This window comes from Cupressus sempervirens, chromosome 2 (assembly GCF_028749045.1).
Source record: "Cupressus sempervirens isolate cs-2001-9-10 chromosome 2, ASM2874904v1, whole genome shotgun sequence".
Classification (NCBI taxonomy): Eukaryota; Viridiplantae; Streptophyta; class Pinopsida; order Cupressales; family Cupressaceae; genus Cupressus; species Cupressus sempervirens.
The window spans coordinates 176,140,138-176,212,226 of NC_143119.1; positions in this window are offsets into that span (position 1 = coordinate 176,140,138).

Here is a 72,089-nt window from a genome sequence, read left to right on the forward strand (position 1 = left end):
AGTAGAAATAGTAGCATATGCTTTATGTGAACTTATCAGTGTATCTGATGCACTAAAGGAAAGTTGGAGGAAATAATTTGAGCAGTTGAAGACTGGTTTGAGTGATTGTTTTTCCAAGTTTTAGCATGCAGCTACCAAATTTTTATAGTTTTTGATACCTTTGTCATTGATGTCAAAGGGGGAGATGTATGGAAAATTGTATTGTAAGAAACCATAATATGTATAATATGTAAGGGGGAGCAATAAGTTGTAATAGGAAGAAATAAGGAATGTAGTCTTTCATAACATAAATACAAATGTTTTTTTTAATGTTCTTATGCTATGGCTATTTGTTTTGATTGGCATGACAGTTTGGGACTTAGCCAATTTTTCCAAAATGTTGCCATCAATGCCAAAGGGGGAGATTGTTGGCAATATGTCCAAGAAATCAGTTAAGGTAAGTTATGGTCTTCATTTATGGCAACATATTTTTTTTGTAGATTACCCTCATTCAGTTGTAGAAGAAAATTGTCTAAGTATTAGACAATGTTATAGCAATAGGACTCTTTTGATGATAACATAATATTCCTTTGGAATATTCTCTTACACAATTGACCAGAGATACATGACATCATAATCATGATGTATACTAGTGCACATGTCCATACAGACAATCAAGTTCAAGTTATGAAGAAATTAGTGATGCAGTAATGACACAGCGCAGAATAGACCACATTAGTAGAATGATTTTAAAAAATTGATTTATTATTTTGAGTTATGAGTTGTTCTTGAGCTGAATCTAATAATGCTATATGAGCCAACTAAGGAAGAATTTATCAATTTTTTTTTAATAAGTAAGGAACTTTATTTGCAAAGTGTGTGTGGAAATTGTATGTGAAAGTGAGTGATGATTTAGTAATCAATAATTGCAAAGTTATTATGATCTTGTGAAATGCAAGTACCAAGTGAATGTGATACTTTTCTATATGATGTGAAGATCTGATGTAGATATATATGTCCACAGTTTCTCTTGTGTGAAGAATCATCAATCAGAAGATTTGCAAAGTACAACAAACTACTCAATATTGTATGCCTGAAGAACTTATTGTATAGTTGCATGTTAGGGCAGTGGGCTCTGCTTGCACACATTTGTATGTAATCCACCAAATCCTAATAGGGTTGAAGCAACTCCTAATAGAGTTAAGGCTTCTAATAAGGCCTAGTCTCCTAATAGGGACTCAAGACACTAAACATGCTTTATAGACTTTTAAAAGGGTCAATATCCTTAACTGGACTCTTTATATAGTGGATCACCTAGTGGGTTCCATCCCCACTGGGGTTTTTCCTTGGCCACAATTTCCCTAGTTAAAAAAATATGGTGTCATGATCTCTCTTTGTGTATGGTTGTTTACACTATTCTATACTATTGGTTTATTTTATTATGCACATGATAAAGTAAATAATAATATTCAGTTGTGGGTTAAAAGATTGAAAATACTAATTCACTGCCCCCCCCCCCCCCCCCCCCCCCCCCCCCCGCCCCCCACCCCCCACCCCCCCAAGTATTATCTATTTCTAATAGATAATGTAATGTTGGTTTGATTATTTTACAATCATGTAATATTGTAAGGTATTGAGCTACACAAGCTAAACTGAGTGACAAAGCTAAAGAAGGAAGATAATATTTATCGAGTGACCATGGTGTTCATTGAGCACCCAGAAAAGTTAATTTAGAAGTTCTATATTGACTAAGAAAGTATAGTATTGACTGAGTAATATATTACCCAAGTGAAATTTTATGTTCATCGAGTAATAGATGGAAGAAAAAAATTGTAAAGATGGAATCTAAGGCTGACTTTTGATGGAAAGATTGAAAGTTTGAGATGTTCAAAGGCATGAGTCAAAGTTTATTACAAGATTAACAACTGAGAAAATTCAATAGGTTCTAATGATAGAGATTGAATAAAGATAAGAATGTAAACAAATTTCTATGAAAGTTTTATTTTCTAAGTGGATAGATACATTGTGTTTGGTAAAAGTTGAGATTGACAATTATGATTAAGTGACAATAAATGGAAGAATATGGAAGCACATAGATGACTATTTAAGGAGATATTCAAAAAAGAATTTTGTTTTTGGTAGAAAGATGATTGAGTTGATGTTGGTTATTATTGTTAAGGTGGTGATTGTGTGAAGTTGTTGAAAGATGAAAGGAGATAAATAAGGTAGGTGAACTAAGAAGAGTTGAAAGAAGGAGAAAGAGTGTAAGTGTGAATAAGTTAGTCAAGAGAACAGAGTAATGATATCAAAGGATAAAGATAAAAAATAGACCATGTAGAAAGGAGATCTAAATAAGAAAGGATTTGAGTTATTATTTTGCATGATGCGTAACAATAGGAATCCTTTCAAACTCCTCTCTTGAAAAGCTAATCTAGGATCAACTCCAAGGTTTTGGTGATCTTACGACCTACTGGATTCCACTCAGTTGAAAATAAATGTATTTGTTCACAAGGAGGCCTTTCCTAGTTCTGACCTATTTCGGATAAGATTTTGAATTTGCTTGCTATTTCAAAAGAAAAAACACATAAAAAGAAATATATTTTTGTATTTTTCTATTTTTTAATGAATGCAGTTTAACAATACAACTATATGAATTCCTAAATTAACCAAGCATTTGTAAATGAAAATAATGAAGATAGGGTAACAAGAAGTTTAAGAAAACAACTTAAAAAGTAAATTCCTAAAAGACATAAGCTACATAAATAATGCATCTGTGAGTTAAGCCTTTGAAAAGATTGGTAAGTAACCAATGAAAATAGGAGCAACAGTTCCTTAATTCCATTGATGCAATCAATGATGGGAATTAAGTAACTATAAGATGTTTCACTTTTCATCAAATCACAAGGTCACAGAAAGTGCACTCATGCGAGAAAAAGCCTATGTAGGAACAAAAAGGGATGATCTCTTCTCAAACTAAGTACATTAATAGAATTTGTAAAACTGTAGCAAACACCAAAATTAAAAGATCACTCAATCAAAACAACACAATAAAACAATTGGCTTCATTACACTCCATGAACACACATTCATAAAATATAACACCCTTAGGAAAGAATCACTTCACTCCAAATGTGAGCACGAACAACACATATTATTGCATCAAAATAACAGTTCAAAATACATATTACATTCCTAAATTTATAAGAAATCTTCTCCTCAATTTGTGTTAAGAGTGAGAGATCCCTTTATGAAAAAATATGCTTTGAAACTAATAAAACAAGTCTATTTATGTACAAACTGACTCTCTAATTGATGCTAAGTAGGACTCCATCCTTATTTAAATTATTAAATGGATGCATGAGCCTTTACATGTCTTAAAACAAAGAAATCATCAGAAAATAAGAAGAAGAAAGCTATTAGATGATGTAGGAGTCTTTGGATGTGCCAAACATAGAAGCTCAACATTCGCTAGATGTTTGTAGGAGTTAAATTGTCGTCAGAATGCATTTTTGGTGTATGAAAAGCTCTAAATTTAGAATTGGTAGTTAATTGTTGGTGCACCTCTAACCTCTTCAAAAAAATTTAGTGTACCTCAAAGAAAGTGTCCCTTGGAAGCAGTGCACTTGGTGCACTTGGCACACCTGTTTGTAAGGAAACTCAGGTGCAAAAATAGCTTTCTACACTAATCCCTTAAGGAAAGTATTGTGAAAATTCTTATTAAATCCTTACAATTTTAGATTCAATATTATGTAAACAATAATATTGTAGTCAACCATGAATACTAAAAATAGATAGAGAAAGAAAATACATAAACACAAAGATATGCTCTTCAACACAAAGGTTACAACACACTTGTAATACAAGTTCTTTTAGGACATGGAAGACTAATCCAATAGCAATCAATAATACACTTTTCACTGTCTCCTATCTACAACCCTAAAAATGCTTATATCATGCACTTTCCATTTTCAGGGCAACTTCCAAAGAACAACCAAATTAGGGTTTTACCATTCTCCAAAAAAGTAGGAACCCAATTTTTTTTTGGGCCAATACCCTTAACCCCATGTGCTAGATGGAGACACAACTATACAGTGCTCAACGATCAATTGCCACATGTCTTCACATCTTCATCCATAATCATATCTTCCAGAGATATCTCATATGCATCATAGGAATCTGTCATAACCATTTCAGTCATGATCTCCTTACACATAGTTCAAGATTTTGACACATGCAAGTGGAGTGACACATCAACATGCCAACTAGACATGTACACTCACACTTGATTACATTATTTTCAAAAAATACATTTAAAAAATTAAAATTAAAAAAGGAATTATCTAAGGTTGATACACCTTATTCCTAACATTCTCTTACTTGTCAAACACCTTGTAAGAACAACATGAACATAATAGGAACTAACTGCTATAGGCCAAAATTCCCATAGACTCTGAGCACCATCAGAACTTCTCTGTAGCCATTGGTTTCATCAATGCATCTGCAACACTCTTTATAGTATCTACCTTCTCCAAATTTACTTTTCCATCTTCCACCATACCTATCACAAAGTGAAGCTGCACATGAATGTGCTTTGTTTTGGCATGGAAAATTGGATTCTTTGCAAGGCTAATAACACTCTAACTATCACACCAAATAGTAATCTGTCCTACATCAACACCAATATTAGAACACAACCTCCTAAGCCAAATGGCTTCCTAAAAAGCATGAGTAGCATCCATGCACCTAGCTTCTATAGTGGACAAAGCAAGCATAGGTTGTTGTTTACTCATCCAATTGATGATACCACCAAACATAGTGAACACATAAGCATTGGTGGATCTCCTGCTATCAATATCACCTACCCAATCTGAATCCACAAACCCATGAATACAAACTAAATGTGGAGTTCCAAAAGAGTTACCATGATAAAAATCAAGTAATATGATGTACCCCTCAAATATCTAAATATTCTCTTAACTTCATCTGAATGTACCCATCCAAGATTAGCCATAAATTGGCTAAGAACTCCCACTACTTGGGCAATATCTAGTCTAGTATAGACCATATCATACATAAGACTACCAATTGCACTAGCATAAGGTACTCTACTCATTTCCTCCACCTCACTAGGAGATTTTGGACAATCATATATATATAACTATGTTCCCATAGAAATAGGAACATACAATGGTCTATAATCTGCCATGCTAAACCTATCTAGCATAGACTTCACATACTTACTCCGACTCAACCAAAGTTTTTTGTTAGTCCTATCTCTACTAATTTCCATACCCAATATGTACCTTTCTACCCCAATATCTTTCATTTCAAACTATCCTTTTGACCAAGATTTAAAATTAGAAATCGTACCCTTACCCTTCCCAAACAACAATGTATCCTCAACATATAATGCAACAGTAAGAAGGTGATCCTTTTCAACTCTGAAATAAACACAATGATCTAATTTCAATCTTGCAAATCCAATTGACAACAGAAAGACATAAAAATTAAGGTACCACATCCTAGGAGATTATTTCAAACCATACAAAGACTTCTTTAATATGAAAACCAAAGATTCTTTACCTTTAACAATGTAGTGCTTAGGCTGTGACATATAAATCTCTTTCTCCAAATCATCATGAAGGAAAGATGTCTTCACATCCATTTGTTCCATCTCTAAATCATATGATGCAGCAAGAGATAAAAAAAATCTAATGGATGTCAACTTTGTAATAGGAGAGAATATTTCACCATAATCTATTCCCTCTACCTGTGAGTAGCCCTTCACAACCAATCTAGCTTTGTACCTTTCAATACTACCATCTGAACATAATTTCTTCTTGAACACCCATTTGCTACCAATAGGTTTCCACCCTTTAGGAAATGCTACAAGGTCCCAAGTTTTGTTTTTATCTAGTGAATCCATCTAATCATCCATGGCCTCAATCTAGGATACTACATCTTCCATATCAAAGGCCTCTTTCACAAATCTAGGATCATCAGTGTTAGTAATCAAAGAAAAGACACAACTAGAATCTAATATAGAATAACCAAATTTTTTTTGCTACTTTCTTACTCATATATCTCCTCAAGGGCAAAGGTTAAGGTTGTTATTCCTCTTCTTCTAAACTATCATAGCTACTAGAGCTCTCCTCATCATTAGAGCCAACATGGTCTTTCTGTTCAGTCTTCTCAAGGGTAGGAGGCACCTGAACAATATCTTCTTTCTTCTCTTTTTCATCTAGTTGTAGCACAATAGGATAAGATGTTAGCTCTCTAAAAATAAAGTTTCTGCTGTACAACACCTTACTAGTCACAGGGTCCCAAAGCTTGTATCCCTTCACACTGACACTGTATCTAATGAAAATACATTTGACAGGTTTTTTTCCAACTTAGATCTTTTCTCCTTTGGAACATGTGCATAAGCTTCACAACCAAAAACATGAAGATGTCTAATTGAAGGCTTCTTACTAGACCACACCTCCATGGGTGTCTTACCAAAAAGGGCTAACATAGGAAATCTATTGACCAAATAGCAAGTAGTGGCCACAACTTTAACCCAAAATGATTTTTCAAGATCAACTCCACTAAGCATACTCCTAGCCTTCTCCATCAGTGTCCTATTCATTCTTTCTACAACTCCATTTTACAGTGGGGTATAAGGAGTTTTCTTATGCCTCTTGATACCTCATTCTTTATAGAATTGTTTGAACTCTACTGAGAAAAACTCACCACCATTGTCAGTTCTCATACATTTAATCTTTTTACTAGTCTAATTCTCTACAAGGGCTTTAAATTCCTGTAACTAACTAAAGACTTGTGTCTTACTTTTAAGGAAATAAATCCATGTCCTTCTACTATAATCATCTATGAAAGATACAAAAAATATAGACTTGGAGATTGAAGGAACTTTTATAGGACCAAATACATCAGAATGAATAAGATCCAAAATATTAGAAGATTTTCAAGAACTAGAGTAAAATTAAACATGATTTTTTTTACCATAGACACAATGTTCCCAGAAGTCAAACTCAAGATTACAATCATTTAACCCCTCAATGAGGTTCTTGTTTTTTAGGGTTCTGAGACCCTTCTCACCAATGTGGCCAAATCTCATATGCCACAACATTGTCTTTTCTAGAGGAGATTTTCCTTCCAATGTGTTTGCACCCTTAGGTACACATGTTGCACTGCCATCAAAACCAATAACCACAACCTTCTTTACTTCTCATTTAGATGGTGGGGATTAAGTGATAGTTTCTCTCTTCTTTGAAACAAAAGAACTATTGCATTGAGAAATGCATGCATCAAGCTGAAATAGAGCACCTCTCCTAGTACCCTTAGCAAGCACCATAGCTCCTCTCATCATCTTACATCCATCTTTAGAAAAAAAAATTGCACACCTACATCATTCAACATACTTATAGATAATAGGTTTTTGCTAAACTAGGGATGTGCATTACCCTATTAATCCCCTTGTCCATCAAAGAATTTGATAGTGACCTATCCTCATCCAATTACCTTTAGGTCAGAATCATCACCCAAGTACACCTTTCCACCATCAAAAACTTCATACTTTGAGAACCAACTTTGATGAGAGGTCATGTGGAAAGAAGCACTCGAGTCTATCAACCACACATCATTAGATGCATGTGCTCCCAAGGCTACAATGAAAGCATCATCATCTTCTTGAGATTTTTTTGAACTTGAATCTAAGGTCTTCTTCTTCTTCTTTGGCTCTTTATAGTCTTTATAGAAGTGCCCAGTCTTATCATAGTTCCAACATTTTTCCTTGGACTTTCTAGGAGTCTTTGATTTTCCATGGGATTTGGATCTACCCTTTATAGACTTGTTATCATTTTTCTTCCCTCTATCATTGGATCTACCATGAAAAATAAGAGCTTCCTTAGCCAACTATGAAGACTCTCTCTATGTCTCCTTAGATAACAATGGAGATACCACATCATCCATTTTGAAAGTGACTGAAGTACTTACAAGAGCCATCACAAGATACCCATGAATCCAAAAAAGAACATAATAGGGTCATATATCGATCCTCCTCCTCTATCTTGACACTAGATGATGTCAACTATGCAATCAAAAAATTAAAAGCATTTAGATGATCTGTAGAAGATCCTCCTTCCTCGATTCTTAAAGAATACAACTTATTTCTTAAGAAAAGATTATTCACTAGAAATTTGGCCAGATGCATAAACCCAAGCCATGTCCACAAACTATTTGCGATCTTTTGATCAATAATGTTTAGGAGAACTTATTCAGCTAGATAGAGTCTAATGTGACCCTTAGCTTTCTGATCCTTGAGATCCCAATCTACTTGAGATATTGCTGCAGGTCTCACATCAAGTGAAGCTACCTCCCATAGATCATGATCTTCAAGAAAGCCTTCCATCTTGAGTTTCTACAACTCAAAATTAGTACCATTAAATTTCTCCACCTCCATTTTTCCATATGATGAACTAGTCATCTCAATCTACAAATAAGATTCAGAATGCTCTACATAAAACTCCCACTCAACTTGAGATTAGTTCAGAAAAACCTACCCAACATCTATGATCAAAAGTTGATCAAGCTTTGATACCACTTGTACAGAAAATTAGGTGTAGAAATAGCTTCCTACATTAATCCCTTAAGGAAAGTATTGTGCAAATTCTTATTAAATCCTTACAATTTCAAATTCAATATTATGTAAATAATAATATTGCAGTCAACCATGAATATAGAAAAAAGATAGAAAGAAAATACATAAACAAAAAGATATGATAGTTACAAAGGTTACAACACACTTGCAATGCAAGTTCTTTTAGAAAATGGAAGACTAATCTAGTAGCAACCAACAATACTCTTCTCACTCTCTCCTATCTACAACACTAAACATGCTTATATCATGTACTTTCCATTTTTAGGGAAACTTCCAAAGAACAACCATATTAGGGTTTTACCATTCTTTGAAAAATTAGGGACCCAAATATTTTTTTAGGGTGATGCCCCGAACCCCATCTGCTAGATGGAGACTCGAGTGTACAATACTCCATGATAAATTTTCATATGTCTTCATGTATTCACCCATCATCATATCTTCCAAAGATATCTCTTACATGTCATAGGAATCTGTCATAACTAGTTTAGTCATGGTCTCCTTACACACAATTTAAGATGCCAACACATGCAAGTGGAGTGACACATCAACATGTCAACTAGAGATGTACACTCACACTTGATTAAATTATTTGCAGAAAATAAATTTACAAAATAAATAATAAGGATAGGAATTATCCAAGGTTGAGACACCTTATTCCTAACACTGCACACCTCGGAAGCAGATCCAAAAAATGCAAAATTTTACCAATTGTCAAAACTGAAATTCTAGCTTTTGGGTTTTGTTCCCCTTTATACTAGAGCTATGTCTGAGTATTTTATCTTAAGTTTCTCAATAATCTCTATGAGTTGGGTTGCATTTAACAAATCTAAAGCTTCATATTTGTGCTTCATTTTTCCCCTATAGTTGTCCACCTCGATGCGAGTCTCTGCAAAATCTCCCAATTTCATATCCAAATCTAGCAATACCTCTTCCGTCCTAAATGCTTGTCTAATATCATCATTAGTAGAAGCTTCTTCAAAAGTCTTTCAAAACTATTTAACAAATACTTCTATTGTCATCATTTTATCCCTTGAATTAGCTTCAAAAATCTCTAAGCAAGCATCATTGTAATGTCTCTCAGCCTCCAAAATTTTCTCTTGGGTTTAATCCTTGAGCTTATGAATATCCGCATGTAATATTTCCATTACTTTATTGCCATACACAATCTTCTCTATCCAATCATCTATTTTATCTAACTCTTCTACTACATATACATCCATGAACATTTGATACCTTTGACCTTTTATGGACTATAATTCTTGTAGATCCTTACCCCAGGAATGCTCTTCATCCATTAATCCAAAATCCTGGTTCAATATTGTTTAGATAATGGGTATTGCACACATTGCATAATATTGCTTAAATTTTATTATTTTATTTTATTGTGTAATGTTGTATCTAGGAGAAACTAGATGGATGTGCAACATATGAAGATTTTCATGGAATATTCTTGATGAGTTGTATTGTAACATTGTGATAATATTTGATGTAATTATTTAATATTGGAGAAAAGAAATTAAATGCCAAATATTAAATGTGGGGTAAAGGGGTTAGGTAGCACATGGTTTATGTAATACCACTTGGTGGTTTTGTGGGACTTGCTACTATATAAGTAGCCACAAGGGTAGTTGTTGTAGTGACAAGGAGAAGATAAAAGGCAAGAGTTAAGTAGGACAAGGCTTGATAGGTTAGCCAAGGGAGCATTTGTGAAGGTTGGAAGCATGGCATGGGATGTGTGGATTCATGTTTATTCACATAGTTTTCTTGTTGGTGGCTATGGCTTTGAAGACTTCCATGGTTGTATTGCAAAGGTATTTTTTGCTAAATAATACATGGTGATGGATGCTTTTGGAGGCTGGGTTTTCCCTCAATGAGGGTTTTCTAGGGTATATCTTGTGTCACATTTTGTGGGTATGTTGTATATTCTCTTACATGTGGATTTTAATTCCATATTAATTTCAAATCTATTATGGGTTATGTGGAAACGATTATATTCTTTGTTGCAATTTTCTTTACAAGTGGTATCCAAGCTATGATTTTATCATTGTAACCCTAGATTGAATCCATGGGAATGCACGAGAGGATAAAAGAAAGATCAAGATATATGAATTATTTATTATAGATCTGAGGATTTTGGGTTTGCTATTATGATGAGATGTTGGTAGATTTTGGGCATGTGAAATTGTTAAACAAAAGGGTTTTTTTGGATGTTTCATTTAAATGAGGTTTTAGGGGGAGCTTGCAGAAATGACATCCTAGGTAAAAATAGACCTCACTATTGGATCTGAGTCAACATTTTCATAAATTTTGATATATAATATGCCCTAATTTGGCTATGTTTAGAGGAAATAAAAAAGTTTTTAAATTTTTAGCCTATGATGGCTATCAGAATTAATCCCGTCAAAAATTTTGTCACAAAAAAAAAAAAAAATCATAATGAAAATGGTAAAAAGACTATCTTAGTAAAATGGACATAACTTTCTCTCAGGATATCAAATTTTAGACTTCTTATAGGTGTTGGAAAGATAATTCAGAGCACTACAACTTGGTGTAGGTTTGGTTCTATGATTTTTACATTTTTTAGGTTTTAAGAGCCCTAAAGTTAGATATTATTTATTTTGAGCATAGATTAGGGCATAACTTTGACATACAGAGTCAAATTTTGGACTTTGAGTAGTCAATAGAAAGCTCTTGGAGAGCTCTACATATTGGTTTAGATCTGGTGTAGATTCAACATTGTTTATTTGGTGATAGATTGATCTAAATAGTTTATGATATATATTGACTATGGTAGGATTGTGAGTTTATGACATTGTAATTTTGGAAATTTGGATTTGATGTCATTGTATACTCAATTCATATTTCAGATTGGTCTCATGATGATATGGCTATCAGTATTTGGATTTGGATATGCATGATAACTTGTTGGGTCTACAAGTTATGCAGTGTTGTAAGCAGTCTATACTTACATGTTGCATTTACAGCTTGGTTATGGCTTGTCTTTGCCTATTGATCTTCCATTATTGATGCATATTTAGATTCGTGGCTTGGATTTGGGTTGCCTATGTCCTAAGTCACATGATTTTCTAATTTTTATTCATGTAAAAGGAATGTGATGTTGTTACCAAGTACAGTCATGGTGAATGATTATGGTTGACTATTTTATGCTGATAAGTTGGACATATCGAGAGCTCGATACTCAGTTCATGGATGTGATCATGCTGCCATGGATTTTGGCATGACATGATTGGATATACAGAGGATGGTACTTTCGTCATGATGTCATGGATAGCTTGGATATAGAGTTTAGTGGGAGCTTGTGAAAGTGATGAGGTGACAGTGTAGGGTTAGTTCCTAGTTTGGTTTGTATCTTCTTGGTTTGGAGATCTTGGTTTCACTTGGTATGATACTTTGGTTGTGTGAGTGTAGACCTAGAGGATCTTTATGTAGGAGATGGATTTTATGATGCCATAGGTGACTTGGTACCATGGTTGAGTGGGATTTGTTGGCATTGATAGAATGATTGAGTGTTTGTAGATGTTGGAGGTTTGTCTTAGATCCTGTTGCTACAAAAGCATCTTTGACATTTGCATGGTGCACTTGGTTATCTTTATGGTGTGTGAAGATAGTTAGATCTTTAGTACTCATGGAGTTCTTGGTTATCTTCATGGTGTGTTGAGATGGTTCTTCATGGTATGTGGAGATGGTTTTCTTCATGGTGTGTGGAGACAGTTGTATCTTGAAAACTCATAGAGTTTTTGGTAAGGTGTGGTTTATGCTTTTATTTGACATGTTATCCTTGGTACGAGGATGGTTTCATTATTATGTCATGGTATACTCTTGATAAATTTTTTTGATTTGTGACATCTTATAGAATGTTCATGTGGAGCATGCTATATCCTTGGTTGAGATGGTTTAGATCATGTTGTCATGTTTATGTTCCTAAGGCCATGGTTTGTACTTTGACATTGATCTTGGTTTAGTTTCTTAGTATTGAGTACACTGATCATAAGCTAGATACTTCATAATATTGCTATGTTGCATTTGGAGTTGGCATGGATTTATTGGTTATAGGTGTTCATGGCTACTTAGAGATGGTGGTGATGTTGATTTCTATTGGATTAGAGATGTGTTTGTTCTTAGATGAATCTTGGTTGGAGGCTTGGATATCCTGATGAGCATTCTCATTCCCTACTCTTGGTCTACTCAGTGGTTTTCTACTTGAGAGGTATAGCCCATTGTTTCTCTCAGTTACATTATGTTTATGCTAGTCTTTCATGGATATGGATCTTGAGCTTTGGGACATGAGTTAGTTCTGGAGGGTTCATTTAAGAGATGGTTTAGCATTGGTTATCTCCATGTGCATATGTTGTTATGTTGGTTGAGTTTGGGAGATGGTTTTATATTGGGAATATGTCTTCGTTTAAGAATGGTTTTATAATTTTAATCTTCTTGTGAGAGGCTTACATCCATGATTAGTTATATGGTATGGTTTGAGTGTTGTTGTGGCTTCTTGTTGGGGTTTTATGGAGGAGATCATGCTTGCACAGTTTACATCTAGAGATGTGTGTAGAAGGACATGATGTAGGTTATGATTTGCATGGTTTATCTTTGGTCTTGGTTATCTTCTTGGATGTTTGATTTTACTTACGATGGATTTGAGATTGGTTAGAGATTGTGATCACTAGTTTGTGCTCATGTATGTCATCTGAGAGATGACATGGTTATTCCTTTATCTCTTTTTTTTGTTGTTTGTGGAGAACTTGGGAGAGTGTTGGAGACTTGTTATGAAAATAGTTCTTGTAGATTATTGGTTTATGTATTGTGGATGTCCTTGAGACTACATGGATTCACTTCTTTGAGATGTGTTGAGTGGATTAGTTATAGATTTGACATTAAACTTATGTAGTGAGAGCTTCTTGGTATATATGTGGCAGGTATTGCTCTTGACGCTTGTGATTGTAGGTTATAGATTGGATATGTTCATGATGTGAGATTCACTTAGTATACCTTTGGAGGTATGGATAGTTGGATGGGTTTGGTACTTACTGTGGGTGCTATTTTAGCTATGGATATTTTGACAACTACGAATACATGTGATTACCTTTGGATAAGGTTTTTTTTGTGCTTGGAATTTTAATTGTTACAGGATTTTATGATCTTCTAATGTGATAGGTTGGGTGGCTTTCTCTTTGGATGGCTTCTATGTATGTCTAGTGGCAGTGGCATAACAAGAGGTGGGATCATTCATTTTTGAGATGTTGAATACTTTGATTTTGTTGTGGGTGCTAGGATGGAACACTTGGTGTACTTTGATCCATGATGGTGGATGTGATGGGAGGGATTGTCCCCTTGTTCATTTATGTGGCTACAGATTGACCCTATGCAATGTATACAACAAGTGGAAGATTGTTGAGATAATGGGTGTTGTACACATTGCATAATATTGCTTAAATTTTATTATTTTATTGTATTATGTAATGTTGTGTCTAGGAGCAACTAGATGGATGTGCAACATGTAAAGATTCCCATGGAATATTCTTGAGGAGTTGTATTATAACCTTGTGATAATATTTGATGTAATTATTTAATATTGGGGAAAATAAATTAAATACCCAATATTAAATGTGGAGTCAAGGGGTTAGGTAGCACATGGTTGTTTTGTGGGACTTGCTACTATATAAGTAGCCACAAGGGTAGTTGTTCTAGTGAGAAGGAGAAGAAAAAAGGAAAGAGTTAAGCAGGACAAGGCTTAATAGGTTAGCCAAGGGAGCCTTTGTGAAGGTTGGAAGCATGGCATGGGATGTATGGATTCATGCTTGTCCACATAGTTTTCTCGTTCGTGGCTATGGCTTAAAAGGATTCCATGGTTGTATTGCCATGGTATTTTTTGCTGAATAATACATGGTGATGGATGCTTTGGGAGGCTAAATTTCCTAGGGTATATCTTGTGTCACATTTTTTGGGCATGTTGTCTATTCTCTTGTATGTGGATTTTAATTCCATATTTATTTGAGATATATTATGGGTTATGTGGAAATTGTTATATTATTTCCTACAAGTTTCCTTACAAAGATAACAACTAGCTTATCTACATTATTTTTCATATGGTGTAGTAGTTTAAGATTTCCTTGTATGATGTGCACACCTTTCTCTTCAAAACTTTCTCACCATTGTTGACAAGCCTTCAAAAATGGATCAAGTTGTACATTCTCCTTATCCCTCTTCGCAAGTGCTACATTTAGAGTTTCCTTAGGATTTTCCATATCCAATAGATCAACTACCTCATTCAGATATCCCCTCAGGATTTCATTCTACTTCCAAAGACTTATCAATTCAGTCTTATCCCATTCTAAGTGCCTAAATACTTCTTTAATTCCCATTATTACCTTTAATTTGATAGTGTCCACTATGGGTTTTCCAAGCACAACCTCACTAATTTGATAATATTTTGGGGTTAAGTCCTCAATATCTACATGTGGAGGATGGATAGAAACATGGGCAAACAAGTCTTGATTTTTATCACTCATGATAAGGCCAGTGTTCGTGCATCTTCTACAGGTGACTTAGGCTTCTTAAGGGATTTAATTAATTCTATCATTCCCTCTTCCTCAGTAGAATATTGCTACCTTTTGTTTCTAATCATCACTTCTTTCCTCAACCATCTCAAAGTATTTACCATTAGAGATTTAACTTTTGAAGAAGGAGTTTGAAGCTAGGCTTTTTCCCTTATCACTCCTTTTTTGTGAGAGATCCACATCGGGAGTCTCTATGTGTGTTGAATCCATGATCCTCACCTCTATATCATGGGAAGTCTATTGAGGCTTCTCACATACTTGTCCTTCCTCTAACACTTCATTGACAAGTACTTGTTGTGGCTCTTCTTCCTATTCAGGTTGCACCTATTCTTCGTTACTTAGAGGGAGAGGAGTAGCTGAATCTTTATCCAAGCAAGATAAATCTTGACTCGATGATGATGGAACACTTGAAGGCTTTAGTGACTGCAGTTACAAATGACTCCAATCCTCTTGTGGAGGTTTATTTGTTGGAGTATCCCTTATTTTTTTGCCCACCAACTGACATAAAATCAAAATCTGACATCTAAAAAACATCAGCCCCTTCATCCTCCTATTCATCAATCCATTGCTGTAACTCATCCTATGAAGTCATAGAATGAATAGGCTATGTGGGAATAAATGGTGGTGTAATGGTGGAGCTCTTCTCTATTCTAACTCTATTGTCATAGCAAGACAAGTCCTCTGACTCAAAGGGAGGTTATCTTCTTCATCTTCATCATCCTCTTCTTCCTCTTCTGGAATGATCTTTGACACTAATGGAAAAAGGATAACCTTTCTAATCACCTTTTGTCTCCTCTTGAATCAAGTTTTGATCTTTCTTCTCTTGGGAATGGATGGGGATGCTTCTACCTCTTGCGTAGGTAGAGAAACTTCTTGTGTTTCTATTTTAGTTCCTTGCCCTGGTTCTAGAGGTGGCACTTGAGGATTATCCTGAGTCTACATGACTTCTACATTCTCTAACCCTTGTAGATTCTTTGCCCCTCATTTTGGTGATGCTTGAGTTGTTCCTTCTTTTAGCTTGAGTTGTTGAGGAAAAGTTCTTTTCCTCTTGCCTTTACCCTTATGAGCCCTATAATATCCAACTTCTCTATCAAGTTGGTGCACTATTTTTGGCCTCACTAGGGACTAAGCTATGAAAGTGGGCACAATCACCTTGGTCCTCTACCTTTTACAAGGTGGGTTGTAGCTTGAAAAACTATTGACTAAGGAATTGGATCCATCTTGAAAGGTCTTTTGATCCAACCTTTAGTTAAATGAATGACATGCCTTGCCCTATGATTAATATCTAAATTTTCCTCCTTATCAATCTTTACATTCATAATAGGTTGATCAAAAAATATTATATCTATTATACAATGGATCTAGGACCTCTTTGGTATTGTACTATACTATCTTTAAAAAGACCTTTATCTTGAAAGCACTACTTGCCAAATAGAGAGTCATCCTAGAAAAATCACTTATACAGATTTGATAGTCATCCACTACATTCATCTAATGGTCCTCAATGGCATCTTCATGTTGGAATTACTTCCTTGCTAAGTATTGCACTCTTCCAATGCTATCAAAATAGGGACAAGAAGAGTTATATTCCTCCAAGGGTTATGAATCCCACTTAGACTCACAAGTTGGAATATCCTATTTCTAGACAACACTAAATGGTCCTATAGTAATGGGCCATACCCAGGTTTTCTTATGTTACTTCCTTAATCTCTCATATGTAGACAAGAGTTGTCATGTAATCTCTAGCAATATGAGCTTGTTAGATGGATACTTAGGGAGCTTCTTTGGATTGACAGTCATACACACCACCCTCAAATAAGTGAATTTTTAAAATTGGATGTAGTAGGCACTGATTTTAGTAATCTTATAATTTTTTCTTCTGGATTTGATTGTGTTATTTTTTTAGCATGAACATTTCGGATCACACTCTATGATCCATCATCAGGATGAGAGAATGCAAGAATGAAAAAAGTAATCTTTTCCACTACCTCATCGAACATCCTTTTCACATAATCCCCTTCAATGAACTGAATGATTGAAAAAATGAAGGCATCATTCACTACTTTGTACTCCTTACTGTGCTCTGGAAGCTTTTTCTTCACCAACTAGGGGTACACTATATAAGGCTATGCATTTGCATCTTGCATACTACCTCTTTTGAACAATCCTGGATAGTCTGTTGCTCTTGTAGCTAACAAATACACCAAATAGGATGTCATATAGAACTTATGGTTTTCCTTGATTGCCACTAGTTGCTCATCTAATTTCTCACTGAGGATTGATTCCCAATCAATTGGCATCTTTGCTGCTCTGATGTTCTTGATGAAGTTTAACATCCATATATTTAGATGTCTTGATTCTAGTAACCCCATGACTCTACTCAAAATTATTACAGAATATTTGATATTGTCTTTCATGTAACCCCTTTTCATATCTACTTTTCCTACTTTGCATCCAAGATGAGTCTTATTAATGAGATACATTGATCGAATGATTTCAAATGCTTCCTCTCCATGTTCTCTATACCACCTTTCCACTTGATGATATGTCAATCTGATATACTGATGCTCTTAGAAGATGAAATATCTTCTTTATATTCTTAGGTCTTAGATCTAACATAATTTCTCTAGTAATACCTTTTACAACCCTTTCTTCTAAGACATAGTTCTCTACTAGTGCCATGATCAATTTTGAAGACTATACTAATACTGGGTGTAATGTTGCATTGACTAACCCTAATTTGATAAGAGAACATATCATTGGGGACCTCTTAGTAGGTTTTTTGCATAGAACTAGGAATGTGTTCTATTCAATATGGCCAAGCTTAGTATCCTAGATCTCTAAATATTCATCCTAAAAGTCGAATTTTTGCCAAAACACATTGAAACTTGAAAACTACTAGTTTAGAAGCCATCTTTTTAGTGAGGGAGGAAAAAGAAGAAGCTATTGAATCTAAAAAAAATCAACATCTATTAGTTTGGAGGCAAATAAAACTAACTAACATAAACCCTAATGATGACAAAAAATAGAATCTAGAAACCTTAATTCTCAAAAACTATTAAAAAACATCTAAAAACCTATTTTCTAACCCTTGAAGATAAAAGAATGCACCTTGCACACCTTAGAGGTGAGCTAGGTGCACCTTCTCCTATGCAAAAATTTATTAAGGGTGCACACCTAGTACACCTGATGGGGTGCACTAGTGCACACCCTTATAAAATGCAAAGGGAAGGCAAAGTGTCAGAAGGGGTGTGCACTTAGTGCACCTTGTGGGTGCACTATGTGTACACCCTTTCTTAAATTAGAGGAAAGCTTGGCATTAGTAAAGGTGTGTAGCTATGCACCTTTCACTAAATGAAGGGTGTTAGTTAAGGTTTCTTATTTAAGTTTTGTTAATACCTTTGTTCATTTTAACATTTGTGTTATGCATGTGTAGGTGATGGAGCATAGCAATTATAGAGGCACACCTCAGGGGGTGTGGAGGTGTGGGAGAGTAGAGCTTAGAGGAGGGAATGAAATGAAGGTGAGGAGAGGGGTGGGGGTCTCAGACTTTATAGGCCATAGACCATGCACACCTCTTGGAGGTGCACAACTATGCACTTCCAAGAGGGAAGTGATTTTCCTTTGTGACTTAGGTAACTTAGTGCACTAGCACACCTAGTGAGTTGTGCTAGTGCACATCTTTATATGCAAAAATGACTTTTCTCCTTTAGAGCATAGTTTCTATGAAGCTGGGTTTCTTGGTAGAGACCCCAACTTAGGTAGAAACACTAGGTAAAACCTTAAAAAGACTCAAACCCTAGACTAGGGATTTGGAAAGCTAAAAAATAAAGTAGGGGGTCCCCATTTCTAGGAAAAATGAGGTGTATGTTGTGAAACCACAAAAAAAGGTAGTACTATACCTAACATATCACTTTTATACTATTACTTATAATTATTGTAGTAGAGAATCTCATAAACCAAGTGGAACTAATCATTTTATGAAATCCTATATGCTAACATTGATTAGTGATGTTTGTAAGTCCTTTAGAGTAGGCCACCCTTTAGACAAGATCAAGGAGTGATAAGGTCTAGATGATCTTTTGATTAAAATCCTCTAACAAGGTCAAACCAATAATGTGTATGTAATTTGTAACAAGGTTGGCTCTTAGCCGAGATAACTTTAGAAGAGTGCAAATTTTGAGTTTCCTATCTTAGGTGGGTTTTCCCTTTATAGGGTTTCCACGTTAAAAATTATGCTGTCAAATGGGCTACTATTGTTTTGTTTATAGTTTATTTACATGTTATTTTCATTTTACTACTACTTAGTAACAACTAAGTTGATGGTCGGTAACTATTAAGTTATATTTCTATCAATCAGTTATAACAAAATAGTGAATACATAGTTTGGAGAAAAGTAATTAAATGAGTTGATTGTAAAATTGAAAGAGTACACTAGTGGATTATTCACGATGTTTGTGGATGTTGTTTGGTACTAATTTTTTTTGAAGAGACTTCAAGATAACTAAACATAATAGATTCACCCCCTTGATTATCTAACATAGATTTCAATTTCTTGAGGGACCATCTCCACATCCTAGCAAGTAATACTCTTGTCCCAAATGGGATATGTAAGTAATGAGAGATCTATCCATGTTTAATTATTCTTCATTTAGTAGGGATCCAAGTGGGTATATTATCTATTTATTTCATGAGGAATTTAGTTTTATGCTATGCTAACTTGGACCTAAAAATAGAGCAATAAAGGTGAAGAAATTTCAATGCATTTTAAATCTTTTCATCACTATTTTGCAATTAAAACATTCTATTATTTGAAAAATATGAGTTAATGAATACACTTTTACCTAGAATAGAGATACGTTTAACCAAATTCATTTTATTATACTTTTGTAGCAATTGAATGTATCAATAGTAAGGATATAAAGAAATGGAGATATGGACAACCTTGTCTTATTGATCATTGTAGAGGAAAGGGATCAGACATCTCATCATTTTCTATTAGTTGGAAATTAGCATTAGTAAAAAAAATTTCCACATATTTACCTAGCTTGGGATCAAAATCCAAACATTGCCACATTTTGAGAATAAAACTCCACTGCATTCAGTCATAAGATTTATCAAAATCTAGCTTGACCATGATAACATTTTGGTGTAATTGTTGAGCCTATTCAATCATTTCCCATACAAGGATAAGATTATCAATAACATATATCCCTCTAAGAAAGTTTTGTTTTCTCAAGTTTGACAATATTTTTTGCCATGGGTTTAATTCTTGTAGCAATATCCTAAGCAATAACTTTATAAGAAGTGTTAAGTAAAGTAATATGACACCAACCTGAGATTGTATCTTCATTTTTTTCTTTAAGAATCAACTTAATAATGCCCATATTAATATCTAGACATAGAGAACCAAGTTTAAAATCTTCTAAATTTCATCTTTAATGTGATTTCACATAATTTGATGAAACTCTATCGAAAGCCCATCAAGGCCAAGACTTTTATTACCTGCAAGAGAGGGAAAAAACACTCTAATTATTCAATTGAGAGAATATGATATGAGGACTAGTAATAATAAATATCTATTTTTTTAGGGAAATGAGGTTTTATTATGTCTTCTAACATAGGTTGGATGTCTACCAATGTGAATCCTCTTCAAAGAGAATCACATAAAACATTTGAAACAATGTTGTAATCTCTTTTGAAATTGTATGGAGGATAACCAATTCATATTTATTTTCCCTAATGTATTCCTTTTTATGTTTATAATTAAGAAAATTAAAGAAGAAATTGGAGCACTTATTAACCTCCTTGGCCCAATGAAGTCTAGCTCTAATTTTAGCACCTTGTCCCTTATAACCATTCATTCTTCAAATTTGGGCTTCTAAAGAAAGTATAGGTGTTTGCATATTTATATTAGTTGGCCTTGCATCCAATAATTTTGCATTATGTTCAAATATCCTTTTGGGATATTTTTCTTTACATTTAAGTTTCCATATGATCCCTTTCCTAAAGGCCCATAAACATTCAAAACACTATGAAATAACATGCTGTTACCAATCCCTATAAGAGAAATCATCTTTTGGCTTACAGATAGAATTCCAAGGATCCACTAGAGAAGACACACATGGATTATTTCTTAGATATTATTTATTGAGCTTGTAAGGAAGCCTTGACTCAGTTGCAGTCAAATTGTTACCTGTGATAGAATGTATGATAGGGTAGTGATCTGAAAGGGTTGAAGAATAATCCACTTTAGCATAAAGGCCATGAGAATCTGGAATAAGTTATAAATTATGGGAGTTTTAGAACCTATTGTAGACACCTAAATCTAAATACAAAAAATTAAGTAATTTTACTTAGTTCTCTTCTAAGGCATTATTAATTAAACATTTCATTTACATAACATCCCCTAGTTAATTAATCTAATTAATTGACTATAGTCCTATTAATAAATAAAATGACAACCAATAGTCTATTTATTAATTAAACCCCTTCCTCTATTAAATTAAATAATTGCACAAACCTATGTAATTTTATTTTTTGAAATCCCTTTTGATTAAATAATCCTCTTTAATCAATCCTCAACCCTAGCCCAACACTTAACCCAATCTTAACTCTTTGGTTCAGATTCAATGCAACCCATTCACCCATACTAAACCTACTTGATTAACTAATTAAACTTAGTTGATTAAATTATTCACTTGAATTTTCCTAACATCCACACTTTCTTGCTAATCACTCCCTAATATGAACCTAACCCAACCCTAATCATTTGCACAAATTTAAACATGAGGATTAAGAAACCCTAATCCAAACCCAAGTCAATTAGCATCCTCCCACTCCCCAAGAAATTACATTAATATCAACCTTAAATACTCTTACTATTAGCATATATAGTCCACCAATATAACTAAGAGGGGTGGGTGAGTGGTGAATGAATTATATAACAAATATCGCAATTATCAACCTTATTAAATTTCAACTTTATGAGAAATATAAGAAGAAATCATAACAAGATACTCACACACAATAACACCAGATATGTTAAAAACCCCTATAGGGATGGTACCCACAAGATGATGTACTAATATAAATGTTCCTTGTTAGAGGATGGATCCTGTTAGGAGTCTATAACAACATTCAATTCATATCAGTCCATGTAAGGAGACTTTAAATCCTATTAGAAGATTCCAACCCTATTAGGAGTTGTGCCCAACCTATTAGGAGTTGTGGAAGATAGTTGGACCCACTATCTAAAGCAACTTCAAGGCAAGACCAATGAACCCATTATTTAAATGAGCTCTGTATTGTTGTTTGAAAAATAATATATTTGAATAGTACTTCCTTCCTCTGTCCTATCAACTGGACTTCTACTCCTTTTGATCTTGTAACTAGATCACAACTCTCATATCCAATAATCCCTTGGATTTCTTACTCACATTCACCAAACACTCTACTCCTTTTTACACTTTATACTTCATGCAATGCTTGATTTCCTTTTACAAACAAGGAAAACATCTTTCCTTTATACCATATCTTCAAAATAATTCCTTGAATTATCCTTGAGTCTTTTCCACTTAATTATAATAAGATAATTAATTAATTACAGTTACAATAGCACTGTTGGCTCACAATCTACACAAAACATCACACATGTGATAGTAGGTGATGCAAGGAAGAAAGAGGGAATAACTAGGGCCTATGGCACACCCAATTATCCAAATCTACCTTTTGAGAGTTAACACAATGGAAAATAGAACACAAATACAACACCAAGGAGAGAGAACAAGATATCTTTATTGATTCTTCAAGTAAACAATGAACATGCCTAGTTGTAAGGCCTTTTGGGTTATACTCAATTCAAATTACAATCTTCAAATTCTCACTTTCAAGAACATATATTCTTTTCAAAATTTTACCTCTAGCTTCTATTCCGTATCCATCATTGCCCTAAAACCTAACCTTAGATTTCATTAAATACTTGCTAAAATGGCTTATAGAAGATTCTAGAACATAGAAAGGCCACAAGTGGGCTCTTTACAAATATTAGCTACCTAATAGAAATTAATTGCAAGAAGAGTTGGCCCAAACTAGAACTAGACATAGACAACTCAGCAAATGAAAACTAGCACTCAACATCCACACAAGCTCAGCATCCAAAGGAATCACTATGCAGTAACTAAAAACTTGGCATCTCCCAACACTCGACAACCAAAGAAAATCACTCGACAACCAAAGGCACTCGGCAGCCAAAGGATTCACTCAGAATCCAAAGAATTCACTCAACAACCAAAGGAACTCAGTAGTAACTAAGAATGAATTGACATCCAAAGAGTTCACTCGACAACCAAAGGAACTCAACAACAACTAAGAACTTAGTAGACATTGGCTGAAAGATCAAAGTGTAGTATTGCAAGGAAACCTAGGATGCTCCTGCATTAGTAGGGCTTGCATACTTTTTGATGTCATCAATAGACTTTCCTCTATGACCAGATCATTGTGCATCTCTTGAATGCATCTTAGATAAAATATTGAGAACAACCATTAGGGATTATGTTCCAAGTAACTTGTTTTTGTGTTGCTGTCTAAAAATCTAACATATCTTTCCTACATAATAGACTTAGGCTCTGTGCATCAAACCACATCATTAGGACATAGTATTAAACATTTGCATGAAATTGCATCAATAGACAATCAAACTATTGTTTGTACAACAAGGATCTCTCTTTACTACTCTACTAGTCTTGACATACTTACTTCTATGTTGACATCAATGAAAAACATAGTCGTGAATACAACATGTCAATAATCTCCAATTATTAGGATACTCCCCCAATGTATTATCATTAGAATTCATGCTAAAATTCTCCCCCTTTGGCATTGATGGAAACATAGATGAAAAATATCTTAGTTCCATGAATACCAAAACATTACTCTACTATTGCTACTCTCATTTTCTCAAATCTTCTTCATCAATCAAATCTGAAATTTTTGGAACACTGGTCCATTCATCATCTCCTTAGGATTGGCAACAAATTTTCACATTAAACAACTTCACCATACCCAAGGTACATCATGATACATGTCTCCCACATAGAGATATTATTCCTTCTTTCTTTACATGGATCTTTCTAAATCTCCTTGATTTTCTCTCTATACATATTTTTTCTTCTCTCCATTTACTAGGAGTTCTTCTCCCCCATTACTTGGGAGAAATTTTTCATTCATATTCTCTCTCATTGAAATCAATGTATAAGGCCGCAATATATCAAATTACTACTCCAATTCTTCAACCAGCTCAAGTGTTGAAAGACACTATTCAAGACCAAATACCAAGAGTCTTTAATGACCCAACTCATCACAGATGCTCCCCCATTTAGGAAGCATCAACATTAAGTCCAGTCTAACAATAGTGCTTTGTACCTTTGGACTGATTCACTTACTACATCATCTATTTAAAAGTAAGTAGGGACATAAAACCCAAGCATAACTCTCAAGAATTCAAATTTATCTTTGGGTAAAGGTTTCATAAAAATATCTATAATCTAATCTTTAGTACTCACATACTCTAATCTAATCTCTTTTTCTATTGCCTTCTCTCTTAACACATGACACTTAATAGATATATGCTTAGTATTAGAATGAAATACAAGATTCTTAGACATACTCACTATAATTGTGTTATCATAGTAAATGATAAAGGTTCTATAAAATCAATCCTGATATCATTCAACATCTTCTTCATCCATATAACTTGATTACAATTATTTGCTGCTACAACATACTCTATCTTAGCTATGCTCTATGAAATACAATCTTGTTTCTTACTTAGCCATGAAACCAATCTTCCTCCAAGAAATTTTTTTCCACCACTGGTGCTCTTTTTGTCATACATAATACCTTCCCAATCTGCATTAGTATATGGACATAGAGTGAAATCACTTGATATATCATACCAAATTGCATAGTGAGATGTTCCTTTCAAATATTTGAATATCCTCTTTATTGCTACAAAATTATACTCTTTAGGATCAACTTGAAATCTATTACAATCCCAACTACATTTTTTATATTTGGTCTAGTGCAAGTTAGTTATTGTAAACCTCCAATCATGGATCTATACTTCTTCTACTCAACTACAAGTGTTTCATCTTTGCTAGATAACTTGTGACTAGTTATGATAGGTGTACTAATAGTCTTACAACTTTCCAATCCAAATCTCTTCAACAAGTCTTTCAAGTACTTAGCTTGTGAAATGAAAATACCATCACTATTCTACACAATCTACAATCCTAGGAAAAACTTGATTTCCCCTATCATGCTCATTTCAAAATCATTCTTCATCTCTTCAACAAAATTATCACTTTCTTCATCATTTCCTCCAAATATGATGTCATCAAAAAATATTACTATTATCAACAAACCATTCTCAATTTCTTTTGAATACAAGTTATTATTTGTTATACCTTTAGCAAATCCAAGTTTTGCCAAATAGCTTCCCAACCTTATGTACTAGGTTCTAGGTTCTTGCTTTAGTCCAGATAGAGCTTTCTTTAGTTTTCATACCATGTCTTTGTCTTCTATTAGAGGGAAACCTATAGGATGATCAATGTATACCTCTTCTTTAAGTTCTTCCTTCAGGAAAATTGATTTAACATCCATCTGATAAACGTTAAACTTCTTATTTGCTGCATAAGCCAAGCACATTTTTATTTCTTCCATTCTAGTGATAGGGGCATATTTCTCCTCATAATCAATGCCTTCTTGCTACAAATAACCTTTGCACACAAGTCAATCTTTGTTTCTCACTACTTCTCCTTGCTCATTCATCTTGATTCTGAATACCCATTTAGTTCCTATGACATTCTGGTCCTTAGGTCTAGGAACTAATTCCCATGTATCATTTTTCACAATAAGATCCAATTATTCCTTCATTTCTTGAATCCAATGACCATCTTTACATGCTTCATCTAAACTCTTTGATTCTACTTGAGAAATTAACCATAATTCATCATTAACTTTGTTCCTTGTCATCACACCTTTATCTTTGCTTCCTATTATCTACTCTGGGGGGTGATTCTTTGTCATATTCCCATTAGAGATAGAAGTTGACATCTCAACTCTTATCCTATTTCTAGGTTCAAATCTTTCTCCTCTTTCCTCAACAATTTGCACATCATTCTATAGATCCTTGTTAGTCTCAAAGAAAACTTCTACATTCTATCTAACAATTTGAGAATTATCTTCTTCAATAATAGTTACTAGAGCTAGCTCTTCTTTTACTTCCTCATTTTTAACCATTACAAGGTTATTAACTTCAATAGAAAGTGAACTCTTTCTATATTTTACTTCTCTCATAGAATATCTTGATGAAAATTAACTAAGCTCTTTACATGTCCAAAAAAAATATTTTTTCATACCTTCTGACTCTCTTTTCATAAGTAGATCAATTTCCTTCTTGAATCTTCATGTCTTCTTTGTATGCACTTCTATTCTTTTGTATGCAACAAAAAGATTCTAGATTAGGAAACTCAATGCTTAGATCTTTACACATATCTGATAACTCACTGAGAATCTCCATCTTCTATGAGACAAAATATCCTCTATCTAACTTTGGACTATCCTTTCTGAAAATATTCACCATCAATCTCCCAAATCTATTAAGCTTATCCTTAAAGGACCTAATGCTTTGATACCAATTGTTATATACTCCACCCATATAACTAAAAGGGGGGGGTGGGGGGGTGGGTGGGGGTTGAATTAGTTATACAACTAATATCATAATTATCAACCTTATTTAACTTTGACCATATGAGAAATCTAATAAAAAACTACAACAAGATAGTCATACACAATAAAACTAGATATGTTAACTAGGGAAACCCTTGATCAAAGGGAAACCCTGGTGGGGATGATACCCACAAGATGATGTGCTAATATAAATGTTCCTTATTAGAGGATGGACCCGTTAGGAGCCTATAAAAACATTTAGTATACATCAATCCCTATGAGGAGACTTTGAATCCTTGTTAGGAGATTCCAACCATGTTAAGAGTTATGGAAGACAGTTGGACCCACTGCCAAAAACAACTTCAAGGCAAGACCAATGAATCCATTATCTAATTGATCTGTATTATTCTTTGTAGCATAATATATTTGAACAATACTTCCTTTCTCTATTCTATCAACTGGACTTCTACTACTTTTGATCATGTAACCAAATTACAAATCTTGAATATAATAATCCCTTGGATTACTTACTCACATTCACCAAACAGTCTACTTATTTTCAAACTTCACACTTCATACAATGCTTGATTTCCTTTTACAAAAAGGAAAATCTCTTTCCTTTATACCATATCTTTAAATTAATCCCTTGAGTTAGCCTTGAGGCTTTCCCAATTAATTATAATAAGATAATTAATTAAGTACAATTACAATAGCACTGTTAGCTCACAATCTATACAAAACTTCACAAGTGTGATACTAGGGCTTGCACTTGCTAACATCATCAAAATACTATCCTCTATCACTAGATGATCATGTATCTCTTCAATGCATCTCAGATGAAATATAGAGAACAACCATTAGGAACTACTTTACAAGTACTCTATTTTTGTGTTTCTCTATGTAAATCAAACATATCTTTTGTACATATTTGACTTAGGCTCTACGCATCAAACCACATCTTCAGGACATAGTACTGAACATGTCCATGACTGCACATCACTAGAACATCAAACCATTTTCCATACAACAAGGATCTCTCTCTACTACTCTGCCAATCTTCATAAACTTACTACTATGTCGACATCAATGATAAACACAATCATGAATACAACATGTCAATACTCTCCAATGCTTAGGATAGTCCCCCAATGTAGTATCATCAACATTCATGCTAACACTTACACCTCTCTTACACACTCCATCCACCTCTTATACCCTTATCCCCTTACCATTTCCCATAATGGTCACATTCCCCTCAACCATAATCCCCTCACATGCACTCTCCTTGTGAAAAGTGTCACAAGGCTATGCATTTGAGAAAGTGTAATCCTTGTGCTCCATTTTCTTTTCATCTTGGCCAATCTTGTGATTTCCCCAAGTTTTCATCTTGATCATCTATTTCTACCTCTGCTTGCCTATAAATTGAACCATTCACTCCTTTATTTAAATCCATAATCAAGAAGAAACTTATAGTGCATATTTGAGAGCCAAAAAAAACTATCAAAGTACTATTATTATGCCCATTTTACTTGAAAAATCCATTGATAAATCACTCATATATTTTCTATAGTACGTCCTATCTCATCCTTGAAGTATTGAGCATCAATTGAGTACACATTCCATCATTTTAGAAATAATCCACTCAAAAAATGATCTATTTAATTGCAAGGCTTTTATTTTGGTTGTTTTAAAGCACTTAAATTGTCTAATCTAAGTGTTGCAATAATTTAGTTTGTAAAATCTTATCATTGATTCTTGTTCTTAGTACACTAGTTTTACTTGCACACACTTCCCAATTGAGAAAAATATCCTCTCAAGAAAGGTCTAAAAGCTAGATTTAAATAAGAAAGTTCAACCCACAATAGGATAATGTGACTTATATGTACCTTCAGGATGAAAAATCCAAAGTGCATGCCTAAAGGTAGAAAATTTGTATGTAAATAACCCTTGTTACATATTGAAGCACAACCTATGCATGTTCAACATTCACAAACTTACAAGAAACGTAGCTCTTTCCTAAATCTCTTAAATTTTCAATTTCCCACCATTAGATTTTCTAGTTAAGGTTGATCCATTTACAAAATTCAAATTCACATGGAACCTCTCTTTAGAAGAAAAAAATAATTGATCTATATTGGCATTATTCAATGGAATCCATAACATCATTAGAGAAAAAAATGTTAGTTTTTAACTTGAATTATGATTTCTTGTTCCTCCATGTGTTACTCAACTACTACTTCATTTCTTTTTGTAGTCTCTCCACCATTCTTTGTAGAAATATCTTTATATTTCTTCTTAATATTGACTTTTGTACCTATGTATATTCCAATGCTCCTTTTGAGCCAATAGTAGCACATGTCTCCTCCATGGAATGACCCCCTCTCATCTCCTCTTTTAGTCACATAACTTAGTACAGAGGGTAAAATTATCAAAGAACTGAAAACAAGGGGTCTCTAGTCAACCTTAGAAATTAGAAAATAATGTATTCCTTTGGTTTTACCACCTCAATTCTACTTGAAACTACAACTAACTACTTTTGCAATGTTATGCCACTAAAAAAATCAACAAAGTTTTGGCTTTTTTAAAGAGAAAAAAAAGGACAGAGAGATGACTAGGGGTTCATAACAATAAACTTTTCTAGAGAAACTTGACATGTTTAATTTGTCCCTTCCTTTCTGTGTTGACACACATTAATGGAGAAAAAAAAACCTTAGTGCAGCCACAACAGAGGGAACTGTATGTAGTGACAAAATGCTCCTAGGGTTACATTGTAGATGCTACTAAAGCTCTTTGTAATTTTTCAATTTATTAGGGAGTTTTATTTTATTAAAATAAATAAATCAAGCATGGAATTATATTTCTATTTATTGTTTAGTTTATTTTGATAATAGTTTAATATGATTATATCATAACATTTTATATTTTTTTATGATCTTTATACATTCTTGTTTGTTTATATTTATATATATTTTATCTTATTCTCATTATATTTTCATATACCTCTATATATTCTCTCTATTACTATCTCATACTTTCATATACTCACTCTCAATCTTGATAATTATCATTCTTTGTCTTAGATAAGTCTTATGATATATGAGAGTAATTTCATATAATACAAATGCAAATTTAAAACTCAAATTATTATATCTAGTCCTTTTATACAAGAATAGTTGAGAACTAACATGGTATGTGTACTCATCCCAATTTTTAGGGTGTGTGTCTTATTCACCACAAATGGAGGTTGACACTTTTTTGTTGTTTATGCATCTTTCATAGTTTCTATGGAGATGAAAGTTTCCTATAATAGTGAAGATTTTCTTTGTGATAAAGGTTGTTTGTAAAATTTTGTGGCATCTTCTTTTCTATTACTACCTAGAAGTGACTACAACAAGATCTCCAATATGATGACCACCAACTTATCTACTCTTATAGAGGTTGTATCATTTTCTATTGAGATGAAAATGATTTTTGCAAAGCAGGGTCTGATATCTCTATTGGGGTGATGTTTCTCTCTACTACTAGCTAGTTTTCGCTATTCTTTGGTATTCAATATGAAGGCCTAGGAGGCCTTTCAAAATACCCTTTTAAGTTTTTCCCTCTTAATGGGTTGCTAGAAGTGTGTTGTTATTGTGCTATTATTGGCCTTTTTTGGCCCCTATGTTGTAAGTGACCAAGTGTGTCCCCTCATTCTCTAAGAAAGTTTTGTAAAATGAATTACTAACTCTATTAATAGGATTTGATCAATGGCCTTTTATTGTAATAGTAAAAACCATTATTAATATGTTGTAGATATTTAGATGCCTTAGGGTTTTGGTTGTTTAAGGGTTGGCACACTTGTTATGTTGTTGATTTTAATAAAAAATTATGGCATGTGTGTGTACAACTATTTTTTATAGTTTTACATTTAAATACTTCCATTAAAATGTTAATTTATATCTACGAATTGTCATAAATCATTTGAATATCGTAAGGATTAACAAGGAGAATTCCTAATAACATTTGGACTTGGAGCATTTTAAAAGAATTGATAATAACATCAAAAGTCACATCTAGGCTATTGCATGCTTGTTTATTGTCTACCAATATTTAAAGGTCATAAAATAATTCTTTCAAGGGGATTAACTAAGGATAACATGAACCCTCATAATTTATTAATACTTCTTAGGTAGTTATAAACATCAGATACTAGCTCTCCAACCCACATTTTATAATTTCTAAAGAGTTATAAATTCCTATGGTAAAAATTGATAAGAGAACAATCCAATGAATAAGAGATAGTTACATATCTCCTATCCTTTAGGCTATGCATAACTTGGGGAGTATCCCTATAAATGTTCATTAGATAGTATTTTAAATGCAATATATCAATCACAATATAAAGAAAATGAGATATTCATACAAATTTGACAAAAATGTACAAGAATCTATAAATTATTTGAACATTCCTTGTGCCCTTAATGCTTAAGTATGCACAACATGGATTATGGAATAAATTATACATTCACATGTTTTCCATTTTGGAGTAAGAGTTTGGTAGGGGGAGTGAAGGAAAATTGATGCCAATTTCTTGGTAATATCATTTTTTAATAACATAACTCTATCATATAAAGAATAAATTAGGAGAATAATTATCACATTTCATTGCCTCACAATGATTTTTATTCTTGTGCATGAACTTGAGCCTACAATGTAGTTTGATTACAAAAATCATAGTTAGGAATACCCTACTAATATTGTAAATCTTGCTTATTTCTTAGAAATACTTATCACTTTTCTTAAAAGTGCCCTAACTAGAACAATAAATATGTTCATGAAGATTTATCACCTTCCATAAATATGTACTTCTCTATAAGAATCTAAACAATACAATAGAGGAGATAATTAAGTTATCAAGTCCATATTCATATGAAACATTGTAGTAAATTTATTCCTCTATGAATTGGATTTAATCATGTACATATGAATTTTACTATCCCATTATCTTTGAATTTCTCAATCCAAAAAGGTACCTAGAAGTTTCAATTTTTTTTTGGGAAAGATATAAATTAGAGATAAATAAATGTGTAGACCATGTAGATTTTTAAATATAGAAATTTTTTGAATGATACATATAAAAAAATGATTCCATAAGGATAATTAATTCATAGGGGCTTCATTTAGTGAATTTTAATTATAACATGTGTGTGTATGACATACTTTAGAATCCCCTTATTTAAAAAAAACTATCACCCCAAACTCATTTTTGTCACCATCTCTAATAGCCACCTGATACCCTCACACTTGTTAACCTATATAAACCCTCACTCCATAACTCCATGTTAGCTTAAAGAATAAATTTGACAACTGAGTGTCAATACACTTAACCAAGATCAAAAGTAAGTGTCGAGTAAGATAAAGTGCCAAGTGATAACAAGTGCCGAGTGATAACAAGTACCGAGTACAATAGGTGCCGAGTATTAACAAGTGCCGAGTACAATAGGTGCCAAGTGTTAACAAGTGCCGAGTACAACATGTGCCGAGTACAACATGTGTTGAGTGATACAATTTTGTTCAGGTTCCGAGCTATCCAGGAAATAGCATGTGCCGAGTATCAGAAATACTTCAGGAGCTGAGTAACTCAGTAGATCAGCATAAAAGTTTGAAATTGCACAAACTATGATGCAAACAATTTTTGCAGCCAACAGAAGGTAAAATTCGAGGGATTTAATGATAAATCAAATCTTCTATTTTTCCCGTGCAACTCACATGCAACCAATAAGAAAAATAATAAAGACATGCAACCAATCAGTAAAAAAAAAGTATTGAGCGGGAAATTGAGATTTAATATGGATCATAGATCCAAATCAAACCCTAAGTCTTTGAAGTCTTTATAAGGAAGACAAAATTTCATTATACATATGGAAGGACATACAAGGGTGCATAAGAAAATCTATTTTCAGAAGCAAGGGTTATCATATCACAAAGGATCAAGATCAGGAGAAGGCGAAAAAGGAGCCTACATTCAGCAATCAAGGATTGCAATCTATCAGGTTTATTGTATCTAATACTCTCTAGCAATTGTATTAGAATGAAAATCCTATGGTGATAGGTTAGCTTTACAGCTATTTTGTAAGATCCTTTTGATTAGGTGATTAAAATACTTTAACCTGGTGACACTTCATGTTAAGTGTTTGTAAATCCTCTAACCAGGTCACTATTAATATAGTGTAAAGCCTTTAATAGGGCAGGCCTTTAACAGGGCAAACCATCAGAAGTGGTTGAACAATATTGCTGCAGTAATTTTTGTGGGTATCATCCCCACCCCAATTTTTCCTTCTTATTCTTGGAGGGTTTTTGGGTTACCGAAATTCTGGTGTTAAGTGTTATTGATGCATGAGTTTTGTTACATGTTTATTTGATGTATTTACATGCATGCAATTTACTTTAAGTTAGAAGTTTTATTGACTAAAGGGGGATACTTATGATTCACCCCCCACCCCCCCCCCACCCTCTCTCATAAGTACTCTTTCCATATTTGAATATTCCAACAATTGGTATCAGAGCAAGTCAGGTTCTCACAAGGAAAAGCCTAATAGCTTGGAGGAAAATATCTAAAGATGGAAGCTTTCAAACTTAGAAAGATCATTGAAAATCAGGTGATAGATGTGCAACTTTCTCTGCATAGCTTGGAGGAATTCATAAACAAATTGAGAAACTGATTAAAAAAGAGGAAGGATCTAGCCATAGCTGAAAATGATATACACTACAAGGAGATTGATACCACCAACATATTTTCTAGTGGAGACACTAAAGAGTTTGATGCAACAATAGCAGAACTGATGGAGAAAAATAAAATTTGAGCAGATGAGATAAGATCTCTCAAGATGGAACATGAATCATAGGCTATAATGATATGTGAAATTACTGAACAAAAGAAAAGAGCAGTTGATGATAAGGTCATGATGGAAAATGACAAAAGGAATCTTGCAAACAGACTTGAAGAAAAATGTACTGAATTGACAAGGATCTCAAACATGCAGATGGATACACTTGCTCAAATGATGAATCTTCATCATGAACTCAATATGAAAGATATTGAGATCTCTACCTTGAAGATGCAGAAAGAACAAATGTAGAATGAATTGAACAAAGAAAGAGAGGTGGTAGAAAATCTCAACAAATCAAGTGAAGTCATCAAATATTTTGAGCAAATACTGAAATCTCCAAGATCAACTCATGATACAACAGGGCTTGGATATAACAGCACTGAAGTAGGAGAATAATCAAAGAGTGCAGAACAAAGAAGTGAAAAAGGTAAAGATGTTAAACCTACATGTTATTTTTGTGGAAAGAAAGGACATACATCTAATGTCTGTAGAAGCAAGAATGCCCATCAACATGACAAACCTAAAAGCATAAATCATTGTCATAAATGCAAGGAGCAAGGTCATCAAGCATATGAATGCAGAACCCAAACTATCAAGACATCAAAATTTGATGGACATTGTTATAATTGCAAAAAGTATGGACATAGAGCTTTTGAATGTAGATCAAAGTCTATGTGGACAATAAATCAACCAGTAAAGACATCAAACTATGAATTTTGGGATTACAACACTAGGTACAACTGTCACTATTGTCAAGAATATGGACATATCCCACAGAACTGCATAAGTACACATTTTAGAGGGAACTACAAAAGATGGTTGAGTCAAACCACATGTTTCAGTTGCTTAAAAACTGGTCATGTCAGCAGGAATTGCCCAACAAGGTCAAAGACATCAAGTTCTGTGTTCAGCAATGGAAAGGCAAAGATAGATGTTGGACATATCAGAAGTGAAATGAATAAGACATGGAGGAAGAAAGATGAGTCTAGCACATCAAGTACATAGATCACTTCACCTAATAGGTCAAGTGATCACACTTCATCAAATTAAGCAAAGAATTGGTGTGTGGGATTGATAAACCAAGTTACATCATAAATTAGTCCCAAGACATATAAGAACTGCAAAAATGAAATCAGCATAAACAGAGATGCTAAATCAAAATTGACAACTTTTGTGAAGATCTGTCAAAGTTGCCTTTAGGAGCCGAGTTGCTAACAACGACCGAGTTGATAGTTGATGCCGAGCTATGAAATATCAATAGGAGCCGAGTAAAGTAAAACATAGTGGCAGCTGAGTCATGATGAAACTTTTCAAATGCCGAGTAGACAGTTGGCAGTGTACTAAGCATTTATTACTCTATTTTGAAGGGTACACAAATCTGATTTTCGATCATTTTCCCACCATTCGAAAAAGAAGCAAAGCCAAAAAGAGCGGAGAAGATCAAGCTCAGCTTAGAAGCCATTTGTGAAGATTTCAACAGTGATTCAAGACAAATTTCATCAATTTAAGGTATTTTACTTAAGTGCCAAGCTACGTAGGACTTATAAACTTGTTTAAATTATAAACCCTAGTTTGGCAAACAATGGCATCTGGGTCAAGAACCACTAAGGGTATAGAGAGTCATGAAGTTCAGTTGGTCAGCAACGAAGTTAAACAACCTAAATTTAAGCCCATTCCAGAAGTAGCATACAAGAATGATCCTGCAAGTGCATTATCAGTTATTTCAGATAAAGTTGTTATGGTCCAAGATGTTCACAGATGTTATAATTGCAAAATTGGTGCCATAGGAGACTTAGAAATTCATAATGCATATGATAAACTATGTGAAAACAAAGTACTGAAAAATGAGTTTTCAATAATTGAAAGAAAAGGATTGACCAAAACCCTAGCATTTTCGACTGTTTTCAAAACTGAATGGGTACGAATAGTTTTGAGCCAAATACATGATGGAGCTTTTTGGTTAGAGTTAGGGCTAGTAAAATTCACTAAGAAAACTGTTCACAGGGTTACTGGTATTCCAACCCTAGATCGGCCAAAGACCCTGCGAAGTGACAAAAGGAAAGTAATAGAGAAAAATATAGGTGTCAAATGGAACAATAGAGGAATGACTATCGACACAGTCATAGATCCCCTACTAGATTTTGCTATGAGAATCATTTCACATAAATTCTATCAATCAAGCAGGTTAAACAGTGTACCTTGTATAGCAGTTGATGTTGTATACAAGATAGTCAAAAGGGATCACACTTATGATTTGGCAGAGCTCATGTTTCAATAGATTAATGAAAATCTGGGAGCTATAAGGAAGAGCAAGGGAGCTCAATGCAAATTTGGATCAGTTTTGATGTGCATGTTTTTTTATCCGATGAAAGAATTTCCTTCTATGGGTAAGGTAAGATGGAATCCAGATAAAACAATTGTTGAACAAATTAATGGATACATTGAACAAATGGGTGAGAATTTTGATGCCCAAATGACTGGTTATTTTGAGGACTAAAAAAAGTCCATGAAACAAAGAATGAGAATTCTAGTCTCATTGACTGAGAAATATGAAAAAGATATTTTTTTTCTTGTAGATATAGATTATACTTACATACAAGCAGTTATACCTAGAATAAGATGGCTTAGGCCACTAGGTTATGAACTTGATGTTGATCAAGCCTCTGCAGCAATAACAGCTCTACTTGCAGAAGAAGCTGATAAAAATGCAAATTTTTTTGGAACCTATGATGTTGTCAAATCAAATGTAATAACAAATTTGAAGACTACTTCAGTAGTAAAGAAGAAAGAGAAAATGGTGAGACAAATCAAAAGAAAATTTGGCGTGGAAGAAGAAGAAGGAACAACAGAAGAAGAGGGAGAAGACATTGAAGAAGAAGGAGATAAACTTCAAGGTCAGACTCAAGGGTTAGGAGAAGACAAAGAGGAAAGTGCTGAGGTAGAAGAAGCCAAGGAAGCACCAGTTAAGAGAAAGACCACAACTCCTTCTGCTCCTAAATCCAAGGGGAGGAAAGTAGCTGCCCCTGCATTAAAGAGACCTACCACAAGGGCTGCAGCACAAAAAGCTCAAGAGGAGGCAAAAGGAAAGAAGAAAGACTCAAAGGAGACTGCTGCTGAGTCAAAGAAAAGGAAATTTATTCCTCAGCCTGAAGTAGATGAGGAGAAAATAGAGTCAGAGGACAATAGTCAATTTCAAGTGGTAAGACACAAACCCCAGACTATTGTTGATAAATTATGTTCAAAAATTAGAAATAATGATTTAAAAGGTCTAAAGAACCTAAATTTTTCTAAGCTCACCAAAGAAGAGCAAAATAAATTAGAGGAATCTATGTATGCTATGATGGCTGAGTATAAGCACACACCTCTAGATTTAGATGAATCTATGCCAAGAGAATTGTATAAAATTGTAGAGGATAAATGACATTTTTGTTTACAAATGGAAAAATAAATAAGGGAGTCAACATTAGCAATATTGTTGCCTGATTTGACTAAAGATCAAATAATAAATGCCGTAAAAAGGCATAATAACAGATTCACTCCCAAGTATAGAGCATTCCGCATATTGCAGAATAAAATTGAAGAGGTAGTTACTAAATCCACAAGATTGTGGAAAATAGTTTACAAGAAAATTGAAGATGTATATAATGAAGAATATAAGGCAAAGGCAAGTGCCAAGACAAAGGAAAAGAAAGTATCAAAAACCAAACAAAAAGAAAAGGAACTAGTGGAGAAGAAGAGTAAAGAAGAAAAGGAAGAAGAGGCACATAATGAGGAGAAAGAGGAAGAGAAGGATAGAACTGAGCCACAAGATCAATGTATGCAAGACATACATGTATCTCCTCCTAGTACTCCTCATGCCACCATCACACCTACAGATATCATAAAAATAAAGGATGTTACAGATACTTCAAATCTAAACATCAATCCATTAACTGCAGAGGATTTGGAAATCCTTGACCAATCATCACTAGTAGCAAAATTAAGCTCAAATCCTGTATTGGTCAGTGTTGATGAATTACAGAATCTAGAAGTCAAGGTAAAGGCACTAGTGCCACCCTCAACCATACAAACTACTGGCATTCTATTTCTTCCACCACCACCTCCACCAAGTATAGTCACTTATACACTCCAAGTGCTGAGTACAACAGTAGGGGAAATAAATGAAACATCTCAACAACCAACAAGTTCAACCCCACCTAGCATTCATAAAAGGGATATTCAAGCTAAAGAAAAAGATGAGACAAAGAAGAAGGAGGAGATTGCAATACAAACACTGGTTGCATTACCAAAATCTGGTACTCCAACACAAACTCTTCAGCAGCCAAGCACAGATGAATTATAGCTGAAAATCAGAACACCAGGCTCGAGTTCATCAAAGGCAGTCAGGAAACTTCACTATGGAGTTCCTAAGCTTGATGAAGAAATAAAGATCCCATATTATGAATCTAGCACTCTTATTGAAGAAAAGATTAATGAAATTCAGAGTGCATTAGACAAAAGAAGGAGACAAGAAGCACTAAGAAAAGAATACAAGCATAAGCTTACCTTGAATGAAATTAAAGACATATTTACAGAAGCTTTTTGCTTACAATCTTCAGATGAGTCAAGACCAATTATGGAACAACTATCTGATATAGTTGACTAGGTGACTAATGAAGACTAGGAAACAAATGCCAGATTGCTTGAATGGTTAGAAAAGAAGTTTCAAGGTAAAGTAAATAGTAAAATATCCGGTGATATAGCACTGTCTAAAGAAGAAATGGCAAAGAAAATTAAAACAGTTAAAATTGTACTAGGAAACATCTTTTCCTTGTACAACAAGTTGTGTGATTTTTCCACATTCACACAGCACACTAGCCAGAAAATACTGAGCTTGGAAAAAAATCTGAAAATTTCTAGCATGCAACTCCCCACAGATCCAGCTCAGAGTGAGAAGCATTTTGACCAATCGCTTCACACACAAAGAGAGTTAGCTATCTTAGTAGTAGAGGAGGCAACCACAAAAGAAAAATTGATACAAATTCAATTGTCAATTAGTCCTCATTTGGAATTACTTCACAAGGAGCAGATAAATGTGGAGACAGTCCTCAGGAAAGACCCCAATCTTTCTTCATCTGATGGACTTGTACACCTAGCAGCAGAGATTGCCATCCAGCATAAGACATTGGATGTCACATTAGGAAATTGGGATGCAGCTCTGAAGGTACTCCTTGAAGTAAATAGCACATTTTTGGCTAAGTATGGTATTTCATTGTAAGACCCTTGACATAAGTGTCAAAAAGGGGGAGAATAAGTAATAAGAGTTAAGTATAGGAATAAAATGATAAGTATGATAAAAGGGGGAGATAGCAAATTTTGAGATAGTAAATTTTGAGATAGCAAATTTTGGGAGCAAATTTTGAATGAAGGATAAATTACTGAGTCACATGGATCTTAATTAAGTGTTTTTTCCACTCATGTCAAAGGGGGAGATTGTTAGCTTAAAGAATAAATTTGACAACTGAGTGTCAATACACTTAACCAAGATCAAAATTAAGTGCCAAGTAAGATAAAGTGCCGAGTGATAACAAGTGCCGAGTGATAACAAGTGCTGAGTACAACAGGTGCCAAGTGTTAACAAGTGTTGAGTACAATAGGTGCCGAGTGTTAACAAGTGCCGAGTACAATAGGTGCCAAGTGTTAACAAGTGCCAAGTAAAACATGTGCCGAGTGATACATTTTTGTTCAGGTGCCAAGCTATCTAGGAAATAGCATGTGCCGAGTATCAGAAATACTTTAGGAGCCAAGTAACTCAGTAGATCAGCATAAAAGTTTGAAATTGCACAAACTATGATGCAAACAGTTTTTGCAGCCGACAGAAGGTAAACTTCGAGGGATTTAATGATAAAATCGAATCTTTTATTTTTCTAGTGCAACTCACATGCATCCAATAAGAAAAATAATAAAGGGATGCAACCAATCAGTAAAAAACAAGTATTGAGCGAGAAATTGAGATTCAATATGGATCGTAGATCCAAATCAAACCCTAAGTCTTTGAAGTCTTTATAAGGAAGACAAAATTTCATTATACATATGGAAGGACATACAAGGGTGCATAAGAAAATCTATTTTCAGAAGCAAGGGTTATCATATCACAAAGGATCAAGATCAGGAGAAGGCGAAAAAGGAGCCTGCATTCAACAATCAAGGATTGCAATCTATCAGGTTTATTGTATCTAATACTCTCTAGCAATTGTATTAGAATGAAAATCCTATGGTGATAGGTTAGCTTTACAGCTATTTTGTAAGATCCTTTTGATTAGGTGATTAAAATACTTTAACCGGGTGACACTTCATGTTAAGTGTTTGTAAATCCTCTAACTAGGTCACTATTAATATAGTGTAAAGCCTTTAACAGGGCAGGCCTTTAACAGGGCAAACCATTAGAAGTGGTTGAACAATATTGCTGCAGTAATTTTTGTGGGTATCATCCCCACCCCAGTTTTTCCTTCTTATTCTTGGAGGGTTTCTGGGTTACCAAAATTTTGGTGTTAAGTGTTATTGATGCATGAGTTTTATTACACGTTTATTTGATGTATTTACATGCATGCAATTTACTTTAAGTTAGAATTTTTATTGACTAAAGTGGGATACTTATGATTCACCCCCCGCCTCTCATAAGTACTCTTTCCATATTTGAATATTCCAACACTCCACAAAAGACACATCCTCCCATTTTAGGAAATATATTGCCACCTTTTTTCCATTTTGAACCCCTCAATATGATCTCACATGGTATTGTATTACCTTCTCAGAGAAGATCCTATGACCTAATGTTGGTATTTACTAAGATCAATAGGAAAAGACTAAACCACAAACCATTGGCACAAAATTAAGCTTGATTGATATTATCAAAGAGTTGAAAAAATTGGACATATAACCTTGCATATATAGGAAAGAAAGTGAAGTGAGAAGGCAAGGCAAGGAACACATGCTAATTATACCCATTAAGGATGGGATCTCAGAAGTGGACATGAAAACTTTGCATATACGTGTCTAATGTGCATGCCTTAGGTGCCTCACACATGTATCAACTAGAGGAAGTAGGACAAAATACTAAAGTGCCTAACTAAAATTAATCTCATGTCTAAAAAAATAAATATAGAAAATGTTCTAAACTAATTTCTTAGGTAATGTAAACACTATTCCTTAAAACACCAAATGATTAAAAAAAATACTACCTATCATAACTAGGTCTTCTCAACCAAAGGCAACAACTATTAATCCCCTTTGTCATCATGAAGATGTTGAAGAACTTTTTGAGCCTTATCAAGGTTCAAGTTATCCCAATTAATCCCTTGCTAACATTAAATCCACCCAGAAGCCCATTTAGCTAAAAGACCAACCACCTCATTTCATTTTATGGGGTGTTGATAAAGGAGATAAAACAAAAATTTGAGGCTAGATTAAGATTTTTTTTAACCACTAAAGATAAACATAAAGAATATATATGATAATTCCTTTTGTTTAAAATGGATGCCAAAATCATAATCTATTTTAGAAATGAGTCTTATTCATCCCATTGATAAAGTCCACATTATATCTTCAAGAATCTCTCAAGATTCCATCTAATTACCACTCATTTTTCTCATGAGCAACAACACCAATTTAAATAGCACAAAAATTTCCTTGAGAATAATTTCTTGTGTTAAATTTCATGAAGGCACAAGGAGGAGATGACCACTTCTTAATATGTTTTCCCTTAGGGAAACTCAATTATCTATTTCCTGATGCAATATATTAAACTAGATGTACCTTAATTTAATGATGATTTAGTGCCCATTTAAGGTGAGATCATCACTTTCTTTGAACATTTTTGCTTTCCTTCATCCATCTATTAAATAACTTGTTGGGGGGGGGGGGGGAGGGGTGTGAATGAGTCATGTCACCTTATCATAGAATCCCTTTCAAAGATTTCAACACTATCAAAGCATCATAAACATCAACAAAAGTAACTTGGTAGACACATCCGACTCAATATTATACCCATTCATTCACTTGTTTCCAAAATATTATCAAACTATTCATTACATTATTGACTGTTAGTAAATTTCTAGTTAGTACCCAATGGTATCCTGGTTATTATTGAGTTGCAGTAAGCTGTAAAACATATAAAACAAATTGTAACACAAATAACGATTACAGAATTTGACACCAAGATTATTAACGTGGAAACCCTATTAAGGGAAAAAATACCTAGGACTGACAACCCAAAAATATTACTCTTATAAAGTGATCTATGCTAAGAGAAAACCTTGTTAAAGGTTACATACACTTTGTTATTTTGAACTTATTAGAGGATTTCACCAACAAAAGATCATCAAGACCTTATCACTCCCTATCCTTGACTAAAAAGAGAGGTCCAATTTAAAAAACTTAGAAACACCACTAATTAAGGTTATCATATAGGGTTTCATGAACTTGTTAGGTCCACTCAGTAATTCCAAGGTTTTATGCCACAATGGCTAAATATTAGTAGTATAAAGTGATTTGTTAGAATACAAACTACCTTTACTTGTTCATATCTCTGATCTTGCTCTTTCTTTATTTGATCTCTATCTTAGATCTTCCTTTACTTTATTCTTTGACTTGGATCTATAAATCCTTCTCTTTCTCCTTTCACTACTCAATTAACCTTGATCAACAATCTCCTTTTTTGTGCTTGTTAATGTTATAATTCTATTAGAAAGATTAAATTATATATATGAGATATATAAATACTTTCTAGAAAATACCATAAATGGAATACTTTACTTATGTTAAGAGCATAAATAATATATATTCATTCTATATATATGAGATTTATTATACATACATACATACATACATATTGTTGGAAATACAATAGGGAAGTAAACCTCGAGACAGGGGTGGGGGCTTGGTGGGTGAATCAGCACTTTAAAACTTTCAACCTCAAAAACTATTCACCACAGATCCATCTCACAATCTATGCATATAAATTGAAATACCAAATTAAACATATATATCCATAGCATGAAAGTAAAATATTCAACACATGTATGACACAAGATATTTGGTTATCCAAAAACCCTCCAAGGAGAAGGTAAAACTAGGGTGGAAATGACACCGACAAATCTTCACTACTGCAGTAATAAAGTGTATCTAATAAAGGTTACAATATTTGATCATGAAATATGATTTTCCCTATGAAAGATCTGCCCTATTAAAGACTTACAAGATTGGTAGATCTTACCCTGTTAAATAATCTAAACACCCTACTAAAAGTGTCCCTACTGAGAGAACTTTAATTTACAATGAAGCAAGCACCCTGTTAAAGGATTTACAACAACTTGTTAAGACTACTCTATTAATAGATTTAACTGATTCACCTATTAAAATATCTTAGCAATGATCCCTCAATTAGCACTCTATTGCTTGATGTCAGATCACCTCTATACTAATGTGTACTTGATCCTTTCTGATAAGATGTATCTTTTCTATCCTCTTCTTCCTTTCCTCTTTTCTCCTTTAACTAATTCTGCAATGTAACTCAATTCATAACACCTTAATCACCATGAATTCTTTGTTTACACATGTAAACTCTCTTAAATTCTCCTTAAGCATTCATAAAAACTTTAGGGTTTTCCTTCCTTAAGAAGACCTAGGTGACTTAGGGTTAGGTATGAATTAACAGTTGTGATTCACCCATATTGCCACTTAAACTTTCCCTTTTTCTAATTGGATACATGTAATACATAGGGATTCACATTTAAGATTCATCCTTATCAATAAAGATCATAAAACAATCCTTAAGTTAGTCCAAAAATGGTTTACATAGAATTTTGTGCCATTACAAACAACTATGTCAAAATTGTGTAACTCGACACTTGAATTCCTTGATTCTTGGCATCAATTATACCTTCAATACTATAATTTGACCTCTTAATGACTCAACATCCATTGATCACTTGACATCTAAATAGCTTGGCACATACCATCTGCTCGACACTTGAGTATCATCACTTACTAGTTACTCGGCTCATAGTAAATATTTGTCGCTTGACATATACTATCTGATAACTTATTCCCGACATGTATTACTTGTTTGGCATGAACTAAATAAATGACTTAAGTATATTATCACTTATATTTCAAAAAAAAATTGAGATTAAAAAACTCCCCTTTTGACATGAGTGGAAAAATACTTGATCATGTACAAATAACCTTTAGCCTTTCAAGCATAACTCAGATAATATCCATATACATACAAAATTTCAAAAAATTCAAAAAATTGCAAAAACTTATGACTCATCAGTCATACCTAAAAAGTCAATAACTCCCCTTGAGTTGATTGTGCTATTCTATATCTAAATCAAAATTATTCCTCCTTCTGAGTAGATGTACTCTATTTCTATCATTGAAATCTCTTGTCTTAAAAATAGTATCTCCCCCATACTTCTTATTTCTCCCTATTTCTCATTTTCTTCATTGCTTATTCTCCCCCATTTTGACACTTAGGTCAAAGGGTTATACACTGAGAGTGTATTTTTCCAAAAATGATTTGTGGACCTCTAGCATTATTTTCAAAGTTGCATCCTAGTTATCACAAGCTACCTCCAATGATTTGATTTGAATGGCTAGCTTGGCAGCAAGATGAACTAAGCCTTTATGAGTAGAAAGATGCAAGTATTTCTTTGTAAGTGTTTCTACAAAAGCTAGTTCCTTGTACAATAGCTTCATATGTGGATTTAGAATAAACTAGATGCTGATCAGTTTAGCTTTGATATTAGCTTCATCTGTGTGTAATACTGCTAACTAACTCTAAAAGTTGAGGAGATTTATGAAATGTTTCTCACTCTAGGCTAGAGACTTAGGTAGAGTAATACTAGATGACTATATATGACTCTCCAAACTTAGTATGTGACTCCTTATTTGTTGTGTGAAGAGTGTGGGATTACACAATTTGGTGTACAAAGAGAAAATTTTCTCTAGTAACTTTTTCACATTGTCAATTTTGGTTGCTAGTTCAACCTATGATAGTGCAATAGCACTTGATATATTTTCACCAACCTTATGCTGAAACTTTCTTTCATACCATTCAAGTAGTTTAACATTTGAATCTAGGTCTATGTCATTTAGCTTCTCTACCAAGCTGGTTAGTTGCTCTATGATTGGCTTTGTTTTTTCTGGAGCTGGCATACTAAATACATTAATAAAAATGTCCTTGATATCTATCAAGGCTTGCTTCTACCTATGCTCCTATCTAAGTAGTTCTTGATTCTTCTCTTTACAGAAGCATCTTGAAGTATGCTCATCTATTTTATAGCGATAGTTGCAAAATCAAACTTGGGCAACTTAATCACTTCATCCAAGCTCACATCAACAAATGATGTAACTTCAGCTTCCTTAGATGTGCTAGGACTTGACCATGATGATTGTAGGGGTATAAATTCTATACTTGGCCTATGAAGATCTTGACTAGGAGGAGCAGCAATTTTTGGTAAAGTTATCAATGTTTGTATTGGAATTTTCTCCTCATGTTTGGTAGTCATACCTAGCTCTTCAATCTTGTCCTTTGCCTTCTTTACATTCATAGATGCACCTTGATCTTGTGTTGTCAGTAAAAGAGTATCTACCTAACTTGTTAGAACTTATGTTCCTTCGTTCTTTTCTATCTCATCTTTGTGTTCTCCAACTATCTCACCCTTCTCATTTTCATTTTTCTGTATATTAACTAAGATTGAAAAACCCTATATAAATGTACTAATAGTGGAAGTTGTTGTCTCCTTCCTTTGATATGCCACAATGGGTAATATAGATTTCATTAATGTGAATTGAGGAGGGGCTATAGATGTCTCTTTAGTTTGTACTATCTCCCCTATAGATACTTTGTTTTCCTTCTCAATTTCATCAACAACCACCATAAAAGATTTTCACAAAGTTTGGCTTGGGTAGTGGATTCAATCATTATCTTGTTCAAGTCATCCTCTATGAGGGTATTAGTGTTCTCAATGATAGTATTAGAAACATCCTTAATCTTTACATTATCACATTCTATATTCACCTATGTTGAGGACTGACACTCAACACTAGTGCATCTTCTACAATCTATTTAGTCTACTGCTCTTCCTCATCTGGTACCTATGTTTCTTCATTTGTTTTAGTGCCTTCCTTTTGTGTAATTGTCTTAGCATCAGCTGGGATTAACTTAGTTACTTGTTTCTACTCAAATTTTTCCTCACCTACCTCAATAGGTGCTTGCATAATTGCGTTGGGTGCTATCAAACCATACAAAGATTTCCAAATCAACGTGGTCTTTTCTAAAACATCCTCAAACTTATTTTGTAATATGTTGAATACCCTATATTTTGGTGCAAATTTTCTAGAATTCTTCTTTAATGCCTTGGCCATTGTTTCCCTATCTAATTGTCACATTACTTGTGCAAGTGTAGTCTCTCTATTTTGTCTTTCTATGTTTAGACTATACTACCACTTCTACTCAACTCTATTATATCTATTAGATAATTACTTTGGTAGAGAGTTGGAAATTTTAATTGGAGTTTGTTTAAATGTTGCCGTCATGGCATATATTGACTCCTCTACTTGGTTCATCTCAAATTTTCCAAATGTACAAAATTTAATATGTGTGAGACCAGATAAATCAACATTATACCTTATGTTCTCACATATATTATCTAAATTTGAAGAAGGATGATGAATTTACCACTTGAAATTGGTTGTTGTCATCAAATTCTATCTTCTCTTCATCGAATTCAACTAGAGTTATGTATTTTCTCCTTGATCCCTTCTCAAGCTCCTCTTCGTTGCTAGTTGGTCTAGCCTTCTTCACTTTTGGCTTGTCTTCTTCTTGAGCCTTCTTTTTAGTAGCCCTTGTGTTTGCTCTTGTAGACGAAATTGTAGGCTTAGGTTTTGCAACCTTCCTTGATTTACTAGTAGCTAGGGTCTTAGCTTTCCTCTTCTTTTTCTTAGGTACTTCATTGGCTTCTTCTCATTCAACACCTTCTTCAATTTCTAGTTCTTCTACTTGGTTTTCTCCTTGACCTTGAGTTAAGACCAATGGTGCTTGAGCTGGTATATCCTCTTCTTGTTCATCTACTCCTTCACCAAATTTCTCTTTTAACTTCTTAATAATTTTGTTCTTCTTCCTAATGACTCAGTCAAATCCATTGTTATCATGTATTTAGCCATGTCATAGTTTCCAAAGGTAATAGCCTTGTCATAGTTTCCAAAGGTAATAGCCTTAGCATCTACATCTTCTGCAAGTAGTGCTACTATTATTGCAGAGGCTTCATCAACATTGATTTCATAGCCTAGTCACCTTAGCTACCTTATCCTTGGAAAAATAACCCAAACATATGTAAAATCAGTGTCAACTAGAAAGAAAACATCATTAAAATGTTTCTCAACTAGTGAACCTAGTATCCTTGGGCTTTTCTTCATTGATTGCTTGAAGTCCTCAAAGTAGCTAGTCATAACTAACTCAAAATTGTTTCCTACTTGCTTCATAAACTTACCTATCTACACCGCAAAATATCTACTTGTTTTCCAGGAAACTTTACCAAATATGGGGAATGTATTCTATACATAAAAGAACATACATACAAGAATTAAACCAAATTTACATTGTGCACTTTTGGTCTTCCTTATAGCTCCCAAAATTTATAACAATTGTCACATCTACAACTTGGCAAGGTCATAGGTATGATCCTTCTTTACTATCTTATAGCCCATGTCAACAACAATACATGGTACACTATTGAGCCTACTTGATTGGTAGAATTTATGTGCTATTATCCTCACTACAAATGCAATTAGAGGATTAGAGATAATATCAATTTTCATGCCTTATTTGTTCCACACTACCCCTATATACTTCTCAATGACTTCTTTAGATTCACTTCTCATGGTTTTAGGTTAGTCAAGTGTTGGATACCATATTACTCTATGTAGAATTTTCTTTGTGATTTGCATTGGTCCATTATCCAACCATATAGAATTATCATGAATTCTACTTAGGACTATCTTAATCCATTCATTCTTGAAAATATTTGGAAAATCTAGGACATAGGTCAATCCTTTTCTCTCTACTATTTTTTGAATTCATCCTTCAATGCTTCATTTTCACATAATTTCCCATAGGTCTCCCTTATCTCCATGTATCCTATACTAGCCCAACATCTTACATCTTGAATAATCAAAACTCGAGATGGCAACATCGACAATGCACTAGATGGATCTTGCTTGTAAGAAATATTAGAAATGGCTCTAAAGTTTGGTTATCTGATCTAATTTCTTACCAATTAAACATTCAAAACTTCTTCACCCTCTATAACTTTAGGAGCTGGAGAACTAGACACCATTATGTAAACCAGGGTTTGTAAAAATTTAAACTACATAGCTCAACACATGATAAATACCTCTACAAATCTACTATTATTGTGTTGAGTGACTGTTGAATTCTACTTGCAAATGCTAGTTTGATCTCTTTCAATTTTCTTTTCACTCTTCATGCTCTCCTTCAAATTTGAATGATGTCAAATGAGTAGAAATTGATCATATAGACCTTGAAACCTTGTATTTAATGCTTAGCGCTTACATAGCTATTAGCTCAACTTCAATAAAGATTTCAACTCACTCGACTTCCATGAAGTTTCCTTTTCACTTGGAAACCACTACAAGGTCAGTCAACACTATCACCTTTGATAGCTCAACATCTATTAACATTTCACATGGAAACCATAGTGAAACTTTTCATGCTCAGTAGTAACATGAAAACTATGACAACTTAAAGATTTCTACTAAATTATAATCAACACTTTGAATCTTTCTTCATGCATGTGTAATATTTTTAGAACTTAATACTTAGAACTGATGTGTAGTATATCCTTTTAAATATTAGTCCCACTTATCTCTTGATTACTTAATTTGAGGAAGTGTGATCACCTAACCCACTGGGTGAAGTTATCCCTTCTGAACTTGATGTGCTACAATCTTCCTTTCTCTTCCATGTCTTGTTCATCTCATCTTTGAAATTCTCAACATCTGCCTTTCCTTCTGCCTTTGTTGAACTCACTACTTGGTGCCTTTGACCTTGTTGGACAATTTCTTCTGATGTGACTAGTCTTCAAATATATAAAACATGTGGTTTAACTCAACCACCTTTTAAAGTCACTTGTGAAATGTGTTATTATGAAATTTTCAGTGAGATGTCCATACTCTTGATAGTAGTGACAACTATACCTTGTATTATAATCCCAATTATAAGAGTTTCCATTGTGTTTTACCTTTGTCTTTTTGTTTGATGACCATTTAGGTTTGGATCTACACTCATATGCTCTATGTCCATACTTCTAATAGTTATAGTAGTATCATTGAAATCTTTGTGTGCTTATGGTGTTGGTTCTACATTCATGTGCCTGATGTCCTTGTTTATTGCATTTATAGCAATGACCCATGAACTTCTGCTTTGAATTCTAATTTGTAGTCTTGCTCCTGCAAACATTAGTAGTATGACCTATCTTACTACAATTATGACAAGTAGGTTTTGAGTTCTTACCTTTGTTACTTCTTTCTTCACCACTTTTGGATGATTCTCCTTCTTTAGTACTAGTGTAGTCCAATCCAAAACTATCATTGTTGGATCTAGGGGATCTCATTGATTGTTTAAAGTACTTGATGGCTTCACTAGGTTTTTTGAAACTATCAACAAACTCTTTTTCTCTTTTCAGATCATTTCTTAGTTGTTCATTCTACAATTTTAGTGTTGTGGTCTCAATATCCTTTGCATTTAGTTCATGATTTGCAATAATCATTTGACCTAAAGTTTCCAATTGCATGTTAGCAATCATAGTTACCTCTAATGTTTTCTCTTCTAGTCTATTGGTAAAAATCATTTTGTCATCTTCAATCATAACTTTTTCCTCTTTAGATTTCTTTTTCTACTTAGTCACCTCACATAGCAATAATAATTGGACTTCTTGTTCTCTCTTTAAATTTCTAGCTTCTTTAGTTAGGATTCCATTCTTTTTAACCAGATCTACAACTGCTACATCAAATTCAATTGGAGTTTCCATTTGCAAATAATTTAGTAGTTTCAATCTCTTGGTATTGTGAGTCATTCTCTTCAATATCAATTTCCTTCCTTCTTTTCAATGACCTCTTTAACTCATCTCTTTCTTCATTCAACTGATGTAGGGAAAGTTATAATTCAATCATTTTGTTCTCAATAATCTTTCCCAACTTGTAGAATTCCATCTTCAAGATATTTCCTCAAAGATGCAAAGCTTTTCTTTTAGAGAACTATGCTCTAATACCAATTGTTGGAAATACAATAGGGAAGTAAAATCTAAGAAAGGGGAGGGGGTGAGTGAATCAAAACTTTAAAATTTTCAACCTCAAAAACTATTCACCACAAATTCATCTCATAATCTATGTATATAAACTAAAATACAAAATTAAACATATACATCCATAGCATGAAAGTAAAATATTCAACACATGTATGACACAAGATATTTGGTTACCCAGAAACCCTCCAAAGAGAAGGTAAAACTAGGTTGGGGATGACATCCACAAATCTTCACTACTATCATAATAAAGTGTATCCAATGAAGGTTACAATGTTTGATCATGAAACATGATCTACCCTATGAAAGGTCTACCCTATTAAAGGCTTACAAGATTGTTAGATCTTACCCTATTAAAGGATTTAAACACCCTACTAAAAGTGTGCCTAATAAGAGGACTTTAACTTAAAATGAAGTAAGTACCTTGTTAAAGGATTTACAATAGCCTATTAAGACTACTCTGTTAAGAGATTTAACTAATTCACCTGTTAAAATGTCTCAATAATGATCCTTTGGTTAGCACTCTATTGGTTGATGTCATATCACCTCTATACTGATATGTACTTGATCCTTTTTGATTAGATGTATCTCTGTTGTCCTCTGATTCCTTTCCTTTGTTCTCCTTTAACTAATTTTGTAATGTAACTCAATTCATAGCACCTTAAACAACATGAATTCTCTATTTATGCATGCAAACTCTCTTCAATTATCCTTCAACATTCATAAAAAATTTAGGGTTTGTCTTTCTTAAGAAGACCTAGGTGACTTAGGGTTAGGTATGAATCAATAGTTGTGATTCACCCATATTGCCACTTAAACTTTCCCTTTTTCTGATTGGATGCATTTAATACATAGGGATTCACATTTAAGATTCATCCTTATAAAAAAAGATCATAAAAAAATCCTTAAGTCAGCCCAAAAATAGTTTACATAGACATTTGAGCCATTACAAATAACTATGTCAAAATTTTGTAACTTGGCACTTGAAGTTCGTAATACTCAGCATCAACTATACCTTCAATGTTGTAACTTGGCTACTGAATGAATCAAAATCCACTAATCACTCGACATCTGAATAGCTTGGCACCTACCATTTTCTTGACACTTGAGTGACTTGACACTTACTAGTTACTCGACTCACACTAAATATCTATCGCTTGACATGTACTATCTAACAACTTATGCTCAACATGTATTGCTTGTTCGGCATGAACTAACTAAATGAATTAACTATATTATCACTCATATGTCAAAACCAAGATGAAATTAACACATACATATATACATACATATACACACACCCACATACACACATATATATACATATATCTATATACATATATCTATATACATATATACATATATATATATACATACATACATATATACATACATACATGTATACATACATATATATATACATACATATACATAGATACACACACACACACACACGCATACATACATACATACATACATACATACATACATACATACATATATATATATATATATATATATATATATATATATATACATACATATACATACATACATATACATACATATATATAGATATAGATATACATACACACATATATATAATATGTGTGTGTGTGTGTGAGAGAGAGAGAGAGAGAGAGAGAGAGAGAGAGAGAGAGAGAGAGAGAGATTGTTATAAAACCATTATAATACATTGATAAAATATTATTTGTGCTATAACAATAAATAATATGAGTTAGTATAGACATGTCTCTACAATAGACACACTGCTTTATCTCACATATGTACTCATTAGAATAGTAACTTGAAACACACATAAAATTCTACAACTGCTATTACAAGTTACAACATATTTGGAAAACCTAGGAAACCTTAACACAGTATCAAAGTAGGTTAGTCTTAGGGATCTTTGTAGTTCTGCTTATTCTTGAAGTAGAATATTATTGTTTTAGCTAAAATCTGCACACTCTACTTAGAGCAGGATTAATATTTTGACCAAAGTCATATTATTGAACATTATGTCTCAGAAAATATGCATAATAGCTTCTATGGGAAATACATATTGAAACCATATCCCTTACCTATTTTTGGACTTACTCATGGAGAAATTGTGTTATCGACATTATCTAGTAGTAGAGTTTGAAAATGAGATTAGAAATCGCATAGGGAAATGATAATGGATTATCTGGATGAAATAATACTGATTATAGATAGGGCATTAAATCATGATTACAAACAATGGATGTCAATTGTAGAAATGACATTACCGTCATGATTATAAAATACCTTGACATGACATTAGGCGAATGAAGCATATATCAATGGTGATACCCAATTGGATTGGCCCTTGATTATGTAGAGTAAAGAATATTTCTTTACTCGTCAAAATAAATAACATGAAATTCCTCATTGGTTTGACCCATGTTAGGAATAAATTTTGCATGGGTCATAGAGGGGAGACCTAAGGAGAAAATAAATAAATAAATAAGGGTGGATGACATAGAGCATGTAGGGTGGCACCAACATAGGCCAACCTAGCATTATTCAAGCTATTTGAAAATGGCTCCTTAGAAAATTTAAATGTGAAAATTAATAGTAAATAGGGCCACCAAATTACAAGGTATCAATTAAACCAAATGTTATTGTTGTGGAGTTTGATTAGTCTCCAAGTGAGATATTATTGTGATGTGGAGCCTAATTAAACTCAAAGGTTTATTTGGGGTCATTTTCTCCTTATATTATTTCTATAAGGTTTTGGGGGCAGTGCCCCTATGAAGTCTTGAGGTAGCACCCCTGAAGCCAAAAATGCCCTTATATTGTAAAAGGTGTTGGCTGCTATTTTTCCTATTGGATGACTTATTCTAGCCCTAATTTTGTAAGTGGAAAAAGCTTGTATAAAAAAGCTTAGGGTTAGGGATTTTCATAATGTAATGGTGATATTTTAACTTCTTGCAGGGGTATTGAGCTATAAGAGATTGCAGTTTGTAATCACTAGATGATAGTAATATTGGACTTGTTGTTGGTGGATGTAGTCTAGGGATTGGGTGAGCCACATTAAATTTTGGTGTCTTGTATTGTCTTCTATGTGATCTATTATTTTCTAATATTAGTTAAATTTGCATGTAACTATTATTTCTATTTGAGGTTAATCATAACAAGTGGTATTAGAGCCAGATGGTTGACATTTTTTTTAGCTAGATTGTCACCATCATTTTTAGTGATCCTTTGCAAGAAGGTCTCACAATTAAGTGGGATTCTCATTATTGAGTGGGAGCAATGACAGATAAGGCTAAGCTAAAGATGGAGAATTTTAATGGGCATAACTTTTGGTTATGGAAGATGCAAATGAAGGACTATCATTATTAGAAGGATTTATGGAAGTCGTTGGAAGGAAAATCTAAGAAACAAGGAACTATGTCAAATGAGGACTGGGAGATTTTAGATAGGAAGGTGCTTGGAAGCATTCGATTATGCTTGGCACCATCAGTGACATTTCATATTACAAAAGTGAAGACTATGAAAGAGTTGATGCAAACCCTAGTGAAATTGTATGAAAAGCACTCTGCCTCAAACAAGGTATTTCTCATGAAGCATTTATTTAATATGAAAATGACAGAAGGTGGATCTATTGTGGATTATTTAAATGAGTTTAATACTATTACTAGTTAGTTATCTTCTATGGGTATTAATTTTGATGAAGAAATTAGGGTTCTCTTGATTTTGTGTTCTTTTCTTGAAAGCTAGAATGGCTTGATAATGGTCACGAGTAATTCTATTTCTAGATCTAATACCCTAAAATTTGATTATGTGATTGGTGTTATTCCAAGTGAGGAAACTTATAGGAAAAACTTAGGAGGATCTACATCAAGAAGTGCTTTGAATGCACAAAGAAGAGGTAGAATGACTGAGACAGGATATGATTCTGGAAATCAAGGGAAATCAAGAGGAAAGTCAAAGGGGAAGAGGTCTCAATCTAGAGGAATAAGAGATTGTTGATGCTATGGGAAACTAGGGTATATGAAGAAAGATTGCTAGACTTGAAAGAACAATGAAGGAGATAAACTAGATAGGAACAAAAGAGGCAAATGTGGTAAGTAACAAATTTGAAGAGGATGCTTTGCTTCTATCTTTGAAAAGTGTTGACGATTCCTGGGTTTTAGATTCTAGTGCTTCATTTCATACTACACCTCATAGAGGTTATTTTATTGATTATGTCAAAGGGGATTTTGGCCTTGTTTATTTGGGGTATAATGGACCCTATCATATTTTTGGAAAGGAATAAGTTAAGATTAAGTTGTGGAATGGGAATCATTGGCTACTACATGAGGTTAAACATGTTCCAAGGCTGAGTAGGAATTTAATTTCAATAGGGAAACTTAGTAGTGAGGGTTGTGTAGATACTTTTAATGATACAAATTCAAAGGTTTCAAAAGGTTCCCTTGTAGTAGAAAAAGGTGTGAAAGTAGGCACCTTATATCTTTGTACAAGTCATATTGTTTCTTCTACTTTGATTGTTTTAGAGAAAAATGAATGTTTAGGAATAGTAACTACAACTGAGCAAGGAGAACAAATGACTACTATCGATTCTGATACAATGCTATGGCTCCATAGACTTGGGTGCATGAGTGAGAAAGGTATAAAAGTGCTTCATTGAATGAAAGTTTTACCAAGTCAGGAATGTGCCAATATGGATTTATGTGAAAGTTGTGTGTATGGAAAACAAAAGAGAGTGAGTTTGTGAAGAATGAGAAGGAAAATAAAAGTGAGAGGTTAGAGCTTATGCATAAAGATGCATGGGGACCAGCTTAGGTATCTTCCCTTGGTGGCTCTCATTATTATGTTACATTTATTGATGATGCAACTAGAAAAGCATGGATCTATTTCCTAGGAAAAAAATTTGATGTATTTCAAACTTTTAAGAAATGGAAATATTTGGTTGAAAGTGAGGCTAGTAAGAAATTAAAATGTCTTAGAATTGATAATGGTGGTGAGTATTGCAATCATGAATTTGAAGTTTATTTCTCCACTAATGGTATTCATAGATAGAAAACTATTCCAAGGACTCCATAGGAAAATGGAGTGGCTAAACACATAAACATGAGAATAATGGACTATGCAGGGAGAATGAGGTTACATGCTATGTTTCCCATAAACATGTGGACATAGGCTATCAATACTCCTATAGATTTGATTAAAAAAGGTCCCTCTACTCCTTTGGGCTATGGTATTTGTGAGGAAGCATGGACTGGTAAGAAGGTGAGTTATTCTTTTCTAAAAACTTTTTGCTGTGAAGCATTTTCTCATATAGATTCTGAAAATTGAACCAAATTGAATGATAAGTAAAAGAAATGTGTATTTTTTGGATATGGCATTGATGAATTTTCTTATAGGCTTTGGGATTTTGAAAATTGTAAAATTTTAAGTAAGGATGTCATATTCAATGAAAAAGTGTTGTACAAAGATCTATTGTAGTAGCATAAGAAGAAAGAAAATGATTATGTTGTGCTAGATGATACTCCAAAAGATGATGTTCTAGCAATTTCTCATGATTTACAACAACAAGATGGAAGCTAAGTAAAAGAAATGTGTATTTTTTGGATATGGCATTGATGAATTTGGTTATAGGCTTTGGGATTTTGAAAATCATAAAATTATAAGCAGGGATGTCATATTCAATGAAAAAGAGTTGTACAAAGATCTATTGTAGTAGCATGAGAAGAAAGAAAATGATTATGTAGTGCTAGATGATACTACAAAAGATGATGTTCTAGCAATTCCTCATGATCTGCAACAATTGTAACAACAAATACCACACAGCCTAATGAATGTTGGATAGTCAACAAGGCTAAGTAGATCTCTAGAAAGATTTTCTTCCTCTTTGTGTTCTATTTTACTTACTGATGCTGGTGAACCTAAATGTTATCATGAAGTTGTGTAGGTGGATACAAAGATTCAGTGGGAGTCTGCAATAAAAGAAGAAATGGACTATTTTTTGAAAAATAAGCCATGAGATTTATGCAAGTTGCCTGTAGGTAAAAGGTATTTATAAAATAAATGGGTTATAGGTTGAAACAAGAGGATGGAGGTAAGAAAATATTTAAGGCCAAATTAGTGGTAAAAGGATTTGCACATAAAAGTTGCATTGATTTTGATGAGATATTTTCTCCTGTTGTTAAAATGACTTCTATTCACACTATTTTAAGTATTATTACTACTGAAGATTTTCATTTGGAGCAATTTGATGTTAAAATAATCTTTCTTCATGTTGATTTTGATAAAGAGATATGTATGGCACATCCACAGGGATTTGAGGTCAAAGGTAAGGAGAACTTAGTGTGTAGATTGAAGAAAAGTTTATATGGCTTGAAGTAAGAACCTCGGTAATGGTATCTGAGATTTGACAGTTTTATGCATGAGCATGGATATAGTATGTTTCATTTAGATCATTGTGTTTATTTTAAGAGGTTGGATGATGACATCAACATTATTTTATGTTTACCTGTTGATGATATGCTTGTAGTTGGGTATAACATGTATCACATTAAGGGGTTGAAATGCCAATTAGAACATGAATTTTCTATGAAGGAATTTGGGGCAGCAAAAAAATCCTTGGTATGAAGATTTTTAGAGATAGGAGGAATAGGAAATTGACATTATCTCAGGTTGATTATATTGTGATGGTGTTGCAAAATTTCTCTATGGGGAATGCTAAAGTTTTCAACACACCTTTACTTGGTCATTTGAAGTTAACGAAGGAGATGTGTCCTAAGACACAAGAATAGGAGGATAAGATGTCCAAGGTACTCTATGCTTTAGCTATATGAAGCTTGATGTATGCTATGGTATCTACAAGGCTAGATATTACACATGCAGTGGATGTTGTTAGCAGGTACATGAGTCATCCAAGAATTGAGCATTGGAATTCAGCTCATTGGATTCTTAGATATTTGAGAGGAACATCTAGTAAGTGTCTACATTTTGGGGGTTGTACAATTAATTTACAGGGCTATGTTGACTAAGATTTGGGAGGGAGTATTAATACTAATCATAGTACTATAGGTTATATATTTACTATTGGTGGAGCTATAGTGAGTTGGGTTTTTTTGTTGCAAAAGTTTAATACTATATCCATTATAGAGGTAGAGTATGTTTTTGCTATAGAGGTAGCCAAGGAGATGATATGGCTTCAATTATTCTTGGAAGAATTGGGACACCCTTAGAAGGATAATTATTTTTTTATAGATAATTAGAGTGTCATTCATCTTGCAAAGAATTTTACATTTAAAGAAAAAACACATACAGTTGCAGTACGATTTCATTCAGTCAAGTTTGGATGATGGACAATTAAAGTTGGATAAGATACATACAAATGAAAATCCAATGAATATGTTTATAAAGGTAGTGATAAGGGAGAAGCTTAACTCCTCTTCAGCTTTGGTTGGTATTCAATATAAAAGAACAAAAGAGCCCAGGGTGGTTTGATATTCTAGTGGGAGCTACAGGTTTAGTAGTATTATGATCTATGTCCAAGTGGGAAGTTATTGTTGTGGATTCTAATTAATCTCCAAGTGGGAGATTGTTGTGATGTGGAGCCTAATTAGACTCAAAGGTTATTCAACATGATTTTCTCCCCATATTATTTCTATAGGGGTTTTGGGGTAGTGCCCCCAAGATAGTGTCAAGGTGCAACACCACTGTGGGGTCCTGGGGGAGCACCCTGGTTGTGCTCCCTGTTGTTGTACATGGTGGGGTCAAGGGGAAACACCCCAGTAGGGGTTTTAGTGGGTAGTACCCTTGAAGCCAAAAATTACTTTATATTGCAAAAGGAATTGGCTGCTATTTTTCCTATTGGACAACTTATTCTAAACCTAATTTTATAAGCGGTAAAATCTTGTATAAAAAATCTTAAGGTTAGGGATTTTCATAATTTAATGGTGATATTGTAGCTCCTTGCGGTAGTATTGAACTATAAGGGATTGTAGATTGTAATCACTAGATAATAATAATATCAGACTTTCTGTTGGGTTACATAGCCTAGGGATTGGGTGAACCAAGTTAAATCTTGATGCTTTGTGTTCTCTTCTGTGCAATCTATTATTTTCTAATATTGGTTATATTTGCATGTAATTGTTATTTCTATCTGAGGTTAATTCTAACACCAAAGTTGTACCATTTATTAAAGATAGAATCATTTATTATAAGGGATAATACATAAGCATAAACTATTTCCACTTTTCTACCCATGTATAATTTTGTATCATAGCCAAGGTATGTAACCATATCCATGAACATGTAAAGTCATTGGTGAAAGCTAATGTAGGAACCACTTAAGCACTTGTTATCTTGGATGAGATCAAATGTTCAAAGAAATTAAAATAATTTAGTGTAAATTGGTGTGTGCCTGATAGAAGGGTCATTTCTAAAATCTTGAGATGATCAATAATTTTCATATGAACAAATAGATAAGATTTATTACATGGATAAATTATCATATGTCCATGACATTGAATTATTCAACAACCATAAGTTTGTTGAGAATTTTCTTCATTGGTTCACAAGAAGTTATATCATGTCATCTAATGGTATTAATGGAAGTGTTGTAGATGTTCCTTCATTCAGTTTGGAGAAAAAATAAAAATCTAGTTTGGCTTGAAAAGATTTCTTATTCTCATTGTTGGGAATAACTTTCATACTTATTTACATATGCTACTTATCACTACCAAATCATGGTCATTCATTTGAAGTATGAAATCATAATATTTATTAATCATCATTAAGGCTTATATGTTGGGAGTGAAATTGCATTACAGAATCATGATTTCTCTCTGCATTATGAAAATCATTAATTGTGGATTTTGTTGAATTCCTTGGTGGAAGAAAATATCAGTTACAACAAGAAACTCTCCCTAGAACAAAATATTTTAAGTTTACTAGGGTCTTATACATTGCATGGAGTTGTTGAATATTGAGGAGATTATTAAAATGAATTCATTTTAATTGGGATGTACATAATGTTGCAACAATATTTCCTTGGACAAACTACAAATAAGAACCAAATAAGTTGATTCCCTATGAAGTCTAGAACTGAACATGGGCCATTTCAATGAAATCATTTCTAGGGAAATGTGGAATGGTTATTTATTGTGTATTCCTAAATTTTGATGACTATGTGGTTGAAGAGGAGGCCTTGGCTATTGTGGCATTGGTAGTTTCTACACTATTTACGATATATGGATTCTTACATAGACAAGATTGAGTACTTTGATGTCCATCATTTAATCTTTAAAGGAAAGATAGGGTATAAATAGACCACCCTCATCTTAGTGAATATTTTGAGTGATAATCATTATTCTATACCATTATCTAGACATATATACTTTGAATCCCTCATCTTTCCATTTATCTCATATATGCATTTATTAGTTCATCCTAGTTACTGCACATAAGATGGTTTATGGGTATGGTTTTTTGTATGATACATGCCCATAATTGGTTACAATGAGTTCTTGTGAAGGTGTCATAAAAGAAACTTATTGTGATAAGAGAATTTCTGTGGGGCTGGGCATATTATGCAAGATTCACATTTCCTCTTGTTACTTTTATAGTCATCACAATGCACAAATTAACTAAGGACACATTTGATGATATGAAGTCAAATATCTAGAGCATTACATCAAAGAGGATGTTGTTGACTATTTATTTGAGATTAGTGAGATAAGTACTCTCTCTTGAGTACTATGTTTTATTTTTTAGTTAATCACTTATCTATATCCATGTATGTAATATAATCATTATTTTCTTTGTTATACACTTGGTTTTCATTGATGTACATGGATGATTCTTTGTAAAGAAGAAAAGAATAACATAAAGGATTCCTCCATAAAATCAATAGAATGAAAAATTATTCGATGATATAAGAGTGGAAATTTTACATTATGGGGGAAATATAATAAAACAATGTTCAATTCCCACTTGAAATATATTTAAGAAGATTTTCCATTCTTGAATAGTCATCTAATGATCATGTTGGATAAAATGAGGCTCTCAAAGTGAATATCCTTGATGGTTAAGATTATGAAGTATCCCTCTATATTAAGAATGAGACTCAAAATACATTAGAGGATAGCTTGGACAAAGTTCTCTAGTGATTAGAAACTATACTAGTTAAAAGACTATGATTCATGGGATAAAGTTTCATGTATGTAGACTAGAAGGCCTTATGCTATCAAGATACCTTTTGAAATATTGAAGTGTGACATGGCTCGCTACCATGAGGTTAAAAGGATGAAAAAAAATTCAAAGGGAGTCTAACACTTCATTAGAGACAACCTTGTACTAAGAGGTGAGAAAAGTTGACATCAGACTCAAAGGGAGTTTTGACACTTTATTAGTAGCCTGGACAAGGATGTCAAAAGTTTAGTGTTTCTTCATGAAGAATAATTTCCAAGTGCAATCCTTGTAATACATTCTTGGCTATGAGTGATAAGTTTGAGGTTAAAACCTTATTCTGTGATATGTTTCATGGTGGATGTTGTGATAGCACAACATGACAATATCCGTGGTGACTTCATGTGAAATTTTGATGTAATGTGTGTATGAACATGTCCCCTATGTACATCATGAGAAAGTAAAAAATTTCTAGTGATCATAACTTGTATTTGTAGAAGTTATTGGAAGGTGATGATCTTATAATAACTTAAATCACAATTTTTTATTTTTGTAAATGCTAAAATAGATCATGAAAGGCTTTATCTCGTAAATCAACAACTAAGTGTTAGGTGGCATTAAGTTGGATTCCTATAAGTTATTTATATAGATATATGATAGGTACTTGGTGAATATCTTTCCTTGATATTATGATGGGCCATTACTGTATTGAGTACTTGGTGAATATTATTTAGTTGATGTTCTACTAGGCCATTACTTAGAGTATTTGGTGGATATAATTTGAATGATGTTATGATAGGCCAATACTTATATGATATTATTTACTAGAAAACTTCTAATCAAAGATTTTCCAATTGTGTTATTTTTGCAATATTACCAATGTTTGATATTGCTATCAATATTTAACTATGTGATTTTGAGTCAAACTCATTGACCCATGTTTCATGAATATTGATTCAACATGAATCCATTTCTCATGAGAATAAATGAAACACTTAGCACTCATTGGATCTAGGTGATGTTCACAGGGGTGAAGCACCAAGACTTCGTAGGAGGTCACCCATCCTAGTACTACTACAATTTGAGCACAGTTAACTACAAAGTTTTCTCCATTGTTAAACCCAAAGATTGCAAACCCATTTGCAAAACCTTCACCGAGTGTTGTTCCTTATGAACCATTCATATTACCAATGGTTTAATATTTGTGTGTTTTATCCTTCTTCATTAAGAGGGAGTGTTAAAGTTATAATTCTGTTAGATAAATTTATTATATATACGAGATATAAATAATTTATGGAAAATATTATATATGGAATACTTAACTTATGTTAAGAGTATATATAATATATAGGTATGTTATATATATAAGATTGTTATAAAACCATTATAATACATTGAGAAAATATTATTTGTTCTATAGCACTAACTAATGTGTGTTAATATAGACATTTCTCTACAAGAGATGTGCCTCTTTATCTCACATATGTATTCATTAGAATAGTAAATTGAAACAAACATAAAATTCTATAAGTGCTATTAAAAGTTACAGCACGTTTGGAAAACTTGGAAAACCTTAACACTTCTTTTCATTCACACTTTGGTCTTTTCTTTGCACTATAATAAATAATATTAGCCAACATCAATAGAAAAAAACTTTGAGCTAGTAGGCTAAAACCATCTCCAACATCTCATTAAATAGTTTTCTTAATGCTTCTAGACTCTTCCATCTTTTGTCACTTAATCAACATCGTCGATCATAGGTTTACAAAAAAAATTCCTTCATACAATGAACTTAGACACATAGAAAATATAGCTTTATATTGAACTTTGTGTCCATCCTTATCCTTCTTTAATTTCCTTCAAGAGATTCTTCTTGAATTTTCTCCATCATTGATCTTGCAAAAAACTTTAACTCTCACTTTAGACCTTCTTGATCTTTTTAAATTTCCATCAAAAGTCAGCCTCAGATTGTAATTTTCCAAACTTATTCATCCAGTGGTTACTTAGTAAAAATAACATTTACTTAGGAAAAATTTAACTTAGTTAATACTAACTCACTCAAGTAACATTGTGTTCTTCTTCCTTTGCCAATCACTCAAGATATATTGTAGTCACTTAGTGAATACATTCTTCCTTCATTAACCTTGTGACTCACTTAAGCTTGAGATCTTGAATACTTCTAAACAATACATGATTATAAAATAATCAAACCAATATTACACAATCATTGTTGATGAAGGGTTCTCCCCTTAATACCATAGACACATAATAGAAATAAAGAAGTAACACTAATTGGCAAGAACAAAATATGGGCATTTTATTATTGCCACAAATACAAAATTATAGAATTTTCAAATACAATATTTAAAACCACACTAGCACCTTCCTTACAATAATTTGCAACAAAAAGCGGTGAACTATCACCTAAAGTTGTCCTAGATAGCTTAGAGACATTTCTTAAATAGGCATTTTAAGCTGCCCGGGAAGGTTTGAGACACTCAAACTTAATACCTAGGGATAAATATCCCTAACAATACATATAGAGTTGGCCAAATACACCTTTGATATTTATTTTGGTTATTTTGGCTAGCCTAACTTTGGAAATCTGTAACTTGTAAACCATTTCTCTAATTTTCTATTATAACCCCTTTTCAGAATCCTTAGCTTCTGATCTATAGGCTTGGATCTGCACAATTGCCCATCCATCAAGTTTTTGGGCCTCATCTAGGCATGTTTAGACCTTCAAAACTAAGCCCAAATTTTTTGTACCAAAAATTTATAGCAAAATTCCACAATAACTTCATTGATACTTATTATATGACATTGATCCTCAATTGGTAGGCTAATATGATTGAGATGAATCTCTACCTCTGAAACTAGGACACTCTAAGCTTGTATGACTACCATACTAATTATCAAGCCTCCATAAAAAATAACTCTGCATTAAGACAAACCTTATTCAAACAATTGAAATGAAATATTTTTGGTTGATGCAAGATTTCTCTTACACACAGGATGCTCCTACATCAATTACCTAGATTATTTAAGTACACATTGAATACCTTACATATTACTCTAACTTCATCATATTTTCTTCAAATCCTCTTCATTAATCAAATCCTCTCAATCTCAATGATATGACACTTTCTAGAGTTAGCATAATGTATAACCAACTAAGACTTTGACATTAATAACAATATAACATTTGATATGACTATTTTACATACATTCATAATACTTATCAATGAGAAACCTCCCACTTTCAATTACATTATTAGTTGGGCTAACACTCTCAACTTGGAATATTCTATCCACACTGTAATGACTACATCTCAAACTTTATGCCTATTTTTAGTGATTTGGGACCTATTTTAGGACCCTAATGGAATCTTAGATGTTTTGGGAGCTGGTTGTTAGGGGCCTAGTGCACCCTTGATGGTCCAATCAGGGTTGCAATGCACTCCTAATTGGGACCTATGTTGGGTTTCCTCTCTAGGTCCTATGTCTAGATACCTTTGAGATATTAATTCCTAGGTAGTTCACACTATGAGAGTTAGTCAATTTTGAGCACTATATAATCCCTTCCATTTTCTCCACTTCTCATTGATCAAATTTATATCATGCGTATTCACAAGCTCCAAAACTTGCATTCAAGTTCTCAAGTTCTCAATAACTCTTTAAGCATTCAAGGCATTCAAGTTATCTCCCCTATTAAAGATCAAGGATTCATCCAGTCAAGCTATTAAAGGATTGAATATTCTATTGTATTTTAGCATTCAATATATCTCTTCATACATTCAATATCCCTTATTACATCTTCTATATTCATCATCTAAAGATCTACTTTCATCTACATGCATTCATATTACAGATTTCAAGCACATACATTTAGGAAGGTTTTGGTTTCACTTTGATGTCCTTTCTAGGATTTTTAAGTTGAGTCAATGATATTACATTTACATACTTTATTACATTCCCTTTTCAAAAGAATATTCATAGATTTACATTTCTTTATGTTAGATCTATCACTAATACTTTCTAGCATTCTATTTCTATTTCATTTCAAGGTTAATTTATAAACTAGAGTTTGACTAAGGCAACCCCCCTTAACAAAAAATAAGTAAATCCTTTATTTTGTAGGTTTTGGATCTCATACTAGAAAACAAGTTATAGATCTAGATACCCTTTTTAGTTCTCTACAAAATTGCAAAATTAGAATTAATGTTGCACATATTCTATTAGGGTTGATCGGGTCACCCTTGATGCATCAATGGTGACCCAACTACCCTTGATCATCTAGTTCACCCCTAAAAGATTTCCAAATGGTTTCTAGGTTTCATCTATTTTGGAGTTTTTGACCTTGATCTGAGACTACAATAGTCTCTAACATCATTCAACAACTGATTTTTTAGGTTTTTATCTTTGATGTATATCATCTTCCTCTCTTTCATTTCTATATAAATTATCATATTTTCATATATTTTTATTCAACATCATATTGTTAATCTTTTTTCTTAAACCCTCTTAAGGTGGATGTGAGAGGGAAATAAACCTAAGTTTTTCATCCTCTCTATATTAGGGTTTTGTATTGATTATTCCTTTGGTTGGATCTTCGTATTCCCCCTCCATTTTGTATAGGGTAGATCATAGTGTCTTTGATCATTTCTATGATTTTAATCCATACTTAGATGACCTCACTCTGGAACCCAAAAAATAGTCAACAATTGTATTCAACTAAGTATACCAACAAATTGTATCATCTTAAAAGTGAAAACTTGCTTTGTGAGACTATTCTAGCCCTCCTTAGTGTGGCTTGGTACATTAGGACCTCTTATTAAACTTCTAAATTTAAATCAAAGTTATTTTTCTCCTATCTTTTCTTAAAAATCTATGTTGGCATTAATTTCTATGCATGGATCTTTATTCATCTCTCTAATCATTAAACTAATAACTTAAGTACATTTCTGACTAATTTTGCCTAACCACATTAATATTTTTTGGATCTAGAAAACTTTCCCCTAAAAGTTTTCACCTCATGGTAGAGGTTATCCTTGACCTTTTCCTTGAGGTATAGGTCACCTTGATGTATACTTGAGAGTTGAATTTTAATTGGCTCTTGGGTCCAATGCAAACTATTAATCTTTTCTTCCTTGTAAAATTGACCCTTTTCATTTTGGCGCCTAAATTTGGCATAAAATGCATCTTAAATAATTTATTTTCATCCATCCATTACATACATCACATACATACAAGAAAATTCCATTCTTAATCAAGTTCATTGTAGGAGGATTTAAGAAATAAATCAAGGTATCCATCCAAGAAATCAAGATCTCCATCATGTATTCTTCCTTCTAAATCTAGCTTATTTTTTTAATGGAGATGTTGGAGTTGACCATCAAGGAGGATATACACTTTCAAGAATTCAATTTCTTTAATCTACCATTGAGGAAAATTACTAGCATACACATTACATGATTCCCCTTTGGTTTATGTAAAGAGTCAAGGCTATTACATGAACATTCTTGATCACATCTGACACAAAATTGCATCAACATTGGTATGATATGCTTCATTATTAGTGATGGGGAGTTTCTAAGAAAATCCTTGTTTATAGGGTTCTCAACTAGACATTGTGTCTTAGGTCTATTCTATGACACTTCTTGAGTCCTTAGGGGCCACTTAAAAAACCCTTTCCCTTATAAGATTAAATCTAAGATCCAAGCCACAAGAAACTCACCATGAAGGTAGATCCCTTAGAAAAATACAATTGGATTCTACTTACAAAGCCTCTCCAAGTATTTAAAACTCCAAAGTTTAGAATTCCCATGGATGTTTTTATCTTAGACATCTACATTTCTATGCTATTGGGTAGATTTTTCTAACACTTTCCCTTTCTTCCTACTCAATCTCTCCAAATCCCTAAACTTTAGGGCTAGTAGGCTTAGTAGCCCCATTTAGGTCTCCTAATGTGGTTTTTGTCAAATAAATCAAAAATTCCCCTAAGTAACCTAGAAAAAAATCACCATAATAGATAACCTTTTGGAAAATCTACAAAAATTTGTGGGCCTCAAGTGCCCTAGGTGTTTGTACAACCCTAATCCAAAACATGCCTAAATCCTTAAGGTTAATAGAAAATAAGGGTTTTTGATCTTTTTATTTATTGAAAAAGGTTAAACCTCATTAAATTTTCCTCCCATAGGATCAAAACACATCCACTAAGCACTTATACATAAAAATTCCACACTCCTCAATCCATCCATCCATGTTTCACTCCACTGTTAAGCTTCTTTCTCCTAGCCGACTGCTTGATGAATCACCTAGAGAAAGGTGCTAAAAATAGAAACCATACTTGAATGCCTCAAAATTTAGTTACTAAAATATACAATAAGTTCCCTTCCATGTTCCAATGGGTTTTGATTGTCCCATGGTCAGATTTTATGGAAGAGGCATTTTTGTCTTTCCCACTTTGGATGAACTGGTGAACTAGCTATAGAAGAAAGATTTTTTGAAAGTATTAAAATAGAAACAAAAGAACCCAAGAAAATAGAAAGAAAAAGTAATTAAAAATTTGTAAATGACTAACATGTACAAAGGTGGTAATCAATTTATCAAATCAAAGTTTCTGCACTTACAAGAGAAACTATGACAGTGAATGCAAAAAAATGTTTTCTATATTTGCTATATTCCTTCAAAACATAAATAATGTTCACCAACCCGTTGACCAGGTTGAGGATAGCCTTATACACACAAAAATAATGAAATCCAACTGTTCAAATAGTTCTATAACTACCAAGAGTCATTGTGCAACTTTTGAAGAAGAAATGTCATCAATGACAACTTTGCCAACTTTTTGCATCATCACTTCAAAGTTGTCTTGGACCTTCCAAATTTATACCTTATGAAAAAAATAGGCTCCCTATCATCTCATTAAATATTTTTTTGACTCATCTAGCTATTTTTGAGGCTCTAAGATGCAAATTTCTCACCTAGTTACAACTTAGCAACTTGTAGCAATTTGAGAAATTTTGTGTCAACACCTAACATCTAACTCCCAAATTCTATACTAGACATCTCAAACACCTAGAAAAAATATTAGGAATCTTAATACCCCATTGTAGAGCCTAGAAAATGGGTTAAATGCATAACCTACTATGAGCAAATCACAAAACTCAATCAACATACATTAGCACCCACTAGTCTACCATGAAAGCCAAACTAATAAAGAAAGCAATAGAAACCCCCTCTTTCATTTGTAGCTCCCATGTCCTTCTTTCTTCTCCAAATGATGTAGCTCCAAAGTTTCCTATAGTGTACACAAAATTGAAGCAAAAGCCTATGATATGGATAATGCCATGAAAATACTTGAAGTTGTGATTTAAGCTTGAGAGAAAATGGTGTGAAAATGCAAAGAAGCTAAGGACTCAAATACTCAAGAATTATGACTCCAAGGACTTAAAGAATTAAGAACCTAAGGACTGGAAATGAGAGAAAGAGTTATCATTTTATAATCAACACTCAAGGTGAGAGCATTGGATTTTTCACCCATAGATATGCGATGTGGCAAGAGATTCCTTTGAGAATCCATGAAGCATATGAAAAAATATGCCAATTGTAAGATTATATGACACATGGAAGTCAAACTTGGATAAACATGGAAGAGAATCTATGATGCATCACAAGACACCTCAACCCACTTAAAGCAAAGAATCTATGAAAAAGTAAGCCAAATAGAGACATGCGTAAGAGAATAAGAATATTTGGTTATGAAATATCTTATCCAAGTGTCAAAGGAGAATCCACAAGGTGTCATATCCAATTGTCACTATGATGCAATATTCTATGGAATATTTGAATTAAAAATCCTTTTATTCCACAAAATAACAATTAGTAGAAAATGGAATTAATGATGGAAAATGGAACATAGGAAATTGTAAATTTCCACGGTTTGCAGATAATGAATCAATCAACTAATATAATTAATTAATTGAGGATGATAATTATGAAGAATAATTAGAAAGAAGAATAGGATTAAATTATGGGTTATTTAATCCTATAGGGAAAATTAGTAGATGATTGGCCAAAATGATTAATGAAAATGTGATGATGATATAGATCAAATGAGATGATGAAAAGTAGACCAAAGCCATGGTCAGATTGATTGATTGAAGTTGATACCATGCCAAGGAAACATAACATGAATTGATTGATACATAACATTTGACTAACATTGCAAAATGCTACAAGATCGAGGTTGATTGATAAGTTTGATCATAATAAAATCGACGAACACTGTCAATATTATTAAAATGGTTGATGAAGCCATGATCTAACATTGAAAGCCTCAACAATGTGAAAGATTAGATGACATGAATGACAGTTTGAGCTAGCAATGAGAGCTGTGACAGTACTATAGTCGGATCGATAAGATTGATAGGTTGATAGGTTTCCAAGGCACTAAAATCCACAACAATACCTAGGGCAAAATAAATGATGATTGATTTGGGATGTTTGATATGCTAGAAGTTTATTAGGACTGATTTTGAGTGATTTTGAGTCAATTTGGGGTGATTTTGAGTGATATTGAGTTGATTTGGGGTGATTCTGAGTGATATGAAATGGTTTTGAAATGATATGAAATTGATGTGAAAAAGGATACAAATGAAAAAGTATGATCAATTTTGGCCAAAATATTGAAGTTAGTAGAATGAAAAAAATGGGACAAATTAGTATGAAGAAGTGATGAAACCCTAGATGCAAACCATTTTTGAGTGTCTACATTTTGCCCCTCTTTGATACAATGTGATTTAGAGCGTTGTATCAAAGAATAATTGATGAGAAAACCACAACATGCCCCAGTAGGGATGATATATATGGGTTGCCCCTTGAGAAATTGACTAAGATAAGAATATGATAAGTCAATTTTTTGACAATGAGAAAACAAAACCATAGCAATTGACGGATTTCAAATCAGAGCTAAGATGTGAAAGTTATGAGGTCCAGAGTGCAGAACAAGGTCAATCTGGAGCCCAAGAGTAATTGCATGGGTTAAGTTCAAATCCCACTGGGGGGTCGGGTATGTACGCCTCATTTTTAGTGCCAAGCACCTCTCAAAAAAGAGTATGAGGTAGTCCCATATCACTATTACCATATGTAAACCCAAAAACTATGGCATAGTGTTGTGGACTATAAAACCTACTTACTTACTTACTTACTTACCACTCAATAAAAAAAAAATGATGAAAATGATAGGTCATTTTTTTGAAAATGAAGATACAAATCCAATGCAACTGATGGATTGCAAATTTGAGTTAAAACACAAAAGTTATGGGCTCCAGAGTGCAACATAGGGGCTCTAGGAGCAGTTCTGGACATCCTACTATCCCAAGTGCACCCAAAACTCAACCAATAGCACCAATGACGTAGTTGGTAAGTCCAAGTGTCTCATTATAGTACCAAGTGCTTCCATGATGCACTTGGGAAGCCCAAGTGGACTCAAAAGGTGCAAAATGTGCCCAAGAAGGCTTTAGGGGCCAAAATCAATATGATGGGGGGCAACTAGGAGCCTAAGAGTAGTTTCAAGGATTACCACTACATATAGTGACCAAATAATAAAAATAATAGCTCATTTTTTTCACAAAAAAGATACAAGTCCAACGCAACTAACGATTTGTAAATCAGAGTTGAAACGTAAAAGTTATGGCCTCCAGAGTGCAACATAGGGGTTCCAAGAGTAGTTTTGGATACCCTAGGTCCCCAAGTGCACCCAAAACTATATCAAGTGCATCAATGGAATAGTTGGAATTCCAAAATACATCAATGATGTAGTTGGTATGACCAAGTGTGTCAATGACGTAGTTGGCAAGCCCAATTGCACTCTGAAAGTGTAAATTGCACCCTAAAAGGCTCTGGGGGCCAAAAATGGCCCGATTAGACTCAAAATGCCCCGAAACTTTGTGTGCATACCTAAAATGATGGAAAGATGTCCTAACATGAGTGAAATCATAAAAAATGGTCAAATTTGGTCAAAGATGATGAGACAAATGTCAGACTAAGGTTAAACTAGGTGGAAAGCCATAGAAAGTTGGTTGACAGTGTAGAATGATGCAAGAATGCATGAATGAAAGATGAAGATGATTTGGAAAATTGAAAGAAATGATCATGGTGATGGAGAATGAGATGAATGATAGAAGATTAAGGAGATGAGATGAGGAATTTTTAGTATGATGGGAAGACTTTTTCTTTTAGAAAGTGCACTATATGTCAAATGGAGGTTTATTTTGATATGGCAAATGGAATGCAACGCATCATGGTATAAAGGGCCAGAGTGCAAATGTAAGCCTTTTGTGTAAACAAGCACGATGCAGAAAAAGAATGAACTTGTCCTTCCTGAGGCATATATACATGCCCCAGACTTTCAAAGGTACATTATAATAGATAGAAATAGCAAAAGATGACCATGAGCCATCCCAGCTACTCTTATAGATCAATGTATATCATTGAGTGGCATAAGAAAATGATCGAAAAGAAAACAAAGAAAAAATAAATCACTCACTAAATAGTGTGAGCCAATAGCTATTCCTATCCATTGTTACTTACTTTTCAGTGTTTTAGGTGTTAAGATGGCGTTTGACATGTTGATGATGTGATAGTTTTGGTTCTGGATTTAGTTGATAGGTTCATAGTGATTTTTTTGGATTGATTATTGGTTCACATTGCCCAGATAGTGTGATTGTCTTGAAAGTGTAGTGCTTTCAGTTTTAGTCTACAAAGTGCACATTTGTATGCAAAAGGGGTGGTTATCCATAGTGAATATGTACAAGGTTTATTGCAAATTTTTGACGGGTTTTGTGATTTTTAGGGTTTTTGAGGATATTTGATGTTTTTGTGTGACTGATTTCTTTAGGACATTTTGGGATTTTAGGTTGTTCTTCAGGACATTTTATGTTTTTTATGTGATTTTCTCAGGACATTTTATGATTTTTAGTGCTTTTTTCAAGATCGTATTTGAATTTTTAGGATTTTTTCAAGACAGTTTTATGATTTTTTAGTATTTTTTTAGGATCATATAAGCATATACAACTGTTAGATCCAATCCATTATGTGATAGGTCCAATGGATAAAAACTACTTAGGGATATGCCCCTAGTTCAAATTCAAACTCATGCACTATGTAGGTAATATGCCCCCAGAAAAGATGCAAACTATGTATAAAGGTCAATGACAAATTGTATGCAGATTGGTGATGCTTTAGGAAAGATAACAAAGAACATTAACCAGTTTGTGAGCCATGATAAGGGACCAAGGATGTCTTGCAATATGAAGGATATGATCAAGGAATGAAAGTGGGGGAAAAAACTAGATGGAATCCTGATAGATGGAGGAGCAACAACTGATTACACATGGCACCTATTTACTAGGTTTTCACTATGGTACTTGCCCAAAGTGCCTATTTGCAAGGTTTTTACTTTTGGACGAAATTTTTCTGTTGACTCAAATTTTCATGCCAAGACGTCTGTTTTCCAGGTTTTCATCAAGGCATCCATTTTTTCATGACTTTTTCACTTTTTTTTCTTTCTTTTCTTTTTTCAAGACTTTTTGCTAATTTTTTGATATTTTTTCAAGACTTTTAGATGGAATCAAGAATGTCATTGACAAATGTTGAGAAGATATTTGTTGTTGTTGCTACTAGTTGATAATCTTAGAGTCCATGACTGACCATAACTACACAGGATTTGTTC